Here is a 72,089-nt window from a genome sequence, read left to right on the forward strand (position 1 = left end):
ATGTCCAGGCCCGTCTGAAGTTTGCTAGAGTGCATTTGGATGATCCAGAAGATGATTGGGAGAATGTCATATGGTCAGATGAAACCAAAATATAACTTTTTGGTAAAAACTCAACTCGTCGTGTTTGGAGGACAAAGAATGCTGAGTTGCATCCAAAGAACACCATACCTACTGTGAAGCATGGGGGGTGGAAACATCATGCTTTGGGGCTGTTTTTCTGCAAAGGGACCAGGACGACTGATCCGTGTAAAGGAAAGAATGAATGGGGCCATGTATCGTGATATTTTGAGTGAAAACCTCCTTCCATCAGCAAGGGCATTGAAGATTAAACGTGGCTGGGTCTTTCAGCATGACAATGATCCCAAACACACCGCCCGGGCAACGAAGGAGTGGCTTCGTAAGAAGCATTTCAAGGTCCTGGAGTGGCCTAGCCAGTCTCCAGATCTCAATCCCATAGAAAATCTTTGGAGGGGAGTTGAAAGTCTGTGTTGCCCAGCGACAGCCCCAAAACATCACTGCTCTAGAGGAGATCTGCATGGAGGAATGGGCCAAAATACCAGCAACAGTGTGTGAAAACCTTGTGAAGACTTACAGAAAACGTTTGACCTGTGTCATTGCCAACAAAGGGTATATAACAAAGTATTAAGAAACTTTTGTTATTGACCAAATACTTATTTTCCACCATAATTTGCAAATAAATTCATTAAAAATCCTATAATGTGATTTTCTGGATATTTTTTTCTCATTTTGTCTGTCATAGTTGACGTGTACCTATGATGAAAATTACAGGCCTCTCTCATCTTTTTAAGTTGGAGAACTTGCACAATTGGTGGCTGACTAAATACTTTTTTCCCCCACTGTACATGTACTAATCAGGGGGAATGGGAAGCAGGTGTGCGTAATGAGACAAGACAGTCCGGGGTTGGTGGTAATGATCCATGTCAGTTTCGCCTAGAAAGCCGGTGACGTAGACCTCCGGAACTGGTGAACGGAATGAGCAGCAGTACCGGGGGGATCCATGACAATGGATAATTTTAACCCTTGGGCTGGGATGGGTTGGGGTTGGTAGTATTAGAAGCAATAGAGATCCTTCACTGTTTCCTGACCAAAAATCAAAAGAGAATTAATTTCAGTAAATGTTAAAGCCAATATTTGATTGCCTAGATCAAGTAACTCTGAACTTCTGTATGTTGTCTTCTTATAAGGTCATTCCTGGGAAGCTCAAACTATGGTAAGCCAGAGTAGTCATCCAATAAAATCTATTGTTTTAGTGTTCCCTCCTACTGTATGATGGGTACATGTAAAGTGCCATAATATATAAGGTGCATATCAAGAGTCCCACTGTCAGACACACACACTACACAGTGCAGAAATAACTAACGTTACAATGATGAAAAGATAAGTATTTTTGTTTTACATCAACTTGGGTAAGTGTAAGATATTTTAATTTAGTTACTTTTTAAATAATTTGTAGTATGTAGTTTGAATATGATAAATTAAGTGGATGTTCTGTCTGTTATGGGTAGAAATGGTTGGAGATGGAGAGGAGACTACAGCTGTAACTTGACCATATCCAAGACAGAGCCAGGGGACTCAGCTACATACTATTGTTCCATTACAGCCATCTATGAGCAAACATTTGGAGAGGGAAATGTTTTAATTGTCAAAGGTAACACAATGTCTTTCTTCAATTTCAAATTGTGTGGCCCTGTATGTTGATATGTTCATACAACCGCTTCATCAAATGCTAGTGATGAATACATGGCTTGACATATTTTTCAACCACTTAGTCTTACTTTAGTTACTCACTCTCGTCAGACTCACAGTCCTACAGCATGTCTGTGCTCCAGCAGCCTCTATCTGAGTCAGTCCAGCCAGGAGACTCTGTGACTCTAAACTGAGACCTGTGTAGGAGAACACAGCATCTATTGGTTCAGATATGGCTCAGGAGAATCCTGTCCAGGAATAATTTTCACCCATGGAGACAGGGGTGATCAGTGTGAGAAGAGCTCTGAGACTGGGTCTCCTACACAGAGCTGTGTCTACAACCTCCCCAAGAGGAACCTCAGCCTCTCTGATGCTGGGACTTACTACTGTGCTGTGGCCTCATGTGAGGAGATTCTGTTTATATTCATTTAATATTGCATTGATAGATAATGAGCATAGTAAATCATGTAATCCTTTGGTTTCAGAGTATGATTTCCCCATGACTCACACTGCTCTTGCATTGGTCACATCAAACATTGTGTTTGTGATTGTCATCATTCTACTGACATGTGGGATATGCAATGAAAGGACCAGGGGGCCTAAAGGTAGAGGCAGGCTTGCTGTTGTTCTGCATATTTCATTCATATGACTAGTTACACTAATATACTTGCTGTTGTGGTATTTTTCATTGACTATATTTTTTGAAAATGTCTAAACCAAATTGATTGTTTTAGAGAGATTGCTTGTATTTGTAACATGTTATTTTCTTCTTGTTTTTAATTTGAAGATGCAACTGATAGATCACCAACCCCACCAGTTGATCAGGTTAACTCTTTGTTGTATCACTTTTTTCTTCATCTCAAAAGGGTTTATCTAGTAGATGTGACCAGTTTAATGTCTTGTTATGGCTCCACTTCTCTCACACAGAACCAAGACAGTGACATGGTAAACTATGCAGCTGTGAGTTTCACCACCAAGAAAAGCTCCTCCTCCAGAAGAGAGAGAGCCAAGACCAGCAGAGAGGATGCAGAGCACTCTGAGGTCAGGTTCTTTCAGCAGGAGTGAGACATGTGAAGACCCTCACCACATTGAACAGAAACTACATCCATATACGTTAGAAATAACTTTGAAGGCCTTGTGATGACTGGTAAAACAACTGCTTTTAGTGCATAAATAACATCTAAGTAAACTAGGAAATAGCTCTACTTGTAACCTAGAAAAGCGACTTGTACAGAATGCACTAAACAAATCACCCCTGCTCCAGAAAAGTCCAAAAAAAAAGCTAGGGTGCGAGGACAAGATGGTTGAACTCTTGGTCTTTCTTCTTCTCTGCAACTCTTGTAAGTGACATATTTCCTAAGAAAGTCTACTTTCAAGCTAGGTTCAATAATATGTGTTTGGTATACTGTCTTTTTGTCAATGGAAATACCTGATTTTGTTTCAGATGTGACTAAATCATCTGAGATTTCTCAGCCTGCTCCATTCCTAGCAGCAAAGTTGGGGGACAACGTGACAGTTGAATGCCATATAACCAGTAATGTTGATCACATGGTATGGTACTAGATGACCACTGGCAAGAAAATCCAGTGTGTGGCAAAGGCAGATATTTATTACAAATATCTCAAATATTTTGATGAATTCAAGGATGGGTGTTTTGCTGTATTGATAGAAACAAGAAAATGTCACCTAACTATATCTGCTATGAAGCCAGAGGACATTGGAATATACAACTGTGGAGTTTTGCGCTTACACTTTGTAGAGTTTGGACCTGGAACTGCCTTGTGGTTAAAGGTAACGATAACACAGTATTTACAATGAGTACGTTTACATGCACACTAATAATTTGATATTAACTGATTATGGCAGAAGGCTGAGTATGGTTTTAGTCTTGTAAACACCTTACTCTGCTTATCTTAATCGGCTTAGGGTCATTATCGTAGCAAGCATACGCCGATTAAAACACCTGGTTTTCTGAGCAATCTTTAGAATTATTAGGACATGTAATCACTTTAATCTACGTTCCAGCGGTGTGTTTGATCTGTGCATGTGCTAGCACCAGCCGAGCGAGCCTACCCCTTTAGCACGAGTGAAGTGAGTTCGGAACAACTGAATGTATGCGTCTTAAAGTAGTTTTCACATAGCTACAAACTTTGTATGTCCTAACTCAGAATCAAATATGCTTCCCAAAAATAACATGTTCACTGTGAGACAGGAGTGATCAGTGTGAGAAGAGCCCTAAGGCTGGGTCTCCTACACAGAGCGGTTTCTACAACCTCCCCAAGAGGAACCTCAGTCTCTCTGATGCTGGGACTTACTACTGTGCTGTGGCCTCATGTGGGGAGATACTGTTTGGAGACGGGACCAAAATGGATATTGAAGGTACAGTGAGGGAAAAAAGTATTTTATCCCCTGCTGATTTTGTACGTTTGCCCACTGACAAAGAAATTATCAGTCTATAATTTTAATGGTAGGTTTATTTGAACAGTGAGAGACAGAATAACAACAAAAAAATCCAGAAAAATGCATGTCAAAAATGTTATAAATTGATTTGCATTTTAATGAGGGAAATAAGTATTTGACCACCTTTCAATCAGAAAGATTTCTGGCTCCCAGGTGTCTTTTATACAGGTAACGAGCTGAGATTAGGAGCACACTCTTAAAGGGAGTGCTCCTAATCTCAGCTTGTTACCTGTATAAAAGACACCTGTTCTCAGAAGCAATCAATCAATCAGATTCCAAACTCTCCACCATGGCCAAGACTAAAGAGCTCTCCAAGGATGTCAGGGACAAGATTGTAGACCTACACAAGGCTGGAATGGGCTACAAGACCATCGCCAAGCAGCTTGGTGAGAAGGTGACAACAGTTGGTGCGATTATTCGCAAATGGAAGAAACACAAAAGACCTGTCAATCTCCCTCAGCCTGGGGCTCCATGCAAGATCTCACCTCGTGGAGTTGCAATGATCATGAGAACGGTGAGGAATCGGCCCAGAACTACACAGGAGGATCTTGTCAATGATCTCAAGGCAGCTGGGACCATAGTCACCAAGAAAACAATTGGTAACACACTACGCCGTGAAGGACTGAAATCCTGCAGCGCCCGCAAGGTCCCCCTGCTCAAGAAAGCACATATACAGGCCCGTCTGAAGTTTGCCAATGAACATCTGAATGATTCAGAGGAGAACTGGGTGAAAGTGTTGTGGTCAGATGAGACCAAAATCGAGCTCTTTGGCATCAACTCAACTCGCCGTGTTTGGAGGAGGAGGAATGCTGCCTGTGTCCCCAAGAACACCATCCCCACCGTCAAAATGGAGGTGGAAACATTATGCTTTGGGGGTGTTTTTCTGCTAAGGGGACAGGACAACTTCACCGCATCAAAGGGACGATGGACGGGGCCATGTACCGTCAATTTTTGGGTGAGAACCTCCTTCCCTCAGCCAAGGCATTGAAAATGGGTCATAGATGGGTATTCCAGCATGAAAATGACCCAAAACACACGGCCAAGGCAACAAAGGAGTGGCTCAAGAAGAAGCACATTAAGGTCCTGGAGTGGCCTAGCCAGTCTCCAGACCTTAATCCCATAGAAAATCTGTGGAGGGAGCTGAAGGTTCGAGTTGCCAAACGTCAGCCTCGAAACCTTAATGACTTGGAGAAGATCTGCAAAGAGAGTGGGACAAAATCCCTCCTGAAATGTGTGCAAACCTGGTGGCCAACTACAAGAAACGTCTGACCTCTGTGATTGCCAACAAGGGTTTTGTCACCAAGTACTAAGTCATGTTTTGCTGAGGGGTCAAATACGTATTTCCCTCATTAAAATGCAAATCAATTTATAACATTTTTGACATGCGTTTTTCTGGATTTTGTTGTTGTTATTCTGTCTCTCACTGTTCAAATAAACCTACCATTAAAATTATAGACTGATCATGTCTTTGTCAGTGGGCAAACGTACAAAATCAGCAGGGGATCAAATACTTTTTTCCCTCACTATAATTCCCTTTTAATCTGTAAATTGCCGCAACGATATATTCATGAGAATTAACAAAAAAATATTTTAAATCTATACCACCATTAGTTTATTGGTGCAATTTTTTTACTGTTTGATGATCTTACTACTAAGAGTTAATTAATACAATATGAATTTACCAATACCTTCTCCACAGTTCCAGAGCATGATTCCCCATTTGATCTGAGTCCTACTGTTCTGTGGTTGATGGTTTCCAACATCATTCTGGGGATAGTGACCCTTCTGCTGGTCTGGGCGCTGTGCAAGACTCAGAACAGAGATAGCAGAGGTAATACTTTATATCATGTCTAATGTTTAATGTCAATAAAATGTGCATTCTGCAAATATCAATTCAATATCCAACATATAAACATAGTTAATTAACTACATGAGGTTAAAAAGATAAATGGATTGTCTTCAAATTAGCTGGCATTCTTCTATTTCAATCTCTTTGATGGGAGGACAGATGTCCCGAAGTCTCATGGCAAACAGGTAATTTTGTCAATATGTATAAATACACTATATCTTCAGTTTTTACAAGAAAATGTTTCTTTCAAACTGCTATTTAACTTTCCTTACAGCTAGTATTCAGCTTATGTGTGCTTTTAATGTTATTCATCTTTTTTGGAAGAAAAATATCACTGTACTAGAAGAAGCCTTCTGATCTTTGTGATCGTTGTTCATTTTTCCATGGAACTTCTGCCTGTCACTGTTCCACTGACTGTCAGGTCATTGTAGTGGGTGTACAGTCTGAACAGTCCTGTCTTTTGTAGAGTGTTTTCTTCCACAGGAGAATAGAAACATTATATAGTAGATCATGATATCATCATAATGTATTTTCTCATGGCTCCACCCCCCTCAGAATCAAGACAGTGACGTGTTGAACTACGCAGCTGTGAGTGTCACCCCCAAGAAGAACTCCTCCTCAAGAAGAGCAAGAGAGAAGACCAGCAGAGAGGATGCAGTGTACTCTGAGGTCAGATACCTTCAGCAGCAGTGAAAGATATCACCACTGTCACAAAGACAACAAGAAGAACCATTTTACTATTTTTAGCCTAATAAAACTGCTTTTAGTAACTGACATTAGTATGGAATTTATAATGCATCAAAGAAACTGTAATTTTAACATTGTCTTTATGTTAGATGTATATAATGATCCTGTCATGGCTTAAATAGCAATAACTTTTTACATGTTGTAAGAAATCATCATTTTTTCTATATGACTGTGTGTTATTAACATAATAAACCATTAATTTATACACACCGTATATATCTATTCTCTGTATACAGAACATCTCTGCGACCACATATACAAATATACAGTGCCTTCGAAAAGTTTTCAGACCCCTTCACTTTTTCCACATTTTGTTGCGTTACAGCTTTAGTCTAAAATGGTTTAAAAAATGTTTTTCCTCATCAATCTACACACAATTCCCCATGATGACGAAGTGAAAACAGGTTTTTAGAAATTTTTGCAAATGTATTACAAATAAAAACAGAAAACTTTGCTATGAGACTCGAAATTGAGCTCAGGTGCATCCTGTTTCCATTGATCATCCTTGAGATCTTTCTACAACTTGATTGGAGTCCACCTGTGGTAAATTCAATTGATTGGACATTATTTGGAAAGGCACACACCTGTCTATATAAGGTCCCAAGGTTGACAGTGAATGTCAGAGAAAAAACCAAGCCATGAGGTCAAAGGAATTGTCCGTAGAGCTCCGAGACAGGATTGTGTCAAGGCACAGATCTGGGGAAGGGTAACAACACATTTCTGCAGCATTGAAGGTCCCCAAGAACACATTGGCCTCCATCATTCTTAAATGGAAGAAGTTTAGAACCACCAAGACTCTTCCTAGAGCTGGCCGCACGACCAAAGAAGGGCCTAGGTCATGGAGGTGACCAAGAACCCGATGGTCACTCTGATAAAGCTCTAGAGTTCCTCTGTGTAGATGGGAGAGCCTTCCAGAAGGACAACCATCTCTGCAGCACTCCACCAATCAGGTCTTTATGGTAGAGTGGCCAGACGGAAGCCACTCAGTAAAAGGCACATGACAGCCCGCTTGGAGTTTGCCAAAAGGTGTGCCAAGCTTGTAGCCTCATACCCAAGAAGACTCAAGGCTATAATCACTGCCAAAGGTGCTTCAACAAAGTACTAAATAAAGGGTCTGAATACTTATGTAAATGTTATATTTCCGTTATTTATTTGCAATAGACTTGCAAAAATGTCTAAAAACCTGTTTTTGCTTTGTCATTATGGGGTGTTGCGTGTAAATTGCTAAAGAAAGCATTAGCTAAATCAATTACTGAAAAACAACAACTACCTGGAGGCACCTGGGATAAAATGGTAACAGTGTTAGGCACCAGGGGCGCTCTAGCATGTACAGCATTGTTTACTAGTCTAAGGTCTTGCACAAAACGATAATCACCAGATGGTTTCCTAACAGGTAAAATTGGTTTGTTACATGGCGAAATCATGGAGGGAACCAGAGCGCCTCTTTCAACTAACGCACTATGAACGGGAATGATACCCTTTTCGGCTTCTTTGCTAAGAGGGTACTGAGCTTGGAAAAGGTCTGTGGTTGCTTTTTGGAATTACCACAACTGGTGCAGCTCCTTTCAGGCGTCCAATGTCGGTCTTTGATTTAGCCCACAGTTCTTCAGGTATATCTTCTAGCCAATCAATGTATGAATTATCTTGTAATACCACAGGCATGGTTTCAACGGGAATTTGTTATTTTATTGGTGTTGTCATTGCAGTAGCCCAGTATGGGGAATAGAAAGTTGCTGTTGAAGCTGACCACTTTCTTTCCCCTTCCCAGGCCACCCAATCAGTTGCTTCCATCACTTTCTTCATCCAAATACCCACATATTTCCATTGCTTTCCAGGTGCTTTTGATAAGCTACAATGGGGAACAGAGCCAGGGACTTCATACAAACTCATCTTAGTATCCGTCAACAACTCCAGCTGCTACGATGTCTTCTCCTCTGTATATCCCATTCATGGTTATCTCAACTTTCTCTTTTTTTTTTACCATCTCTGTTGGTATTCAGGGTCCTCTTCGCATGAGGGAACAGCAGCAGTACAATGTAGGTATTCAGACACTTCCCAGTTACCATGCAACGGGGAAGAGAGGGATTGCTCTCTCAGCTGTTCCTCAACATATTGATCGTTCAGGTGCCAAGCATTGTAACAGTTCATCAGGCAAGGGAAGATTCCATTTTCTCTCGATCCCAATGACAATCATTTTTCAGTACAGGCAACAGATAAATTCATTTTACACATCAAATCTCTTCCTAATAGATTTACTGGGCAGGCGGAGGAGTACAGGAATCGGTGTCTCCATTTGCCCTCTCCCCACTCCACATTCAGGGGAAAAGTCAAACATTCTTCAGATGGATTTCCAGACGCTCCAACTGTGTGCATTGTTTTTTGAGGGGGTGACAGACAGGGCAGACATTTTCAACAGTGAGACCGCGGCCCCAGTGTCCACCAAAAATGGAATTTTATGTTTATTAACTAAAATATCAATAAGGGGGTTTTGGGTTGACAAGGTGGTCAATTTTAGCATTTGACAGGTTTCTTCTGGTTCTTCATCCTTGTCTTCTTCATTAGTTTCTTCTTCTGTTTCCGCCTCATCCTATGGTTGGCAGCCCCATCGTCCACCTCCTCTTCCAAATGGGTTGTTCACCTGCACGCCCACAGCTGGGTACGGCCACTCTCCTTGGCCTTCTCCTACTGGGCAGTGTGTTGAAAGATGCCCTACCTTCCCACAGTTGTAGCAGCTCCAGTCTCTCCCTCCGTCAGCTCCAGGGCCCACTCCAGGACAATGCCTTGAAAAATGCCCTTGCTTCCCATAGTTGTAGCAACTCCAGTCTCGCCCTCCGTCAGCTCCAGCAGGAGCAGCTCGGCCTCTACCTCTTCCTCTACCTCTTTGGTTTCCACGGTTGCCACCATTTTCTCGATGTCTTCTTCCTCCTCCAGAGTAGTACATCAGCTGTCTTTCTGTCCTTAGTTTAATTTTCCTTCAACTGAGTCTTGGTCAGGCGTCAGGCCTGAGTGTTGGAGGAAGACTGTCTCCACTCTTTCCATGTAGTCACTCAATTTTTAATCAGTTCCCTGTATGGTGGAATGGCTCTTCTGCCAGTCTGTGCGCTTGGGGAAAGCAGCCTTTATAGCGGTAAAAACTGCATCCAGCTGGTCAACTTCAACTGTATCTGTAGCAGATGAAGGGGTTGTATCTGTATCTTTGGTGTGTTTCTTTTCAGGACCCATCTCTATGACAACATGTCCAGCAGTCTCTTGTACGGAAGCAGGGGTAAGTAGAATTCCTTACATTTTGTACTACCAAAAAAATATGTATGAAAATGTTTATAGTGAATAATAACATATAGTAATATTTCTCCCTCCCCCCTTTATAATTGTTTCTCACAGGCCCAAGATGCAGACAATCTCCATTACGTAGCTCTGAATCTGAGAAACAAGAAGAACAGGTCTAGAAGACAGAGAAGCCAAATGGAGGAAGAGACAGTGTATGCTGGGATCAGACAGTAGAACTGGATGAATGACAGTCCAATGAATTCGCTTTTTATTAACTCTCACTTTATTAACATTATTAGCTGAATTACTGTAACTAATAATTACTGTAGCTACTTGAATTAAGTACATTGCATCTCTGCCAAACTCATTTTAAATTGACTTGCTTGTGATTAGATGAATAAAGCATTTAACAACAGTCAAGACAAAGGAAGTTGAATGTATTTATTTAGGCCAACATCAGGCATCTTTAAAGGTGCAATATGCAGAAATCGCTACACCATTTTCTGGTTGCTAAAATTCTAACAGTTTGCCTAATTTCTGTTTATGGGATAAAACAAGCAATGCATAGTGTACAGAATCATTGTACCATCTAAACCGCTGTGAAATACATTTTTAATAACTCAAAATATTGTATTTTCAGCTGTTTAAACCTGGTGTACAAAACCGAAAGTAAAAGATGCAAAAACTAAACTTAAGAACGGAAAGCTGAGAAATAGAGCACTTAGAACAGATCTACCGATTCTTAGACTTGCTTTCAATGAGAATGAAAGATCTATAACTCACATTTCTATGTGAATTTGGTCAGGTCGGCCAAAAGTTACACATTGTTGTTTTAAGAACAGGAAGTATAGAAATAGTGCACTTAGAACAGATCTACCGCTTCTTAGACTTGCTGTCAACGAGAATGACAGACCTACAGTGGGGAAAAAAGTATTTAGTCAGCCACCAATTGTGCAAGTTCTCCCACTTAAAAAGATGAGAGAGGCCTGTCATTTTCATCATAGGTACACGTCAACTATGACAGACAAATTGAGAATTTTTTTCCAGAAAATCACATTGTAGGATTTTTAATGAATTTATTTGCAAATTATGGTGGAAAATAAGTATTTGGTCACCTACAAACAAGCAAGATTTCTGGCTCTCACAGACCTGTAACTTCATCTTTAAGAGGCTCCTCTGTCCTCCACTCGTTACCTTTATTAATGGCACCTGTTTGAACTTGTTATCAGTATAAAAGATACCTGTCCACAACCTCAAACAGTCACACTCCAAACTCCACTATGGCCAAGACCAAAGAGCTGTCAAAGGACACCAGAAACAAAATTGTAGACCTGCACCAGGCAGGGAAGACTGAATCTGCAATAGGTAAGCAGCTTGGTTTGAAGAAATCAACTGTGGGAGCAATTATTAGGAAATGGAAGACATACAAGACCACTGATAATCTCCCTCGATCTGGGGCTCCACGCAAGATCTCACCCCGTGGGGTCAAAATGATCACAAGAACGGTGAGCAAAAATCCCAGAACCACACGGGGGGACCTAGTGAATGACCTGCAGAGAGCTGGGACCAAAGTAACAAAGCCTACCATCAGTAACACACTACGCCGCCAGGGACTCAAATCATGCAGTGCCAGACGTGTCCCCCTGCTTAAGCCAGTACATGTCCAGGCCCGTCTGAAGATTGCTAGAGTGCATTTGGATGATCCAGAAGAGGATTGGGAGAATGTCATATGGTCAGATGAAACCAAAATATAACTTTTTGGTAAAAACTCAACTCGTCATGTTTGGAGGACAAACAATGCTGAGTTGCATCCAAAGAACACCATACCTACTGTGAAGCATGGGGGTGGAAACATCATGCTTTGGGGGCTGTTTTTCTGCAAAGGGACCAGGATGACTGATCCGTGTAAAGGAAAGAATGAATGGGGCCATGTATCGTGAGATTTTGAGTGAAAACCTCCTTCCATCAGCAAGGGCATTGAAGATGAAACGTGGCTGGGTCTTTCAGCATGACAATGATCCCAAACACACCGCCGAAGGAGTGGCTTCGTAAGAAGCATTTCAAGGTCCTGGAGTGGCCTAGCCAGTCTACAGATCTCAACCCCATAGAAAATCTTTGGAGGGAGTTGAAAGTCTGTGTTGCCCAGCGACAGCCCCAAAACATCACTGCTCTAGAGGAGATCTGCATGGAGGAATGGGCCAAAATACCAGCAACAGTGTGTGAAAACCTTGTGAAGACTTACAGAAAAGGTTTGACCTGTGTCATTGCCAACAAAGGGTATATAACAAAGTATTGAGAAACTTTTGTTATTGACCAAATACTTATTTTCCACCATAATTTGCAAATAAATTCATTAAAAGTCCTACAATGTGATTTTCTGGGGGAAAAATGCTAATTTTGTCTGTCATAGTTGATGTGTACCTATGATGAAAATTACAGGCCTCTCTCATATTTTTAAGTGGGAGAACTGGCACAATTGGTGGCTGACTAAATCCTTTTTTCCCCACTGTATAACTCACATTTCCATGTGAATTTGGTCAGGTTGCCCAAAAAGTTACATATTGCTGCTTTAATTTGTTATGTTAAACCGTTTTTTTCTCTTCTCATGCCACTAACACGCCTTCAAACACAGAGCAACCTATTTACAGTTAGTCTGCGGTCTGTGATGAACACAAGATGAGGATGTATCTGCACTTTGTTAGGGCCTGCTGGCTTTGTGCACAGGACCCTCTGCTCTCTTTCTTTCTCTCTGTTGTTCTCTCTCTCTCTCTCTCTCTCTCTCTCTCTCTCTCTCTCTCTCTCTCTCTCTCTCTCTCTCTCTCTCTCTCTCTGTTTCTGTGGTTTTCAGAACTCTTAGCTCTCTCATACCGTAGGCTATACTACTTGCTCTTCAAGTTGACCATTTTAACAACAGTAAACCAACTCTTTTGATGAGGCAGCTTATCTATACATAGTCTACTGAAATCTGTGAAAAAACACAATGAGCTATTCATGAGGTCATTTGACCTAGATCTGTAGTTCTTAGTCAAACACAACACAGTTTTAACTGTAGCTCAGTTGGTTGAGCATGGCGTTTGCAACGTCAGGGTTGTGGGTTCAATTCCCACGGGGGGCCAGTAATTTAAAAAAAATAAAAAATTATATATATATAAATAAAAAAAAGACTCACTAACTGTAAGTCGCTCTGGATAAGAGCGTCTGCTAAATGACTAAAAAATGTAAAGAAAAAAATAATAAAAAATATAAATAAATAAGTATTATCATCACCTATAGGCCTAGAGGAATCTGCCTCCTCAATAACAAAATCATGGGAAGGTGTTCTATCCATCCAGCCAATTGAGTGCAAGTCCTGAATTAGAGATAACTAAAAGAGTATTACTGTATTGTGTTCGTTAAAAAAAATCCATCTATGTTTTTTTGTGATTTGAAGTGACTGTGTTGTGATAGAAGCCCTAGTGGATGACAGTGTCATTGCATGCATGTTCCCAACAAGGTCACAAGTGTCTTGACGTAAACAACAGTAGCTGTAGTGATAAAGAATAAGGGATGCCAAACTTGAATGATCATTACTAAATTTGTACTAAATATATAAGGATAAGAATATACCTATATTAAAATATTTGTGTGTCTGATTCAGTCCAGCCACGAGACTCTGTGACTCTGTACAATGTGAAGAAGATTGTCGTACCGGAATAAGGCGTCAACAAAAATGATGCGTCCAGTTCGACCAATCATCTGTAACTCCATTGTTGAAGTGTTGTCTACATAGGTGGACTTTTTCCACTCAAGACAGGTTGTGAAGAGGATGTCAACTTCAAAGAGGATCACACTGTGTCTGATATTTCCACTTCTTGTAGAGATGGGTAAGTCCAACTTATATATGTCTCTGCTTATGTGATGTCCGCCCTTGATTTTAATGCATGAGATATCATATTTAATACTTTACAGCAACTTTGAATATTATAAGTTGTATTTGGGGTATGTAACAGCAAATGTACTGTATTGTTCATGTTCTTTAATATATGTGGTAGCTGGTACTGAGTCCTCATCCATACGTCAGGACAGTGTTCTCATATCAGCCAACGTTGGAGACGCAGTGATTGTGCACTGCTTCTATGAAGGCCACATGGCCATGCATTTCTCCTGGTACAAGCAACCCTTGGGAGATAAGCTTCAACTCTTATCAACCGTCTATAAGTTTGACAGGAATGCAACATTCTACCATGAGTTTAAGGATAACCCTCGCTTCTCAGTGGAAAATGGCCAAGAAAAGAATCACCTAAGGATCTCAGACATGCAGCTCTCTGATTCAGGCACATACTACTGTGGAAGTGCTTATGGCAACAAGGTGGAGTTGGGAGAAGGAGCCATTCTCATAATAAAAGGTACGTTTTTGTCAAACTGAATTTACAGATATGCGGTGTAAATATGGAGTATTATCTTAATCAGATTAGATGTTAATTTAACAAATGTTGAGGTTGAAAACTTTCTACAGTAATATTCTAGCGATTCAATGGGTTTATTGAACTTCTTGTCAGGATCAGGGTCCAGAAACATGTCTGTGCTACAGCAGCCTGTGTCTGAGTCAGTCCTCCCAGGAGACTCTGTGACTCTGAACTGTACAATACACACTGAGACCTGTGTAGCAGAATATAGTGTCTATTGGTTCAGACATGGCTCAGGAGAATCCCGTCCAGGAATCATTTACACCCATGGAGACAGGAGTGATCAGTGTGAGAAGAGCCCTGAGGCTGGGTCTCCTACACAGAGCTGTGTCTACAACCTCCCCAAGAGGAACCTCAGCCTCTCTGATGCTGGGACTTATTACTGTGCTGTGGCCTCATGTGGGGAAATACTGTTTGGGAACGGGACCAAGCTGTACCTTCAAGGTAATTCCAATTTAATCTGTAAATATCCCCAACAATACTGTATATTCATGCAAACGGCCTACCTCAAAACGATCCCATACATATGTCTCAACAAGCTATACAATATCACCATTAGCTTTTGATGCCATATTTTATTGTTTGATGATCTTCCTAAGCGCTCATGAATACAATATGAATTCCCTGATATCCTTTCCACAGTTCCAGAGCATGATCCTCCATTTGATCTGAGTCCAACTGTTCTGGCCTTGGTCGTCTCCAACATCGTTCTGGGGATAGTGACCCTTGTACTTGTCTGGGTGCTGTGCAAGACTCAGAACAGAGATAGCAGAGGTATTACTGTATATCTAATGTATCCAATGTATCTAATGTTATAGCTGATGTATCTAATGTTTCATGCATCTCTATGCAATGTACCTTCTGTAAATATCAGTTAAATGACCAAAGTATAAGCATTGTTAATGAACTACATGTGGTTAAAAAGAGATAGATTGTCATAAAAAATATTTCAATCTCTTTGAAGGGAGGACAGATGTCCCAACGTCCCAGGGCAATCAGGTACATTTGTCAACATTTATAAATACAGTATATTTTCAGTTTTTTCAAGAAACTGCTATTTAACTTTCCTTGCAGCTAGTAATCTGCTTATATGTGCTTTTTATGTTATTAAGCTTTTTTGGAAGTAATAGGTCACTGTACTAGATGAAGCCTTCTGATCATTGTGATCGTTGTTAATTTTTCCATGGAACTTCTGCCTGTCACTGTTCCACTGACTGTCAGGTCATTGTAGTGGGTGTACAGTCTGAACAGTCCTGTCTTTTGTGGAGTGTTTTCTTGGACAGGAGAATAGAAACATTATATAGTAGATCATGATATCATCATAATGTATTTTCACATGGCTCCACCCCCCTCAGAATCAAGACAGTGATGTGTTGAACTATGCAGCTGTGAGTTTCACCCCCAAGAATAACTCCTCCTCCTCTAGAAGAGCAAGAGAGAAGACCAGCAGAGAGGATGCAGTGTACTCTGAGGTCAGATACCTGCAGCAGCAGTGAAAGATATCACCACTGTCACAAAGACTCCAAGAAGAACCATTTAACTATTTGTAGCCTAATGAAACTTTTAGTATCTGAAATTGGTATGGAATTTACAATGCAACAAAGAAACTGTAATTTTAACATTGTCTGTATGTTAGATGTATATAATGATCCTGTAATGCCTTAAATAGCCATATGTTACGCCCTGACCTATAGAACTCTTGTTTGTTGAGTCAGGGTGTGGAAATCTATGTTATATTTTCTATGTTTATGTTCTAGGTAGTCTATTTCTATGTCTGGCCGGGTATGATTCCCAATCAGAGGCAGCTGTCGCTCATTGTCTCTGATTGGGGATCATACTTAGGTAGCCCATTGCCTACTGTGTATTGTGGGATCTTGTTCCTGTTTAGGCTGGTATGTGTATAGCCTTTTGGACTTCACGTTACGTTGTTTCTTGTTTTGTTTGTATGTTTATTTGGGTGAATAAACATGTACACTTTTCACGCTGCACCTTGGTCCGACCCGTCTCTCAACGATCGTGACACCATAACTTTTTACAACAAATAATCTGACAGAGAATCCCATTTTTGCTCTATGACTGTGTGTTTTTAACATAATAAACCATTAATTGATACACTCCGTACATCTCTATTCTCTGTCTACAGTACATCTCTGCTATCACATATACAAATATACAATATGATCAAAGGAATAGCGATTTAGGTGAATATGTGTCAGGCGAACACCAACCATTATTTAACAATGTTTAGTCTAGTTGAGATAAAAATATTTTTTTCAGGAGAGAACGTGAGAATCTCTCTGACTCCACATACCGCATAGCTAAACATGTATATGATTTACAATAAATGCTCTCTTTGTAAGAAGTGCAGTGTCGGTTCACACACCTACCAGGAAGGGTGTGATTTGATGCATCTCCCACCAATCAGAGAAAAAAGTTTCCTTTCTGCCTTTCTCTGTAACTGTCACGTAAGAAGCCTACTGATCACAGTACTACACCAGTCCATTTGGTTCAGGAGTAGAGTAACCACTCAGGATGGATTACAAGATGACCCCACTATTCATCTATATGGCGATTCTGCTTCTCACTTGTAAGCACTGTATGTGCAGTCAATTTCTCCTGTGTTTCAGTAGCTATTTACTGTAAGATAACTGGCATTGTCCTGTACCTTGGCTCAACATATTGACATGGCTTTACTGTAACTCTTATGCAAATTAGGATGTGAATTGATTACATCAATTAGCCAAACATGAACCCTTTACCTCTGGATGATTTACACCATGGGCAAATATTTCCCTCTCCAACTATGTCCTCTGTCCTGTGTGTTCTAGATGGTACTATGCATCCCATTGTATCTCAGCCTGTGCTGACAGAATCGGTGCCCCTAGGGGGATCTGTGACTCTGGAGTGTTTATCCACTGTAGACTCAGTGTTATCCTGGATAGCGCTGAAACACACACCAGGACATGGACTTGTACTCATTGTAACAACCTACTATGAAAAAGTGCAATTCCAGGGAGATTTTGCAAATATGTCTCATTTTGAGCTGCAAATGATGATTTTTGTTTTAATTTGACACTTTGGAATGTTGCCCATACTGATGTTGGATCGTATCATTGTGGAATATTCTGGTATAATGAATACTATTTTGGAGATCGTGCATATCTCATGATTCAAGATCAGTGAAGAAAGAGAAAGTTTAGTAGGAATCTATGTTTCCAATTTCAATTTCTGATTTTCTTCCATCAGAATGTCAAGATGTTGTGTGGTTCTCTTTAGCCAATCAATCAACTCAAGTGATTCTGAACCAGGCTGGACATTGAAGGAAAGACATTCTAAGAGCTGATTATTTAAAAAAAATAATGTTTTACACATTTTGAAAAGTATGTATTCTCCTCACACGGGGCACCAAATGTAGGTACAGCTATTATACATGTAAATGAATGTGCAGGGTTTTCTGATCAGCAAACTTCTCTTTTTCTTTATTTTTGAATCTGAACATGGACACACAAAAATGCTGCTGCACTGAGCTTCTCAATGAACAGATCAATGTGGAAGAGGGAGAGGGCAGGATGGACACATTTCTGAGACACGTTGTGTAAACTCCCATGAAGCAACGGCCGTGAAATAATCCCAGTCTTGTTTGAGTATGTTAAAATATCATACTGTATCTAATTCTTAATTGTATCAGTATTGAATTGAGTTTTACATTTTCAATAAAGATTAATGTATTTATTGAAAATCTGAACAGAAATATAAAAAAAAGTATTACAAGCTAATCTGCATCATCAACATGTGGGCATTTTACCTTGACATTATGCATTTAAACTGATGAGCACTGAAACATTTGAACAGACTGTAAACCACATTTGTGTTTGAAACAGCTGAAGGATTGAGAAACTGAATCATTGAATTGATCTATTTCCTGATGAGGTAGATGATGAAGATGATGGTTAGACAGCAGAGGAGGGCTCCAGTTCTTATGATAGAGAGGAGGACAAGGATCCTCATATCTGCTTCAGTCGCCGCTTGAATGTCACTACCTAAAATAATTAAACATTTTATATTTCCCATTTTATAGTATTTACAAAAGTAAGGAGAAGCAAGAGAGAGAGAGAGCGAGAGAGATAGCTATATTTCGTGGTATATATTTTTTCACTTTTACTTACTTAGCTAGAATCAAAGGCACTTAGCTAGTTTAGCCACACTCAAACACCCGGCCCAAACCGAGAGGGATGCTATTTGAAAAGAGGAGAGTGCGTAGATAGATGAGAGAAGGAATGATATATACAACGAGCTGTTTGTATGTGGCTGCTATGAAAGTGAACTGTGTTTGCGTGCAATCAGGGGTGTATTCAATGCACCTATTCTGTTGAAAAACTTTCTGAAACGGAAGCAAACGCAACGAAATGGGGACAAACACACACTACCGGTCAAAAGAACACCTACTCATTCAAGGGTTTTTCTTTATTTTTACTATTTTCTACATTGTAGAATAATAGTGAAGACATCAAAACTATGCAATAACACATAGGGAATCATCTAGCAACCAATTTATTTTTAAACAAATCAAAATATATGTTATGTTTGAGATACTTCAAATGGCCACCCTTTGCCTTGATGACAGCTTTGCACACTCTTGGCATTCGCTCAACCAGCTTCATGAGGTAGTCACCTGGAATGCATTTAAATTAACAGGTGTGCCTCTTAAAAGTTAATTTGTGGAATTTATTTCCTTCTCAATGTGTTTGAGACAATCAGTTGTGTTGTGACAGGGGGGGTATACAGATTATAGCCCTATTTGATGAAAGACCAAGTCCATATTATGGCAAGAACAGCTCAAATAAGCAAAGAGAAAAAACAGTCCATCATTACTTTAAGACATGGTCAGTCAATACAGAACATTTCAAGAACTTCAAAAGTTTCTTCAAGTGCAGTCACAAAAACCATCAAGCGCTATAATGAAACTGGCTCTCATGAGGACCGCCACAGGAAAGGAAGACCCAGAGATGTCTCTGCTGCAGAGGATAAGTTCATTAGAGTTACAAGCCTCAGATATTGCAGCCCAAATAAATGATTCGCAGAGTTCAAGTAACAGACATATCTCAACATCAACTGTTCAGAGGAGACTGTGTGAATTAGACCTTCATGGTCGAATTGCTGCAAAGAAACCACTACTAAAGGACACCAATAAGAAGAACAGACTTGATTGGGCCAAGAAACACGAGCAATGGACATTAGACCGGTGGAAATGTGTCCTTTGGTTTGGAGTCCAAATTGAAGATTTTTGGTTCCTACCGCCGTGTCTTTGTGAGATGTGGTGTGGGTGAACGGATGATCTCTGCATGTGTATTTCCCACCGTAAAGCATGCAGGAGGAGGTGTTATGGTGTGGGGATGCTTTGCTGGTGACACTGTCTATGATTTATTTAGAATTCAATGCACACTTAACCAGCATGGCTACCACAGCATTCTGAAGTGATACGCCATGCGATCTGGTTTGGGTTTAGTGGGACTATAATTTGTTTTTCAACAGGACAATGACCCAACACATCTCCAGTCTGTTTAAGGGCTAATTTACCAGGAAGGAGAGTGATGGAGTGCTGCATCAGATGACCTGGCCTCCCAATCCCCTGACCTCAACCAAATTGAGATGGTTTGGGATGAGTCGGACCGCATAGGAAAGGAAAAGCAGCCAACAAGTGCTCAGCATATTTGGGAACTCCTTCAAGACTGTTGGAAAAGCATTCCAGGTGAAGCTGGTTGAGAGAATGCCAAGAGTGTGCAAAGCTGTCATCAAGGCAAATTGTGGCTATTTGAAGAATCTTTAATATAAAATATATTTTGATTTGTTTAACATTTGTTTGGTTACTACATGATTCCATATTTGTTATTTCATAGTTTTGATGTCTTCACTATTATTCTATAATGTAGAATAAAGAAAAACCTTTGAATGAGTAGGTGTTCTAAAACTTTTGACTGGTTGTGTCCCTGAATTGGTCCATTAGAAACTCTTGTTTGCAACTGTTGGACTAATGATTACACCCTAGATCAGCTCGATGCAGGCAAGAGTGTGCAAGGCGTTATTGAATGTGTCACTGTCTGTCACCTTGATTACTCAAAGTTCTCTCGACCTGTATACCTACATTGCAAACTTTCATTCATAGGCTAGGTTGTAGCAACCTCATGATGGGTATAGGGGAAATTAGAGTATCATGTAGTAGCCTAAACCTATCGATGTTACATTGAGCTGGGTGAATGGAATATGAATGACAGTCATCCAATATGCTGTAATAGAAATAAGTTTTAAAAAATTATCATCCTCCCTCATCTTAAACGGCACTGACCGCCACTTGTGTATACTAGTCATTCTGTCTGTCAGAATAGAGTGAGAGGCAAGGGGATTGGCTGTCTTACATGGCTGGTGTCACAGTTTCGGCCGAGGCTGCTCCTCCTCCTGGTTCGGGCAGGCTTCGGCGGTCGTCGTCCCCGGAGTACTAGCTGCCACCGATCTATGTTTCATGTTCGTTTGGTTTTGTCTTGATGTTGCACACCTGTGTCTTGTTAGTCCTCGTTAGTGTCCTATTTAGTTCTCGTTGGTTGTGTTTGTCTTTGTGTGTGATTGCTCTTCTGTTTCGTGTTGGAGCTACTTATTTCCCTCCAGTGTTTTGGAGAGGTTCTTTTTGCACATGTTAGTGCACCGTTTATTTGACGCCTGTGTGTCCATCCGTCTGGACACCCTGCTGGCCACCCGTGGACGTTCCGAGGGGGTTCCTTCCATTCCGCCCTCCGGCACCTCCGAGCCGAGCCCTATGGAGCTCGGGGGTGCCGGCGCTAGAGAAAGGAGGAGGAGGAGCCCGAGGGGGCCTGTCTCCTGCACCAAGTGCGGTCGTGGAGGGCACACTGCGGCCATGTGCTGGGGAGGGTTCTCCGGGGGAGAAGACAACAGGCCACGCACTGGGGGGGCCTCCCAGGTGAGTAGACGTCCCACTTACCCAGAGCTTTCTGTTGCGCACTTTTGTATACCTGTTTGTTTTCCACAGGTTGCACCTCATTCCCAGCATAAGGCGCTAGTAGATTCAGGCGCAGCTGGGAATTTTGTTGATCGGAAGTTTTGTTTAGATTTAGGGATCCCTCTTCTACCTGTTGAAAACCCTTTTCCCGTTCATGCCTTAGATAGCCGCCCGTTGGGGTCGGGGCTGATTAGGGAGATCACAGCGCCACTTAGGATGTGTGCGCAGGGGGGTCATGAAGAGACTATACAGCTGTATCTTATCGACTCTCCTGCGTACCCGGTGGTACTGGGAATTCCCTGGTTAAGCACCCATAACCCTGCTATTTCGTGGCAACAGAGGGCTCTCGATGGGTGGTCTGCTCAGTGCGAGGGGCGATGTCTGGGTGTTTCCGTGGGGGCGACTTCGGTGGAAAGTCCAAAACAAGTGCCCGCACTGCACATTCCGCCTGAATATGGGGATTTAGCTCTTGTGTTTAGTAAAACTAGGGCGACACAGTTGCCTCCTCATAGACAGGGGGATTGTGCGATTGATCTCCAGGCAGGAGCAGCGCTCCCACGGAGCCATGTGTATCCTTTGTCTCAAGAGGAGAGAAAAGCTATGGAGACTTACATAGCCGAATTTTTTGAGACAGGGATACATTCGGCCCTCCACTTCTCCCGCCTCCTCGAGCTTCTTTTTGTGAAGAAGAAAGATGGAGGGTTGCGCCCGTGCATTGATTACCGTGGTCTCAATCAGATTACTGTGAAATACAGTTATCCACTCCCTCTGATTGCGACCATGACGGAGTCATTGCATGGAGCGCGGTTTTTCACAAAATTGGATCTCACGAGCGCGTATAACTTGGTGTGCATAAGGGAGGGCGACGAATGGAAGACAGCGTTTAGTACCACGTCAGGTCATTTCGAGTATCTGGTCATGCCATATGGGTTGATGAATGCTCCATCAGTCTTCCAATCCTTCGTAGATGACATTTTCCGGGATATGCAGGGACAATGGGTGGTCGTGTACATTGATGATATTCTGGTGTACTCGTCTACCCGAGCCGAGCATGTAACCCTGGTGCGTCGTGTATTGAGGGAGGCTGTTGGAGCACGACCTATATGTCAAGGCAGAGAAATGTCTGTTTTTCCAGGAGTCGGTCTCCTTTTTGGGTTATCGGTTGTCCGCGTCAGGGGTGAGAATGGAGGTGGATCGTGTGTCCGCTGTGCGTAATTGGCAAACCCCAACTACTGTAAAAGAGGTGCAGCAGTTCTTGGGCTTTGCGAATTACTACCGGAGGTTTATCCGGGGGTTTTGGACAGGTGGCAGCTCCCATCACGTCCCTTCTGAAAGGGGGTCCGGTGCGCCTGCAGTGGTCAGCTGATGAGGACAGGGCCTTTGGGAGACTGAAGGACCTGTTTCACGTCGGCTCCGGTGCTGGCGCATCCGGATCCCGCATTACCCTTTCAGGTTGAGGTGGACGCGTCTGAGGCAGGTATAGGGGCCGTTCTCTCTCAACGGTCTGGCACGCCACCTAAACTCCGCCCCTGTGCTTTTTATTCTAAAAAAGCTCAGCCCGGCGGAGCGTAACTATGACGTTGGGGACAGGGAGCTGTTAGCTGTAGTTCAAGCCCTTAAGGTGTGGAGGCATTGGCTTGAGGGGGCTCAACACCCTTTCCTCATTTTGACTGACCATCGGAACCTGGAGTACATCCGGGCAGCGAGGAGACTGAACCCTCACCAGGCTCGATGGAGTATGTTTCTCACCAGGTTCGTATTTAAAATCACGTACATCCCTGGGTCCCAGGAATGGTAAGGCAGATGCGCTGTCCCGACGGGTATGACACGGAGGAGAGGTCCGTTGAGCCTACTCCCATACTACCGGAGTCTTGCCTTGTGGCACCGGGTGGTATGGGAGGTCGATGCCGAAATCGAGCGTTGCGTGCACGACCCCAGCCCTCCACAGTGTCCTGAGGGTCGGAAGTACGTTCCGCTCGAGATTCGGGACCGACTCATTTACTGGGCTCACACGTCCCCCTCCTCTGGACATCCGGGTATTGGCCGGACAGTGCATTGCCTTAGCACTAAATACTGGTGGCCTACTTTGGCTAGGGATGTGAGGGTTTATGTCTCCTCCTGCTCGGTGTGCGCCCAGTGTAAGGCGCCCCGACATCTGCCCAGGGGTAAGTTACAACCCCTGCCCGTTCCACAATGACCATGGTCCCACCTCTCGGTGGATTTTGTGACAGAGCTTCCCCTCTCTCATTGGAATACCACCATCCTGGTCGTTGTGGACCGGTTCTCTAAGGCCTGTCGTCTTCTCCCTATGTCGGGTCTTCCTACTGCCCTACAGACCGCTGAGGCCCTATTTACCCACGTCTTCCGGCATTACGGGGTGCCCGAGGATATAGTGTCTGATCGAGGTCCCCAGTTTACCTCCCATGTTTGGAGAGCGTTCATGGAGCGTTTTTCGGGGTCTCGGTTAGCCTTACCTCAGGGTACCACCCGGAGAGTAACGGGCAGGTAGAACGTGTCAACCAGGATGTGGGTAGGTTTCTGAGGTCGTATTGCCAGGACCGGCCTGAGGAGTGGTCAAGGTACCTTCCCTGGGCCGAGATGGCCCAGAACTCTCTCCGCCACTCCTCTACCAACCTAACCCCCTTCCAATGTGTATTAGGTTACCAGCCGGTTCTGGCACCGTGGCAGCAGAGCCAGATCGAGGCCCCTGCGGTGGATGATTGGATGAGGCGCTCGGAAGAGACGTGGAACGCTGCCCACGTCCACCTGCAGCGGGCTGTCCTTCGTCACAAGGCGAGCGCCGATCTCCACTGCAGTGAGGGGCGGTGTACGCACCCGGAGATCGAGTCTGGCTCTCTACCAGAAGCCTACCCCTCCGCCTGCCCTGCCGGAAGCTGGGTCGGCGGTTTGTGGGGCCCTTTAAAGTCCTGAGAAGATTGAACGAGGTGTGTTATAGGTTACATCTACCTGTTGAGTATAAGAATATTAACCCCTCGTTCCATGTGTCTCTTCTCAGGCCGGTGGTAGCTGGTCCACTCCAGGACAATGAGATAGGAGAGACTCCTCCGCCCCCACTGGACATCGAGGGGCTCCGGCGTACACCGTTCGGTCCATCTTTGACTCCAGACGCCGGATGGGGGTCTCCAGTATCTCGTGGAGTGGGAGGGAGTACGGCCCGGAGGAGCGGTGCTGGGTGCCGCGGGAGGGACATACTAGACCCATCTCTCCTGTCGGAGTTCCACCGGGACCATCCCGCGCGCCCTGCTCAGCGTCCTCTGGTCGTCCCCGAGGCCGAGGTCGGCGACGGCTGGGCCGCGCGCGTCAAGGGGGGGGTACTGTCACGGTTTTCGGCCGAGGCTGCTCCTCCTCCTGGTTCGGGCAGGCTTCGGCGGTCGTCGTCCCCGGAGTACTAGCTGCCACCGATCGATGTTTCATGTTCGTTTGGTTTTGTCTTGATGATGCACACCTGTGTCTTGTTAGTCCTCGTTAGTGTCCTATTTAGTTCTCGTTGGTTGTGTTTTTCTTTGTGCGTGATTGCTCTTCTGTTTCGTGTTGGAGCTATTTATTTCCCTCCAGTGTTTTGGAGAGGTTCTTTTTGCACATGTTAGTGCGCCGTTTATTTGACGCCTGTGTGCGCCGTGAATTCGCCTTCGGGCTTATTGTGCTTATTCCTTTTCGTGAATATTGCACTAAAGTCTTTTGGACTGAGCCTCTGCGTCCTGCGCCTGATTCATACACCAAACCCACCTTCAGCACCCATTGACAGCTGGAATGATGGTCCCTAGGCCTGATTGTCTGTTCTGAGACGAGCAGAAAGAAGGAAGAGGACAGCCTACTCTATCATCAGTCCTGCTTCTAACAGTGAACTCTGAAGTTAATAAAGTCATGAATAATCAGATGATGATTAACATTCTTATATGTTTCAGATTTGTACACTGTATCTAAACTTATATGTACATCAATTAACAATATTTTAAAGTGAAATGAAATAGAACAGTAGCCACTAGATGTGGTTGTAATGAATAGAGCGGTTTCAGTTTTCTTCTTTCAAATGTGGCTCTATCTTTGAAATGGTTAAACTACAAAATATTAAGACCCCATCACTGAAAGATAATTCTCTCAGGAACACATGTGTCTTCTTTTTCCCTCTACAATGCCCAGAAGCAAAAACAGAGTGGACAAGGCACTAACTCAGACTGGGAGAAAAATAACATAATCAATATCATACAACATTATTGCCTGGGGATCATTTGAACTTCCAAATACCTTTCTGATGCATTTCAGTCACTTCAAACCATACTTCCTTCAGATTGAAAAAACTGAAAAAAGTACTGACTTGTAATAGACTGTCATAGCTCCAATTCTAAAAGTAAACATTGGCCTTTGATTACATAACTTTTTTTACACGGTGGGGTTGCGAAAAATGTTTGATATCAAAATGGGGTGGCGGGCAAAAAGGTTTGGGAACCCCTAGGTTAGTAGCTCTGACACCCAGACAGATCTGCATGCTATGATCATGAGCTAAAAACAAGTATGGGTAGCTGCAGCCCAATATGGCAACAGGAGTATGGGCGAGTGGGTGTGTCGAAACGAGTGGGTGTATGGAAAGCGAATCAGTGCACCAGTGTTCGACCTGACTGCTGACCTGAGGTGCTGGGCAGTTATATCACGGTTGTGTCGCCTGCGGTAGCTAACATGGTCATGTTTTACCATCACATTATTTTATTTCAAGTAGGATAGCAGCATACACAATAACTATTATTGATTACCATCTAGATGTCACCTTGATACATACATACAGTCTACTACTCAATATGGAGGGCATGAACAGCAACAACAACGGGACACACTGCCCTTTGCTCCCGTTTGCCAAGCACTAATGTCCGGCAACGGTGTGGGAAGTAGCTACCTGTCGTAGCCAATATGAGGGTGACAGTCACAGTAAGCACACACATACAACACATTAAGCAACAGTACACCCATCATCAGTACTTTTAATAACAAATAAACAATCGTCAGTTTTATAACTCAAAAAATACAATTATTGTTTAAAACTAACAGTGAAACACGACTCAGAGTCATGGTCTTGCTTCAAAACAGACGTCCAAACTCTCATGATATGGAGCTCAATGTATCGTAGTTGCGTGGTAAGAAACTGAAGAAGAAAACACAACAGTCAATCAAAACAGTCTAACCTATAGCAGAGAGCTTTCGACACACCAACTAGATTCCACATTCCTACTACTTTCCTTTCAACACACCCACTCTGCCATTCTCCAGTCACCATATTGGACTGCAGCTACCCCCTTCTCGCAAAAACGCCTGTCTCTGAAAAGACATGTCTACCTTTGTAGCTGTATCTACAGTCAGGCAAGGGTTAGGGTTTGGGTTAGGCTAGGGTTACGGCTAGGACTAGGGTTAGGGCTGAGGTTAGGGATAGGGTTAGAGTTAGGGTAGGGCTGGGGTTAAGGGTTAGGGCTGGTAGATAGTTAGTTTGACCACAAAGGTGAAGCCTTGTGGTCATCTATGAACCCCACCAAACCCAAACACCTATATCAGTTGATGGGTTCTGAATTATAAACTAGAAATATCCTTAATCATGTCACAGAGGGAGAGAGAGGAATGCAGGACGTATGAAGTACTGGCAGAACATCTTATTGTTAATTATCAAGTATCCTATGGAAATGAGGAGTGCCATAGTCTGGTTTCTAAACCAAGAATGTAAGGGTTATCTGTAGGAGGAATGTATATGGTGGGAGGCAATTAAGTACTGAGTAAAAGAAAGACAATCACATGATTACAGTCACTGATGAGTGTGGAGAGCTGTGGATTAGTGAGGAATGGGGTCAAGGTCAGGTCAGGTCATGTTAAGGGAGAAGGAGCAGTTTATTGCCTGCATTACTTCACTTCCTGCCTATCAATAAACATGTCATGTTTAGAGGGAAGGGATGATACTTCACCCAAATTGGGGTATATACTTGTGCTGGTGGAAACATGTATTTGTCTTATAGAGCTGTGTGACCCAGTGGGTGAATAAACTTGGTTGAGCTTTACTAATCGTCCGTGAGTTTTACTCGGTTTGTTTAGAACCTAACACAGTTGTTCCCAAAAATGTTTGGCCTGCGACCCGATTTTGATATCCAAAATTTTTCGAGACCCCACCATGTAAAAATAGTGATATATGAAAAATGTATGCACTCCCTAACTGTAAGTCGCTCTGGATAAGAGCGTCTGCTAAATGACTAAAATATAATGTAAATGTAATCAACGGCCAATGTTTACTTTTTAATTGGTGATATGACAGTCTGTACATAGACATTGTGGTCCAAAACCAACTACCACGCCCCCTACCAATGAAATCCCTTTTGATCTCAGAGTGAATAACATTTACATTTTAGTCATTTAGCAGGCGCTCTTATCCAGAGCCACTTACAGGTAGGGAGTGCATAATTTTTTTTTTTACATACTGGCTCCCCGTGGGAACCGAACCCACAACCCTGCCGTTGCAAACACCATGCTCTACCAACTGAGCTACATCCATGCCGGCCATTCCCTCCCCTACCCTGGACCAATTGTGCGCCGGGATTCGAACCAGGATCTCTAGTGGCAGTGCCTTAGACCACTGCGCCACTCGGAAGGTTAATAAAGCAGTGTTCTCTAATTCTCAATCAGACAGATCAGAAAAGATCTAAAACAGAATGGCCAGAACCTTCCTACCAGCACTACTGCTCTATGGATTGAGTAAGTAAGCTACTGTTAATTCTAACATGGAGACAGAGTAAGACTGACTGCATCAGTCAAGTATAAAAAGAATGTTCAGTGCAGCATTTCTTCCTGATTTCTAACATGTACATGTGATATCAACAATTATATTCATTAACATAGGACTTTGTTCTTTGTATTTCAGGTTTGGTCTCTGTTTCGGTTTCTCAGTCTCAGACTATGGAGGTCCGTTCTGGGGATACCATCACCTAGCAGTGCTCCAATGTTACAACGGCTGTGGGACACATAGCATGGTCAACGGATCAGAGCCTGTCTGTATCTCATCTATGTACGGCTTTAATTCAACAGCTGATCTCCACAATGGTTTTCAAAGGAGCCATTTGGAAATGTTCAGCAACAACACCACTATCTTTCTCAAAATCACAAAAGTGGAAATAGCTGACTGTGGCCTGTATTTCTGTGGATTGTATCCACATAGCCACGTGGTCTTTGTCAATGCAACAGTTCTAAAAATTCAAGGTACGTTATCAACTATTTATCTGGCTTTTGATACATTTGAAAATGCGTATCAACCTAATCAGGAGTTATCATGAAACACAGGCAAACCATTGATGGACATGTTTTTTTATCATTACAATTTGGAGACAAAATAAGTATTTATTCTTACTAATCTCGATGTTATAGGGCACACGGAGGTGAGGAAATACCATCCAAAAATATTGAGTTTGTCTTTCTTTCTCATGTAGATAAAACATAATAATAATTAAGCAAAATGTTTAGGTTTGTCATTAAAGGACTGTCACTGTTGATGTGGGTGCGTTGAGAGGGAGTCAGACGCAGGGGACGCATAAGCTAAGTCAAACACGACTTTACTAAATGTACAACCAGTACAAAATAAAGTACCTCTAACGAGGAGGCAAAACGACTAAGCAACACAGTGCGTTACATAACAATCCCAGAGTACTGCACAGGATACCACCAACAGACAGGAAATAAAATAACACACAACTAACGAAAACAACCACAGGAAACTTATAAGGCACATAATCAATACCAAACGGACACAGGTGTAACAGACAGACCAAACCAAACGAACATGAAACATTCAACGGTGGCAGCTAGTACTCCGGGGACGCACGACGCCGATGCCTGCCCGAACAAGGAGGAGGAGCAGCCTCGGCAGATTCCGTGACAGTACCCCCCTCGGGACGGCCAGGAGGACGCGAACCGGGCGCGTGGGATGACCACGGTGGAACTCAGTCAGGAGGGATGGATCTAGGATGTCCCTCCTAGGCACCCAGCACCGTTCCTCCGGGCCGTACCCTCCCACTCCACGAGATACTGGAGACCTCTCATCCGGGCGTCTCGAGTCCAAGATGGTCCGGACCCTGTACGCGGGAGCCCCCTCGATGTCCAAAGGGGGCGGAGGGGTCTCTCCTATCTCATCTTCTTGGAGTGGACCAGCTACCACCGGCCTGAGAAGAGACACATGGAACGAGGGGTTAATATTCTTATAATCAATAGGCAGTTGTAACCTGTAACACACCTCGTTCAATCTTCTCAGGACTTTAAAACGCCCACAAACCGCCCGGCACCCAGCTTCCGGCAGGGCAGGCGGAGGGGGCAGGTTTCGAGTCGAGAGTCAGACTCGATCTCCGGTGCGTATACCGGTCCCTCACTGCGGTGGCGATCGGGCGCGTCGCCTTCTGTCGACGGATGGCCCGCTGCAAATGGACATGTGCAGCGTCCCACGTCTCCTCCGAGCGCCGAATCCACTCATCCACCGCAGGAGCCTCAATCTGGCTCTCGTGCCATGGTGCCAGAACCGGCTGATACCCTAAAACACACTGGAAAGGTGTTAGATTGGTGGAGGAGTGGCGTAGAGAGTTCTGTGCCATCTCTGCCCAGGGGATATACCTTGACCACTCCTCCGGCCGGCCCTGGCAATAGGACCTCAGAAACCTACCCACATCCTGGTTGACTCGTTCTACCTGTCCATTGCTCTCTGGGTGGTAACCCGAGGTAAGGCTCACCGAGACCCCCAAGCGTTCCATGAAAGCCCCCCAGACTCTGGAGGTGAACTGGGGACCTCGGTCAGACACTATATCCTCGGGAACCCCATAGTGCCGGAAAACGTGGGTAAATAGGGCCTCAGCGGTCTGTAGGGCAGTAGGGAGACCCGGCATTGGGAGGAGACGACAGGCCTTGGGAAAACCGATCCACAACCGACCAAAATGGTGGTATTCCCTGGGAGGGGGAAGGTCGGTCACAAAATCCACAGAGAGGTGGGACCATGGTCGTTGTGGAACGGGCAGGGGATGTAACTTTCCCCTGGGCAGGTGTCTAGGCGCTTACACTGGGCGCACACCGAGCAGGAGGAGACATAAACTCTCACATCTCTAGCTAACGTTGGCCACCAGTATTTCACGCTAAGGCAGTGCACCGTCCGGCCAATACCTGGATGTCCAGAAGAGGGTGATGTATGAGCCCAATAAATAAGTCGGTCACGAACCTCGTGCGAACGTGACGTCCGCCCCACAGGACACTCGGGGTAGTAGGGTCGGCACGTAACGCCCTCTCGATCTCGTATCGACCTCCCACACTACCGAGCCACCAGACAATACTCCGGCAGTATGGGAGTAGGCTCAAGGACCTCTCTCCTCTGTGTCACCGTCGGGACAGGGCGTCTGCCTTACCGTTCTGGGACCCTGGGATGTACGTGATCTTAAAAACAAACCGGGTTAGGAACATGTTCCACCTAGGCTGACGAGGGTTTAGTCTCCTAGCTGCCCGGATGTACTCCAGGTTACGGTGGTCAGTCAGAATGAGGAAAGGGTGTTGAGCCCCCTCAAGCCAATGCCTCCACACCTTTAGGGCCTGAACCACGGCTAACAACTCCCTGTCCCCTACGTCATAATTACGCTCCGCCGGGCTGAGTTCTTGGAATAGGAACGCACAGGGGCGGAGTTTAGGTGGCGTGCCGGACCGTTGCGACAGAACCCGCCCCAATATCGGCTTCTGACGCGTCCACCTCCACTTGGAATGGTAATGCTGATCCGGATGCGCCAGCACCGAGCCGAAGTGAACAGGTCCTTCAGTTTAACAAATGCCCTGTCCGCTTCAGCTGACCACTGCAACGCACCGGACCCCCTTTAGCAGGGACGTAATGGGAGCTGCCACCTGTCCAAAACCCGGATAAATCTCCGGTAGTAATTAGCAAAACCCAAAAACTGCTGCACCTCTTTTACAGTGGTTGGAGTTTGCCAATTACGCACGGCCGACACACGGTCAACCTCTATCTTTACACCAGACGCGGACAATCGATAACCCAAGAAGGAGAAGGACTCCTGAAAAACAAGCATTTCTCTGCCTTGGACATACAAGTCATGCTCCAACAGCCTCTTCAACACTCTGCGTACCAGGGCTACATGCTCGGCTCGTAGAAGAGTAAACTAGGATGTCGTCGATGTACACTACCACACCCTGCCCATGCATGTCCCTGAAAATCTCGTCCACAAAGGATTGAAAGACTGGAAGGAGCATTCATTAACCCGTATGGCATGACGAGATATTCGTAATGACCCGAGGTGGTGCTGAATGCTGTTTTCCATTCATCTCCCTCCCTAATGCGCACCAGATTGTACGCGCTCCCTGAGATCCAACTTTGTAGAAGAACCGCGTCCCGCGTAATGATTCTGTCATAGTCGCAATCAGAGGAAGAGGATAACTGTACTTAACCGTGATCTGATTGATACTACAATAATCAATACATCGGGCGCAAACCCTCGCCCTTCTTCTTCACAAAGAAGAAACTCGAGGAAACCGGGAAGTGGAGGACCGTATGTATCCCTGTTCCAAGGAATCGGCTATGTAAGTCTCCATAGCCGCGGTCTCCTCTTGAGACAGGGGATACACACGGCTCCGCGGAAGTGCCGCTCCTGTTTGGAGATCTATCGCACAATCCCCCCTGTCTATGAGGTGGCAACCGTGTTGCCTAGTTTTGCTGAAAACCAGTGCTAAATCCTCATATTCAGGGGGAATGTGCATTGCGGACACTTGGTTCGGACTCTCCACACCGATGTTGCCCCCTATGGAAACACCTAGACATCTCCCCTACACACTGGGCAGACCACTCCATAAGAGCCCTCTGTTGCCACGCAACGGGATACGCAGGAGAGTCGACCAGATAAAACTGAATGATCTCCTCATGACCCCCTCGTAATCATCTTCCAGTGGCGCTGTGACTTCTCTAATCAACCCCGACCCCAGCGGCCGGCTGTCTAGAGCATGAACTGGGAAAGGGGGTTCCACCGGCCGAAGGGGAATTCCTACCCTAGAACAAAATACACGATCAATAAAATTCCCAGCTGCGCCTGAATCTACTAGCGCCTTATGCTGGGAATGAGGTGCCACCTGTGGAAATCTCACAGGTATACACAGGTGTCCAACAGGAGAGAGCTCTGGGTAAGTGGGGCATCTACTCACCTGAAATGACTCCCCAGTGCGTGACCTGTTGTCCCCTCTCCCAGGAGACCCTCCCCAACACCTAGCCGCAGTGTGCCCTCTACGGCCACAGTTGGTGCAGGGGACGGCCCCACTCGGGTTCTCTCTCCTCCTCTCCCTAGCGCCTGCACCCCCGAGCTCCATGGGAATCGGCTCGGCGGTGCTGGAGGATGGAATGGACGACCCCCATTCGGGATGTCCGCGGGTAGCCAGCAGGGTGTCGAGACGGATGGACATGTCCACCAACTGGTCGAAGGTGAGGTTGGTGTCCCTGCAGGCCAGCTCACGACGAATGTCCTCTCGTAGGCTGCATCGATAATGGTCGATGAGGGCCCTCTCATTCCATCCCGCATCTGCCGCTAGCGTCCGGAACTCCAGGGCGAACTCCTGGGCACTCCTCTTCCCCTGTCGGAGGTCGAACAGACGCTCCCCGCCGCCTTCCCCTCAGGTGGATGATCGAACACTGCCCTGAAGCGGCGGGAGAACTCCGCGTAGGTGATAGTAGCGGCGTCTATTCCCTCCATTCGGCGTTAGCCCACTCCAACTCCTTGCCGGAGAGACCAGGAGATGAGGCGGAGACGCTCGTATCCCGAGGGCGCCGGGTGTATGGTGGCCAGGTAGAGTTCCACCTGCAGGAGGAATCCCTGACACCCGGCTGCGGTACCATCATATGCCCTCGGGAGCGGAGCCGAATGCCGCTGGGTTCCGGCACTGGGAGAGGAGGACTGGCCGATGGTGATGGTAAGGTGTCGCGAAGATGTGGGCACCTTCTCCAGTAACCAAACGGCGCAGCGTGTTGGACAAATCGTTCAGGCGGCCCCCAAGTTGCTGGATCATGGTGTCTTGATTGCTGATCCGTTCCTCGAGGGACTTGGTTGCCGCCGCTGCTCCTGCTGACTCCATGATGGTGTGTTATTCTGTCACTGTTGATGTGGGTGCGTTGAGAGGAGTCAGACGCAGGACGCATAAGCTAAGTCAAACACGACTTTACTAAATGTACAACCAGTACAAAATAAAGTACCTCTAACGAGGAGGCAAAACGACAACGCAACACAGTGCGTTACAATAACAATCCCAGAGTACTGCACAGGATACCACCAACAGACAGGAAATAAAATAACACACAACTAACGAAAACAACCACAGGAAACTTATAAGGCACATAATCAAGACCAAACGGACACAGGTGTAACAGACAGACCAAACCAAACGAACATCGAAACATTCAACGGTGGCAGCTAGTACTCCGGGGACGACGAACGCCGAAGCCTGCACGAACAAGGAGGAGGAGCAGCCTCGGCAGATTCCGTGACAAGGACCACCTAGTGATTTAATAAAATGTAATCTAATAGGACATTGTTATGGAACTATCAGTCTAGCAGGAGAGGATGATGATGGAACCATGTACCTCCTTCCCCTGGTTGTGAACCTGGATGTTGTGACTGCTGTTCTACTGATAGTCATCCTCATCCTGGTCCTCAAGATCAGACGAGACGCAAACAGACACAACACAGGTAGGAGCCCATTTCATGATAATATGGGACCTGTGAACTACACCTTTAATGTGCATGTTTTTCCCATTACATACTGTACAATGATGATCAGAAGAGTCAGTGTGTACACTAGAATGGAATGATCCGTTAATCAATTTTCTCGTCTCTCTTTTATATCATATTCAGGACCTGATTCTCAAAGACAACCACAAATGATCAGGTAAATACTGCATGATTAAATACTGAATTATAAGCAATTCAGAAACAGTGAAAATTACAACTGTAGTCTATGTCATTGTGTCTGCAAATCCAGATGCATTGAATTATTCCGCCCTGAATTTCACCTCCAAGAAGAGGAAGATGGAGAGGAGAAGAGAGAAGGAGCTGGACCCCCATGTAGTGTATGCTGCTACAAGATGACAAAGTGCCATATCTTTGAATGCAAGTTTAAATCCTTCTATATTGTATGTGTAGTTAAAATAAATGTTTAGAAATGTAAATCAGTAAATATCTCTGTAGTGTTTGTGAGTTGTACCTCAGGGCCACTGTAGCTCTCTCCAACTTGATTAGGCAACAAAGCTCAGTGGTACAGGGTGTGGGTAGTCCCCTGTGGCTCAGTTGGTAGAACATGGCGCTTGCAACGGCAGGGTTGTGGGTTTGTTTCCCACGGGGGGCCAGTATGAAAAATGTATGCATGCACTAACTGTAAGTTGCTCTGGATAAGAGCATCTAGTAAAATGTTAGAGTGGAAGGGTTAGAAGTCAAAACACAACTGTTTAATGGTTGCAGAGGAGCAGTTGCCTCACTTAACTTAGATGTCTGTTGTGTGTGTTAGTGATTTTTTTAAAATATTTTTATAGGGTGACCCTGAGGGGCAAAGTACCCAGCAGTAGACAATTGCATTATACTGATCACTTATAAAGACAAATAAAGAGATCAATCAAAATGACCTTTGTCATGATGTTATTTGCCCCTTAGTATTTCCTGTCTTGGCTTTGCACTGATCACAGCCCCCTATTCTGAGAAGCACCTTATAAGGAGAATAGGACTGGGGTTTGAGGTAGAGGAGGGGCCAGTGAGGGTACGCATCACTTCCTGTGGTGTGAGTGACAGGAAGGATCAGCTCAGTGTAGAGTGAGACCTGCTGAGGTGAACATCACTGGGTCTCTCATAGACTAACACTGAGGGGGATGAAATGTAACATGCTCTATGTCTCTCTCTCTCTCTTTCTCTCTCTCTCTCTCTCTCTCTCTCTCTCTCTCTCTCTCTCTCTCTCTCTCTCTCTCTCTCTCTCTCTCTCTCTCTCTCTCTCTCTCTCTCTCTCTCTCTCTCTCTCACTCAGTATGTTTCTCCAGATTTCCAGTCCACCTGCCAACAGATAGACTGGGGAAAATATTTGTGTGTAAGAGTAAATGCCTGGGTGATTTGAGGGCGTGGAGGGGGGGGGGGCTCTTTCCACACCCATCTTCATCTGGACAGTAAAAACCAGACCCCTGCCGCTCAGTTAGATGTGCAAAGTATGTCAAGAATACAAACAAAAAGCTAAAAGCATTTTCCAAACTGTGCAGTGCAGGATTTATTTAACTATGGGTCCTGAGTTATGAGATTCATCTATAATGACACACTATTTCTTCTTACTTTGGGTTGTTGGAGGTCGATTTTGGTCACGGGAGGACAGTCAATTTCTCATTTGGGTCTCGAGTTGAAAACGTTTAAGGACCCTACAGCATTCAACAACAGGACAAAGTGCAGATAAAGATTGAGTGTCATCTCAATAGTTTTGTCAACTCTTCCTTCATGGAAAAAAATAAGGTATTGGTATCAAACAAAGGTTTGAAATTAGGCCAACAAAAACATATATTATTCAATGCTATTGCGGTTACAACTAGTATTAGTATTTAATGTTGGAGGCTTATGATGCAGCTTTTATGCAGTGGTGGGTCAATTTACATTATGGATAACTTTAACCCTTGGGCTGGGCTGTGTTGGGGTCGGTAGTATAAGCAGCACTAGAGATCCTTCACTGTTTCCTGTCCAAACATCAAAAGAGAAATCATTTCAGTAAATGTTTCATTTCTCTCAAAAAAGAAGCAACCATATCAAGCCAATATTTGATTGCCTTGATCCAGTAACTCTGACTTGATTTATAATGTCTTCTTAAAAATGCAATTCCCGGGAAGCTCAAACTATGGTAAGCTAGAGGACACACATCTAAGATTGTAGTCAGCCAATAAAATCTCTTGTTTCAGTGTTCCCTCCTACTGTATGACGGCTACATGTAAAGTGTCATCATATATAAGGTGCCGATAAGGTATCACACGTTCAGACCCACACACTATACAGTGCAGAAGGGACTAATGTTACAATGATGAATAGAGAAGTACTTTTGTTTTACATCTACTTGTGTAAGTGTAAGATATTTTAATTGAGTTCCTTTTTAAATCATTTGTAGTATGTCGTTTGAATATGATAAGTGAAGCAAGATGGTTTATCCATGTCTATGTCTTTGATCCATTTTGTTTGTTTGCTTTGACAGTTTGTGCTTTTACCAAACCAAACGTAATCCAACCAGACCCTGTGATGGTTATTGAGCTGGGAGGCACTGTGACACTCACGTGCTTTTGTCCCAACTTGTCTGTGACCAGATTTCATTGGTTCAAGCAGAGTTTTGGACAGAAACCCCTCCTCATGGCGTCATCTTTTTATGGTGGCCAAGGCAGTTATTATTCCAACAACTTTATCAAGGACTTTACTGAGACCAAACGTTTGGGTGTGAGGAGAGGAGACTACAGCTGTAACTTGACCATATCCAAGACAGAGCCAGGGGACTCAGCTACATACTATTGTTCCATTACAGTCATCTATGAGCAAATATTTGGAGAGGGAACTGTTTTAATTGTCAAAGGTAACACAATGTCTTTCTTCAATTTCAAATTGTGTGGCCCTGTATGTTGATATGTTCATACAACCGCTTCATCAAATGCTAGTGATGAATACATGGCTTGACATATTTTTCAACCACTTAGTCTTACTTTAGTTACTCACTCTCGTCAGACTCACAGTCCTACAGCATGTCTGTGCTCCAGCAGCCTCTATCTGAGTCAGTCCAGCCAGGAGACTCTGTGACTCTAAACTGAGACCTGTGTAGGAGAACACAGTGTCTATTGGTTCAGACATGGCTCAGGAGAATCCCATCCAGGAATCTTTTACACCGATGGAGACAGGCGTGATCAGTGTGAGAAAAGCCCTGAGGCTGGGTCTCCTACACAGAGCTGTGTCTACAACCTCCCCAAGAGGAACGTCAGCCTCTCTGATGCTGGGACTTATTACTGTGCTGTGGCCTCATGTTGGGAGATACTATTTGGGAACGGGACCAAGCTGGACATTCAAGGTAAATCCCATTTAATCTGTAAATATCCCCTACAATACTGTATATTTATGCAAATGGCCTACCTCCAAATGATCATATACATTTGTCTCAACAAGCTATACAATATCACATTTAGCATTTGATGCCATATTTTATTGTTTGATGATCTTCCTAAGCGCTCATGAATACAATATGAATTCCCTGATATCCTTTCCACAGTTTCAGAGCATGATTTTCCATTTGATCTGAGTCCTACTGTTCTGGCCTTGGTCGTCTCCAACATCGTTCTGGGGATAGTGACCCTTCTACTTGTCTGGGCGCTGTGCAAGACTCGGAACAGAGATAGCAGAGGTATTACTGTATATCTAATGCATCCAATGTATCTAACGTTATGCTGATGTATCTAATGTTTCATGCATCTCTATGCAATGTACCTTCTGTAAATATCAGTTAAATGACCAAAGTATAAGCATTGTTAATTAACTACGAGGTTAAAAAGAGATAGATTGTCATAAAAAATAATAGGTGGCCTTCCTCTATTTCAATCTCTTTGAAGGGAGGACAGATGTCCCAACATCCCAGGGCAATCAGGTACATTTGTCAACATTTATAAACACAGTATATTTTCAGTTTTTACAAGAAACTGCCATTTACCTTTCCTTACGGCTAGTATTCAGCTGTTTGTGCTTTATATGTTATGAAGGTTTCTTGGAAGTAATAGGTCACTCTACTAGATGAAGCCTTCTGATCTTTGTGATCGTTGTTAATTTTTCCATGGAACTTCTGTCTGTCACTGTTCCACTGACTGTCAGGTCATTGTAGTGGGTGTACAGTCTGAACAGTCATGTCTTTTGTAGAGTGTTTTCTTCTACAGGAGAATAGAAACATTATGTAATAGATCATGCTATCATCTTAATGTATTTTCTCATGGCTCCACCCCCCTCAGAATCAAGACAGTGATGTGTTGAACTATGCAGCTGTGAGTTTCACCCCCAAGAAGAACTCCTCCTCCTCTAGAAGAGCAAGAGAGAAGACCAGCAGAGAGGATGCAGTGTACTCTGAGGTCAGATACCTGCAGCAGCAGTAAAAGATATCACCACTGTCACAAAGACATCAAGAATAACTTTTTTAAAACTATTTGTAGCCTAATGAAACAGCTTTTAGTAATTGAAATTAGTATGGAATTTACAATGCAACAAAAAAAATGTAATTTTAACATTGTCTGTATGTTAGATGTACAGTGGGGAAAAAAGTATTTAGTCAGCCACCAATTGTGCAAGTTCTCCCACTTAAAAAGATGAGAGAGGCCTGTAATTTTCATCATAGGTACACGTCAACTATGACAGACAAATTGAGATTTTTTTTCTCCAGAAAATCACATTGTAGATTTTTAATGAATTTATTTGCAAATTATGGTGGAAAATAAGTATTTGGTCACCTACAAACAAGCAAGATTTCTGGCTCTCAGAGACCTGTAACTTCTTCTTTAAGAGGCTCCTCTGTCCTCCACTCGTTACCTGTATTAATGGCACCTGTTTGAACTTGTTATCAGTATAAAAGACATCTGTCCACAACCTCAAACAGTCACACTCCAAACTCCACTATGGCCAAGACCAAAGAGCTGTCAAAGGACACCAGAAACAAAATTGTAGACCTGCACCAGGCTGGGAAGACTGAATCTGCAATAGGTAAACAGCTTGGTTTGAAGAAATCAACTGTGGGAGCAATTATTAGGAAATGGAAGACATACAAGACACTGATAATCTCCCTCGATCTGGGGCTCCACGCAAGATCTCACCCCGTGGGGTCAAAATGATCACAAGAACGGTGAGCAAAAATCCCAGAACCACACGGGGGGACCTAGTGAATGACCTGCAGAGAGCTGGGACCAAAGTAACAAAGCCTACCATCAGTAACACACTACGCCGCCAGGGACTCAAATCCTGCAGTGCCAGACGTGTCCCCCTGCTTAAGCCAGTACATGTCCAGGCCCGTCTGAAGTTTGCTAGAGTGCATTTGGATGATCCAGAAGAGGATTGGGAGAATGTCATATGGTCAGATGAAACCAAAATAGAACTTTTTGGTAAAAACTCAACTCGTCGTGTTTGAAGTACAATGAATGCTGAGTTGCTTCCAAAGAACACCATACCTATTGTGAAGCATGGGGGTGGAAACATCATGCTTTGGGGCTGCTTTTCTGCAAAGGGACCAGGACGACTGATCCGTGTAAAGGAAAGAATGAATGGGGCCATGTATCGTGAGATTTTGAGTGAAAACCTCCTTCCATCAGCAAGGGCATTGAAGATGAAACGTGGCTGGGTCTTTCAGCATGACAATGATCCCAAACACACCGCCCGGGCAACGAAGGAGTGGCTTAGTAAGAAGCATTTCAAGGTCCTGGAGTGGCCTAGCCAGTCTCCAGATCTCAACCCCATAGAAAATCTTTGGAGGGAGTTGAAAGTCTGTGTTGCCCAGCGACAGCCCCAAAACATCACTGCTCTAGAGGAGATCTGCATGGAGGAATGGGCCAAAAATACCAGCAACAGTGTGTGAAAACTTTGTGAAGACTTACAGAAAACGTTTGACCTGTGTCATTGCCAACAAAGGGTATATAACAAAGTATTGAGAAACTTTTGTTATTGACCAAATACATATTTTCCACCATAATTTGCAAATAAATTCATAAAAAATCCTACAATGTGATTTTCTGGTTTTTTTTCCTCATTTTGTCTGTCATAGTTTACGTGTACCTATGATGAAAATTACAGGCCTCTCTCGTCTTTTTAAGTGGGAGAACTTGCACAATTGGTGGCTGACTAAATACTTTTTTCCCCACTGTATATAATGATCCTGTAATGTCTTAAATAGCCATAACTTTTTACAGCTTGTAAGAAATAATCTGACAGAGAATCCCATTTTTGCTGTATGACTGTGTGTTTTTAACATAATAAATCATTAATTTATACTGTGCCTTGCAAAAGTAATTGAAAACAGAAATAACGGAAAAGTGGTGCGTGCATATGTATTCACCCCCTTTGCTATGAAGCCCCTAAATAAGATCTGGTTCAACCAATTTTACATTTACATTTACATTTACGTCATTTAGCAGACGCTCTTATCCAGAGCGACTTACAAATTGGTGCATTCACCCTATAGCCAGTGGGATAACCACTTTACAATATGTTTTTTTTTTTTTTTTTTTTTTTTGGGGGGGTTGAAGGATTACTTTATCCTATCCCAGGTATTCCTTAAAGAGGTGGGGTTTCAAATGTCTCCGGAAGGTGGTGAGTGACTCCGCTGTCCTGGCGTCGTGAGGGAGCTTGTTCCACCATTGGGGTGCCAGAGCAGCGAACAGTTTTGACTGGGCTGAGCGGGAACTATGCTTCCGCAGAGGAAGGGAGCCAGCAGGCCAGAGGTGGATGAACGCAATGCCCTCGTTTGGGTGTAGGGACTGATCAGAGCCTGAAGGTACAGAGGTGCCGATCCCCTCACAGCTCCATAGGCAAGCACCATGGTCTTGTAACAGATGCGAGCTTCAACTGGAAGCCAGTGGAGTGTGCGGAGGAGCGGGGTGACGTGAGAGAACTTGGGAAGGTTGAACACCAGACGGGCTGCGGCATTCTGGATGAGTTGTAGGGGTTTAATGGCACAGGCAGGGAGCCCAGCCAACAGCGAGTTGCAGTAATCCAGACGGGAGATGACAAGTGCCTGGATTAGGACCTGTGCCGCTTCCTGTGTAAGGCAGGGTCGTACTCTCCGAATGTTGTAGAGCATGAACCTGCAGGATCGGGTCACCGACTTGATGTTAGCGGAGAACGACAGGGTGTTGTCCAGGGTCACGCCAAGGCTCTTCGCACTCTGGGAGGAGGACACAACGGAGTTGTCAACCGTGATGGCGAGATCATGGAACGGGCAGTCCTTCCCCGGGAGGAAGAGCAGCTCCGTCTTGCCAGGGTTCAGCTTGAGGTGGTGATCCGTCATCCATACTGATATGTCTGCCAGACATGCAGAGATGCGATTCGCCACCTGGTTATCAGAAGGGGGAAATGAGAAGATTAGTTGTGTATCGTCAGCGTAGCAATGATAGGAGAGGCCATGTGAGGATATGACAGAGCCAAGTGACTTGGTGTATAGGGAGAATAGGAGAGGGCCTAGAACTGAGCCCTGGGGGACACCAGTGGTGAGAGCACGTGGTGCGCAGACAGCTTCTCGCCACGCCACTTGGTAGGAGCAACCGGTCAGGTAGGACGCAATCCAGGAGTGAGCCGCGACGGAGATGCCCAGCTCGGAGAGGGTGGAGAGGAGGATCTGATGGTTCACAGTATCAAAGGCAGCAGACAGGTCTAGAAGGACAAGAGCAGAGGAGAGAGAGTTAGCTTTAGCAGTGCGGAGAGCCTCCGTGACACAGAGAAGAGCAGTCTCAGTTATATGACCAGTCCTGAAACCTGACTGGTTTGGATCAAGAAGGTCATTCTGAGAGAGATCGCAAGAGAGTTGGCTAAAGACGGCACGCTCAATAGTTTTGGAAAGAAAAGAAAGAAGGGATACTGGTCTGTAGTTGTTGACATCAGTGGGATCGAGTGTTGGTTTTTTGAGAAGGGGTGCAACTCTCGCTCTCTTGAAGACGGAAGGGACATAGCCAGCTGTCAAGGATGAGTTGATCAGCGAGGTGAGGTAGGGGAGAGGGTCACCGGAGATGGTCTGGAGAAGAGAGGGAGGGGATGGGGTCAAGCGGGCAGGTTGTTGGGCGGCCTGCAGTCACAAGTCGCAGGATTTTATCTGGAGAGAGGGGAGAAAGAAGTCAAAGCATAGGGTAGGGCAGTGTGAGCAGGACCAGCAGTGTCATTAGACTTAACAAACGAGGATCGGATGTCGTCAACCTTCTTTTCAAAGTGGTTGACGAAGTCATCCACAGAGAGAGAGGAGGGGGGATTCAGCAGGGAGGAGAATGTGGCAAAGAGCTTCCTAGGGTTACAGGCAGATGCTTGGAATTTAGAGTGGTAGAAAGTGGCCTTAGCAGTAGAAACAGATGAGGAAAATGTAGAGAGGAGGGAGTGAAAAGATGCCAGGTCGGCAGGGAGTTTAGTTTTCTTCCATTTCCGCTCCGCTGCCCGGAGCTCTGTTCTGTGAGCTCGCAATGAGTCATCAAGCCACGGAGCTGGAGGGGAGGACGGAGCCGGCCGGGAGGATAGGGGACACAGAGAGTCAGAGGATGCAGAAAGGGGAGGAGAGGAGGGTTGAGGAGGCAGAATCAGGAGATTGGAGGGAGAAGGATTGAGCAGAGGGAAGAGATGATAGGATGGAAGAGGAGAGCGTAGTGGGGAGAGAGAGAGCGAAGGTTGCGGGCGGTGCATTACCATCTGTGTAGGGGCAGAGTGAGTAGTGTTGGAGGAGAGCGAGAGAGAAAAGGATATAAAGTAGTGGTCGGAGACATGGAGGGAGTTGCAGTGAGATTAGTAGAAGAGCAGCATCTAGTAAAGATGAGGTCAAGCGTATTGCCTGCCTTGTGAGTAGGGGGACGGTGAGAGGGTGAGGTCAAAAGAGGAGAGGAGTGGAAAGAAGGAGGCAGAGAGAAATGAGTCAAATGTAGACGTAGGGAGGTTGAAATCCCCTAAAAACTGTGAGGGGTGAGCCATCCTCAGGAAAGGAACTTATCAAGGCATCAAGCTCATTGATGAACTCTCCAAGGGAACCTGGAGGGCGATAGATGACAAGGATATTAAGCTTAAATGGGCTAGTGACTGTGACAGCATGGAATTCAAATGAGGAGATAGACAGATGGGTTAGGGGGAAAAATTGAGAATGTCCACTTGGGAGAGATGAGGATTCCTGTGCCACCACCCCTCTGACCAGATGCTCTCGGGGTATGCGAGAACACATGGTCAGACGAGGAGAGAGCAGTAGGAGTAGCAATGTTTTCAGTGGTAATCCATGTTTCCGTCAGCGCCAGGAAGTCGAGGGACTGGAGGTTAGCATAGGCTGGGATGAAGTCAGCCTTGTTGGCAGCAGAACAGCAGTTCCAGAGGCTGCCTGAGACCTGGAACTCCAGGTGTGGGGGTGCGTGCAGGGACCACCAGGTTAGAGAGGCAGCAGCCACGCGGTGTGAGGCGTTTGTGTAGCCTGTGCGGAGAGGAGAGAACAGGGATAGGCAGAGGCATATTTGACAGGCTGTAGCAAATGGCTACAATAATGCAGAGGAGATCGGAATGAAATGAACTAAACATCTGGGAAAGGAGAGAGTAGGGCCTCCTCACCAAAACTTCCACCTCAGAAACTATAATTGTTTCACTGAACCACCCGAATAAAAACTCTCCCAACTTCCACTTTAGAAATTAGAATTGTTGTGAACTACAGCGGTTCAATGTTTCAAGGAATAGACTCAACTTACTTTATTCAGCTAGCTAACTATGACGCCATAGCTAACTAGCATGCTAGCATCCAATAACACGCAGTTTAGCACCAATACTTGCAATTACCTTCAGAAGTCACATAATTAGTTAAATAAAGTCCACCTGAGTGCAATCTAAGTGTCACATGATCTCAGTATATATACACCTGTTCTGAAAGGCCCCAGAGTCTGCAACACCACTAAGCAAGGGGCACCACCAAGCAAGCGACACCATGAAGACCAAGGAGCACTCCAAACAAGTCAGGGACAAGGTTGTGGAGAAGTACAGATCAGGGTGGGGTTATAAAAAATATCAGAAACTTTTAACATCCCACGGAACACCATTAAATCCATTATTAAAAAATGGAAAGAATATGGCACCACAACAAACCTGCCAAGAGAGTGCCGCCCACCAAAACTCACGGACAGGCAAGGATGGCATTAATCAGAGAGGCAACAAAGAGACCAAAGATAACCCTGAAGGAGCTGCAAAGCTCCACAGCGGAGATTGGAGTATCTGTCCATAGGACCACTTTAAGCCGTACACTCCACAGAGCTGGGCTTTACGGAAGAGTGGCCAGAAAAAAAGCAGTTTCTTCAAGAAAAAAATAAGCAAACATGTTTGGTGTTCGCCAAAAGGCATGTGGGAGACTCCCCAAACATATGGAAGAAGGTACTCTGGTCAGATGAGACTAAAATTGAGCTTTTTGGCCTTCAAGGAAAATGCTATATCTGGCGCAAACCCAACACCTCTCATCACCCCGAGAACACCATCCCCACAGTGAAGCATGGCGGTGGCAGGGACTGGGAAAATTGTCAGAATTGAAGGAATGATGGATGGCGCTAAATACAGGGAAATTCTTGAGGGAAACCTGTTTCAGTCTTCCAGAGATATGAGGTTCACCTTCCAGCAGGACAATTTACATTTTAGTCATTTAGCAGATGCTCTTACCCAGAGCGTCTTACAGTTAGTGAGTGCATACACTTTCATAATGGCCCCCAGTGGGAAACGAACCCACAACCCTGGCGTTGCAAGCGCCATGCTCTACCAACTGAGCTACTTGGGCCTTAAAGATTGCTGTACACCAACGGAACCCATCCAACTTGAAGGAGCTGGAGCAGTTTTGCTTGAAGAATGGGCAAAAATCCCAGTGGCTAGATGTGCCAAGCTTATAGAGACATACCCCAAGAGACTTGCAGCTGTTGTTGCTGCAAAAGGTGGCTCTACAAAGTATTGACTTTGGGGGGGTGAATAGTTATGGACGCTCAAGTTTTCAGTTTTTTTGTCTTATTTCTTGTTTGTTTCACAATGAAAAATATTTAGCATCTTCAAAATAGTAGGCATGTTGTGTAAATCAAATAATACAAACCCCCTCAAAAATAAATTTTAATTCAAGCTTGTAAGGCAACAAAATAGGAAAAATGCCAATGTGGGTCAATACTTTCGCAAGCAACACTGTACATCTCTATTCTCTGTCTACAGAACATCTCTGCAACCACATATAAAAAACATAATATGATTAAATGGAATAGCAGTTTAGCTGAATATGTGTCAGGCTCCATCACACCATTAAAAATGGAAGAACACTAACACACATCTATTTCTTATCACAGAAGAGGTGCCTTTTTATTTAACCATTCTTTAACCATGTTAATTCTCATTGATATACAAATAACATTTTCAAGAGAGACCTGGTTCTTGAGAATCTCTCTGACTCCACATACCACATAGACAAACATGTATATGATTTGCAATAAATGCTCTCTTTGTAAGAAGTGCAGTGTCGGTTCACACACCTACCAGGAAGGGTGTTATTTGATGTGTCTCCCACCAATTAGAGACATTTTTTATTTTCTGCCTTTCTCTGTAACTGTCAGGCAAGAAACCTACTGATCACAGTACTGCACCAGTCCATTTGGTTCAGGGCAGGGGAGAGTAACAACTCAGGACGGATTGCAAGATGACCCCATTATTCATCTGTATGGTGACTCTGCATCTCACTTGTAAATCTGCCTAGTATATTTCTCCTGTGTTTCAGTAGCTATTTACTGTAAGATATCTGACAATATCCTCCACCTTGGCTCAACATATTGACATGGCTTTACTGTAACTCTTATGCAAATTAGGATGTGAAATTATTAATTTTATGCATACATCAATTAGCCAAATATGAGCCCTTTACCTCTGGATAATTTACACCATGGGCAAATATTTCCCTCTCCAACTATGTCCTCTGTCCTGTGTGTTCTAGATGGTACTATGCATCCCATTGTATCTCAGCCTGTGCTGACAGAATCAGTGCCCCTAGGGGGATCTGTGACTCTGGAGTGCTTCTCCACTGTAGACTCAGTGTTATCCTGTATATGGCTAAAACACACACCAGGACATGGACTTGTACACATTGTAACAACCTACTATGAAAAGGTGCAATTCCAGGGAGATTTCGCAAATACGTCTCGTTTTGAGCCGCAAAGGATGATTTTAGTTTCAATTTGACCCTTTGGAATGTTGCCCATATCGTATCATTGTGTAATATTCTGGTATAATGCATACTATTTTGGAGATTGTGCATATCTCATGATTCAAGGTCAGTAAAGAAACTGAAAGTTTAGTAGCAATCTATGTTTCCAGTTTCAATTTCTGATAATTTTTCCATCAGAATGTCTAAATGTTGTGTGGTTCTCTTTGGCCAATCAATCAACTCAAGTGAACCGTAACCAGGCTGGACATTGAGGGAAAGACATTCTATGAGATGATTATTTAGAAAATATATATTTTTACAAATTCTGAAAAGTATGTATTCTCCTCACACGGGGCACCAAATGTAAGTGCAGTTATTATACACGTAAATGAATGTGTAGGGTAGTACATATCTCTCTTTCTTTATTTTGGAATCTGAACATGGACCCACAAAATTATGCTGCACTGAGCTTCTCAATTAACAGATCAGTGTGGAAGAGGGAGAGGGCAGGGTGGAGTAATGGTGGCCTTCCTCTATTTCAATCTCTTTGAAGGGAGGACAGATGTCCCAACATCCCAGGGTAATCAGGTACATTTGTCAACATTTATAAATATAGTACATTTTCAGTTTTTACCAGAAACTGCCATTTAACTTTCTTTCCACCTAATATTCAGCATATTTGTGCTTTATGTGTTATTAAGCTTTATTGGAAGTAATAGGTCACTCTACTAGATGTAGCCTTCTGATCTTTGTGATCGTTGTTAATTTTTCCGGAACTTCTGTCTGTCACTGTTCCACTGACTGTCAGGTCATTGTAGTGGGTGTACAGTCTGAACAGTCCTGTCTTTTGTAGAGTGTTTTCTTCTACAGGAGAATATAAACATTATATAGTAGATCATGCTATCATCATAATGTATTTTCTCATGGCTCCACCCCCCTCAGAATCAAGACAGTGACGTGTTGAACTATGCAGCTGTGAGTTTCACCCCCAAGAAGAACTCCTCCTCCTCTAGAAGAGCAAGAGAGAAGACCAGCAGAGAGGATGCAGTGTACTCTGAGGTCAGATACCTGCAGCAGCAGTAAATATATCACCACTGTCACAAAGACTCCAAGGTGAAATTAGTATGGAATTTACAATTTTAACATAGTCTATATGTTAGATTTATATAATGATCCTGTAATGCCTTAAATAGCCATAACTTTTTACAGCTTTTTATTGTAAGAAATAATCTGATAGAGAATCCCATTTTGGCTGCATGACCGTGTGTTTGTAACATAATAAACCATTCATTTTTATGCTGTGTGGGTAAAATCACTGGGGAGGCCAAGCCATATTACAACCTATGTGTTGTGATAATTGCATTGTTTACTCTATAACCTGTTAACTCATATGCCTTGAGACCATCATATATAGGCCTAAAGACCAAGACAATAAGAAGACACAATGGCAGAATAAATTCAACCACACCTTTGTTCTTTCACAAAACCGGATAGCAACCTTTGTCCAGTGAAGTCCAAAAAGCATATTGAATGTACAGTAACAGACAGTTGCATGACCTACAGCATGGTCAAGGAAGTTAATGTTTCCCACATTTTCGGACCACTAAACAACTACTGATTTAGAACCACGGAGAGTTACCACAAGTCACAAAGAAAACAGGAGCTGCCTCCACTATTCCAGCACCATTTCAAATTCAACATTTCAACATCATCAAATCACCTAGGCTTAGTCTAATACAGTGACAACTAAAAGATACCAAAAACGATTTAGTCCAATCAACGTAAGCTAAATATTATGTGGCTGTCCATGGTTCTGATTTCAGTGTGCGTGTTTGTGTGTGTGTGTGTGTGTGTGTGAGTGTGTTCGTGCAAGTAGAAAAACATGTTGACTCACCCTACTTGTAGAGAAACGCCAATGCCACACGCTTTTATTTTTTGTTGTCCTAGGCTACCTGGCTAAAATGCTTGCTCGTTAGCCTAACTTCCATTCATGGGCAACATTAGCTAGTTAACATTAGCCTTCTACATCTACCTACATATTGAACTTCCATCCTCTCAGGCCAGGGGCACAACAATGTATGAATTCATGGTTGAATCAGAATGGCCGTTATAATCAGAATTAAGAAAAACAATCAATCCAAATCCCTATCTCCATCCATTGGTAATTTAGGCAAGGGACAATTTTAGCCAGCTGGCTATTCACCGGAGGACAACAACACAACAAGATGCAACAATACAAGTTTTTCGTCAATGACGTATGCTCTCAATGGGATTTGAAAGGAGTGATGTTCAGGTGCATCCTGTTTCTATTGATCATCCTTGAGATGTTTCTACAACTTTATTGGAGTCGACCTGTGGTAAATTCAATTGATTGGACATGATTTGGAAAGGCACACACCTGTCTATATAAGGTCCCACAGTTGACAGTGCATGTCAGAGCAAAAACCAAACCATGAGGTTGAAGGAATTGTCTGTAGAGATCCGAGACAGGATTGTGTCGAGGCACAGATCTGGGGAAGGGTACCAAAAAATGTCTGCAGCATTGAAGGTCCCCAAGAATACAGTGGCCTACATAATTCTTAAATGGAAGAAGTTTGGAACCACCAAGACTCTTCCTAGAGCTGGCAGCATGGCCAAACTGAGCAATCGGGGGAGAAGGGCCTTGGTCAGGGATTTGACCAAGAACCCGATGGTCACTCTGAAAAAGCTCCAGAGTTCCTCTGTGGAGATGGGAGAACCTTCCAGAAGGACAACAATTTCTGCAGCACACCACCAATCAGGGATTTTTGGTAGAGAGGCCATACGGAAGCCACTCCTCAGTAAAAGGCACATGACGGCCCGCTTGGAGTTTGCCAAAAGGCTCCTAAAAGGCTCTCAGACCATGAGAAACAAGATTCTCTGGTCTGATTAAACCAATATTGAACTCTTTGGCCTGAATGCCAAGTGTCATGTCTGGAGGAAACCTGGCACCTTCCCTACGGTGAAGCATTGTGGTGGCAGAATCATGCTGTGGGGATATTTTTCAACGGCAGGGACTGGAAGACTAGTCAGGGTCAAGGGAAAGATGAACGGAGCAAAGTACAAAGAGATCCTTGATGAAAACCTGCTTCAGAACGCTCAGGACCTCAGACTGGGGCTGAGGTTCACCTTCCAACAGGACAACAACCCTAAGCACACAGCCAAGACAACGCAGGAGTGGCTTCGGGACAAGTCTCTGAATGTCCTTGAGTTGCCCAGCCAAAGCCCAGACTTGAACCAGATCGAACATATCTGGAGAGACCTGAAAAAAGCTGTGCAGCGATGCTACCCATCCAATCTGACAGAGCTTGAGAGGATCTGCAGAGAAGAATGGGAGAAACTCCCCAAATAGAGGTGTGCCAAGCTTGTCAATATTTCAGTTTTTTATTTTTAATAAATTTGCAAAAATATCTAGAAACCTGTTTTTGCTTTGTCGTTATGGGGTATTGGGTGTAAAAAGATGAAGATTTTTTTTTAAATCTAATCCATTTTAGAATAAGGCTGTAACGTAACAAAATGTGGAAAAAGTAAAGGGGTCTGAATGCTTTCCGAATGCACTGTATATTTCAATCTGAAATACATAGTTTGCATAGTTCAATAATACGTTTGCACTATTACAGCTGGCTCTACCTGCTCCAAATAAATGAGAGATGGTGTCGTAGAAATGTAGATAGATTTTATTACACAAATTAACAAAAGCCGAGCTGGTCTGCAGAGCAACTGCCTTCCCAACACTCAGCCCTCAGTTTCTATACAATTATATTCCTGCTCATTTTACATACTTTTTAGCTTAATCCCTCCCAGTTTCTCCACCATTGTTTCCAAGCTTTCATCTTTTGACCGCTCAGCCCACTCTCTTAATTTATGATAGCGGCGAAATCTGACTTCTCCTCCTCCTATGTATTCAGTCTCCTCCTTCTATGTATCTAGTTTGGAAACAATAGCGGAAGAACCAAGCTTTTTCATGTGAAAAATAACAGAGCCATATCCTGGCTCTGCTCTGTTTATTCTAAAACATATAAATCGATACTTAAATATGGTTTAAACATGGCAGGTGCATAACCCATTCTCAACCATATACATTTAAGACATTCCTCATGCATTGCCTCATGCATAACAGTATTTCCCACACATAGTAAGAATGAGCAGGCCCATTCCAAAGAGCCATGTCCTGACTCTGGCTCAGCCTCCCTCCTTGTGTACCACTCGGTACCACCCTCTGTATTCACTTAGTCATACTGCTTGTCTTTATGATTAACTATGGTTTAACTTTATAGTCTAAAAAGATTTACTATGTTTAACATATGGTCTACAGAAAAATACCCAATAATGGCCAGACAGAGTTTTGTCGTTGTCCTCTGTAGAGAGATCCCTATCATGTGTGGCTCCTCAGAGGAGGAAGGGGAGGACCATCCTACTCAGTGAATTTCAGAAGGAAAAAAAAATTGTGAAACATTAAAAAAGTTATCCTTTTAGATAAAACTATACTAAATATATTCACAACACCAAATCATTGACTAAAACACACTGTTTTGCAATTAAGTTCTACAGTAGTCTCAGCAGCACTCTGTAGGGCAGCACCATGGTGTAGCCGGAGGAAAGCTAGCTTCTGTCCTCCTCTGGGTACATTGACTTGAATACAAAACCTAGGAGGCTAATGGTTCTCACCCCTTCCATAGACATACACAGTAATTATGACAACTTCTGGAGGACGTCCACCAAACTATCAGAGCTCTTGCAGCATGAAATGACATGTTGTCCACCCAATCAAAGGATCAGAGAATGAATCTAGTACTGAAAGCATAACATTTCAAAATGGGGTCACGGGCAAAAAGGTTTGGGAAGCCCTGGGTTAGTATATCTGACACCCAGACAGATATGCATGCCATGATCATGAGCTAAAAACAAGTATGGGTAGCTGCAGTCCAATATGGCGACCGGAGTATGGGCGAGTGGGTGTGTCGAAAGGAGTGGGTGTATGGAAAGCAAATCAGCTAATTGGGCAGATTTGTTGCCACTCAAGACCGTTTTGCATGGCTGATTTGGCTGAATGACGAGACGATAAGCCGGTGACCAGTGCACCGCTGTTGTATCGACGTGCCTGCTGACCTGAGGTGCTTCTTACTGGGCAGCTATATCACTGTCGTGTCGTCAGCAGTAGCTAACGTGGCCATGTTTTACCATCACATTATTTTATTTCATGTAGGATAGCAGCATACACAATAACTAATATTGATAACCATCTAGATGTCACCTTGATACATACATACAGTCTACTACTCAATGGGGAGACCATGAACAGCAACAACACCAGGACACACTGCCCTTTGCTCCCGTTTGCCAAGCACTAATGTCCGGCAACGGCGTGGGAAGTAGCTACCTACTGTAGTAGCCAATATCAGGGTGACAGTCACAGTAAACACACACACACAACACAAACTCTCATGGTCCAAACACGCCAAGACAGTCGTGAAGAGGGCACGACAACACCTTTTCCCCCTCAGCAGACTGAAAAGATTTGGCATGGGTCCCCAGATCCTCAAAAAGTTATACAACTGCACCATCGAGAGCATCCTGGCTGGTTGCATCACCGCCTGGTATGGTAACTGCTTGGCTTCCGACAGTAAGGTGCTACAGAGGGTAGTACGTATGTCCCAGTACATCACTGGGGCCAAGCTTCCTACCATCCAGGACCGATATACTAGGTGTTGTCAGAGGAAGGCCCAAAAAATTGTCAAAGACTCCAGTCACCCAAGACACAGACTGTTCTCTCTGCTACCGCATAGAAAGTGGTACCGGAGCGCCAAGTCTAGGTCCAAAAGGCTCCTTAACAGCTTATACCCCCAAGCCATAAGCCTGCTGAACAATTAATCAAATTAACTCTATTTCTTGAACTGCATTGTTGGTTAAGGGCTTGTAAGAAAGCATTTCACAGTAAGGTCTGTCTACCTGTTGTATTCGGCGCATGTGACAAATACAATGTGACTTGATTTGATTTGAAGCAATAGTACACCCATCTTCAGTACATTTGATAAAAAATAAACAATCGTCAGTTTCATAACTGAAAATTTACAATTATTTGTGTAAAACTAACAGTGAAATACGACTCAGAGTCATGCTCTGGCTTCAAAACAGACGTCCAAACTCCCACGGTATAGTAGCTCAATGTATGGTAGCTGCGTGGTAATAACACAACGGTCAATCAAAACACTCTAACCTATAGCAGAGAGCTTTTGACACACCAACTCCTTTCCACACGCCTACTACTTTCCTTTCGACACACCCACTCGGCCATTCTCCAGTCACCATATTGGATTGCAGCTACCCCTTCTCGCAAAAAGGCCTGTCTCTGAAAAGTTCTGTCTACATTTGTAGCTGTATCTACAGTTAGGCTAGGGTTAGGATTAGGCTAGGGTTACGGCTAGGACTAGGGTTAGGGCTGAGGTTAGGGCTAGGGTTAGACTTAGGTTAGTGGTTAAGGGTTAGGGCTGGTGGATAGTTAGTTTGAACATGTATAATCCATCTGTAGGGAGAAGCCTTGTGGTCATCTATGAACCCCACCAAACCCAAACACCTATATCAGTTGTTCCCATACTTTTTTGGCCTGCGACCCCATTTTTATATTCAACATTTTTTGAGACCCAACCATGTAAAAAAAAGTGATGTAATCAAAGGCCAATATTTACTTTTTAATTGGTGACAGTCTAGTACAAATCAGTCTGAAGGAATGTCTGAAGTATGCTTTGAAGTGACTGAAATGCATCAGAAAGGTATTAGGAAGTTCAGAAGATCACCAGGCAATGAAGTTGTATGATCTTTTGTGTAAAAAAAAGAACAATGTATGATGTTTTTTCCCACCAATGTTATTTGGTGCCTGGTCTTGTCCTCTCTGTTCTAATGAGTCCTGAGTGCTTGTTGGCATTTTAGAGGGAAACAGAAGACACATAAGTGTTCCTAAGAGTCTAATCTTTCAGGGATGGGGTCAAAATATTTCGTAACCTAAACCACTCAAAAGATAGAGACACATTTGTAGTAATAAAACAGAAACAGCTCTGTTTATTACAAACGGAACTAGCAACTACCGGAGGTTACTGACTTTGTACATTTTATTTCAGATTTCTTCTTGTCACCCCATTTTTAAATCAGGAGACACTACATGGTGTCGCAAACTCTAGTTTGGGAAACGCTGACCTATATGAACCCAACCGAACCCAAACACCTATCTCCATTTTGATTCAACACAAATATGCTACAATTCTGTTTTTACACTCCACATAAAACGTCTGTGTCATTTCTGCTTTCTGTAAATAGACATTGTGGTCCAACAACAACTACCACGCCCCCTACCAATGAAATCCCTGTTGATCTCACTGTGATCTCAGAGTGAATGAAGATGTGTTCTCTGATTCACAACCAGACAGAGCAGAATAGATCTACATACAGAATGGCCAGAACCTTCCTACCAGCTCTACTGCTCTATGGATTGAGTAAGTAAGCCACTGTTAAATCTATCATGGAGACAGAATGAGATTGACTACATCTGTCAAGTATATGTTCAGTGCAGCACTTCTTCATGATTTCTAACATGTATATGTGATATCAACGATTATAGTCACTAATGTAGGGCTTTGTGCTTTGTGGTTCAGGTTTGGTCTCTGTTTTGGTTTTTCAGTTCTCAGACTATGGAGGTCCGTACTGGGGTTACCATTACCTTGAGTGCTCCAATGTTACAACGGCTGTGGGACACACAGCATGGTTCAAGCAAGTCAACGGATCAGAGCCTGTGTGTATCTCGTCTATGTACGGCTTTAATTCAACACCTGATCCACTATGGTTTTCAAAGGAGCCATTTTGAAATGTTCAGCAACAACACCACTGTCTTTCTCACAATTACAAAAGTGGAAATAGCTGACTGTGGCCTGTATTTCTGTGGATTGTATCCACATAGCCACATGTTCTTTGTCAACGCAAAAGTTTTAAAAATATCAAGGTTAGTTTTCAACTTTTGTATCTGGCTTTTGTTACATTTTCAACTTTTTATCAACTTAATCAGGAGTTATCATAAAACAAAGGCAAACCATTGATGGACATATTTTTTATAATTTGGAGAAGAAATACGTATTTATTCTTACTAATCTCGATTTTATAGGCCACAATGAGGTGAGGAAATACCAGAGTCATCTAAAGAGAGTGAGTTTATTTTTCTTTGTCATGTAGGGGGAAAATAAATTAAGCAAGAAACAAAAACGCAAAATTGGTTTGTCTTTAAAGGGCCACCAAATGATGTAATAACATGTCATCTAATAGGACATTGTAATGGAGCTATCAGTCTAGTAGGAGAGGATGATGATGGAACCATGTACCTCCTCCCCCTGGTTGTGATCCTGGGTGTTGTGACTGCTGTTCTACTGATAGTCATCCTCATCCTGGTCCTCAAGATCATACGAGAGGCAAAAACACACAACACAGGTAGGAGCCCATTTCACGATAATATGGGTCCTGTGAACTACACTTCAAATGTGGATGTTTTTCCCATGACATACTGTACACTGATGATCAGAAGAGTCAGTGTGTACGCTAGAATGGAATGATCCATTAATCTGTTCTCTCTTCTCTCTTTTATATCATATTCAGGACCTGATTCTCAAAGACAACCACAAAATGATCAGGTAAATACTGCATGGTTAAATACTTAATTATAAGCAATTCAGAAACGCTGAAAATTACAACTGTAGTCTATGTCATGATGTTTGCAAATCTACAGAATCAAGATCCAGATGCATTGAATTATTCCGCCCTGAATTTCACCTCCAAGAAGAGGAAGATGGAGAGGAGAAGAGAGAAGGAGCTGGACCCCCATGTAGTGTATGCTGCTACAAGATGACAAAGAGGAGGAGGATGGAAGATGAGGAAGATTGGTTTGCCATATCTTTGAATACACGTTTAAATATTTCTAAATTGAATGTGTAGTTAAATAAAATGTTTTGATATCTCTGTAGCCCTCTCCAACTCAGTTAGGCCACACAGCTCAATGGTACAGGGTGAGGTTAGAGAGGAGGATTTAGAAGTCAAAACACAACTGTTTAATGGCTGCAGAGGAGTATTTGCCTCTTTTGGCCTCTCTTAACTTAGATCTCTGTTGTGTGTTTTAGTGATTTTTTTATAGGGTGACCCTGAGGGGCAAAGGACCCAGCAGTAGACAATTGTATTGATAACTTATAAAGACAAATAAAGAGTTAAAAACAAAATTGCCTTTGTCATGATTGTGTTTGTCAATTAGTATTTCCTGTCTTTGCACTGATCATAGCCCCCTATTCTGAAAATCACCTTATAAGGTGAATATGTTTGGGGTCTGAGGTAGAGGAGGGGCCAGTGAGGGTACGCATCACTTCCTGTGGTGTGAGTGACAGGAAGGAGCAGCTCAGTGTAGAGTGAGACCTCCTGAGGTGAACATCACTGGGTCTCTCATAGACGAACACTGGGGGATGAAATGTCCCTTATGCTCTCTCTCTCTCTCTCTCTCGCCCGATTTTCAGTCCACCTGCCGTCAGATAGAATTGGCAAAATATTTGTGTGTAAGAGTAAATGCCTGGGTGATTTGAGGGTTTGGGGGGTGGGGTGGGGGGGCTCTTTACACACCTCTCTTCATTTGTCCATCTGGACGGTAAACACCAGACCCCTGCCACTCAGTTAGATGTGCAAAGTATGTCAAGAATATAAACAAGCTAAAAGCATTTTCCAAACCCTAAACTGTGCAGGGTTTCTTAAACTATGTGTCCTGAGTTATGAGAATACATCTGTAATCACAAACTATTTATTCTTACTTCGGGTCATTGGAGGTCGATTTGGGTCACGGGAGGACAGTCAATTTCTCATTTGGATCTCGAGTTGAAAACATTTAAGAACTCAAAGCATTCAGGAAGAGGAAAAAGTGCAGATAACGATGGTGTCATCTCAATCGTTTTTTTTTCAACTTCCTTCAACAAAAAGAAGGTATTGGAAACAAATAAAGGTTTGAAATTAGGCCAACAAAAACATCTATTATTCAATGCTATTGCGGTTACAACTAATATTAGTGTTTAATGATGGAGGCTTGTGATGAAAGCCAAGAGCCAGAAATGCAGCTTTTATGCAGTGGTGTATACATTTACATTATGGATGTCACGTTGTGTAATGATTAGAAGACAGGCGCAGGAATACGTATTAAGTATTTGATACACTGCCGATTTTGCAGGTTTTCCTACTTACAAAGCATGTAGAGGTCTGTCATTTTGATCATAGGTACACTTCAACTGTGAGAGACGGAATCTAAAACAAAAATCCAGAAAATCACATTGTATGATTTTTAAGTAATTCATTTGCATTTTATTGCATGACATAAGTATTTGATATATCAGAAAAGCAGAACTTAATATTTGGTACAGAAACCTTTGTTTGCAATTACAGAGATCATACGTTTCCTGTAGGTCTTGACCAGGTTTGCACACACTGCAGCAGGGAATTTGGCCCACTCCTCCATACAGACCTTCTCCAGATCGTTCAGGTTTCGGGGCTGTTGCTGGGCAATACGGACTTTCAGCTTCCTCCAAAGATTTTCTATTGGGTTCAGGTCTGGAGATTGGCTAGGCCACTCCAGGACCTTGAGATGCTTCTTACGGAGCCACTCCTTTGTTGCCCTGGCTGTGTGTTTCGGGTCGTTGTCATGCTGGAAGACCCAGCCACGACCCATCTTCAATGCTCTTACTGAGGGAAGGAGGTTGTTGGCCAAGATCTCGCAATACATGGCCCCATCCATCCTCCCCTCAATATGGTGCAGTCGTCCTGTCCCCTTTGCAGAACAGCATCCCCAAAGAATGATGTTTCCACCTCCATGCTTCATGGTTGGGATGGTGTTCTTGGGGTTGTACTCATCCTTCTTCTTCCTCCAAACACGGCGAGTGGAGTTTAGACCAAAAAGCTCCAGATGGTCATTGGCAAACTTCAGACGGGCCTGGACATGCGTTGGCTTGAGCAGGGGGACCTTGCGTGCGCTGCAGGATTTTAATCCATGACGGCATAGTGTGTTACTAATGGTTTTCTTTGAGACTGTGGTCCCAGGTCTCTTCAGGTCATTGACCAGGTCCTGCCGTGTAGTTCTGGGCTGATCCCTCACCTTCCTCATGATCATTGATGCCCCACGTGGTGAGATCTTGCATGGAGCCCCAGACCAAGGGTGACTGACCGTCATCTTGAACTTCTTCCATTTTCTAATAATTGCGCCAAAAGTTGTTGCCTTCTCACCAAGCTGCTTGCCTATTGTCCTGTAGCCCATCCCAGCCTTGTGCAGGTCTACAATTTCATCCCTGATGTCCTTACACAGCTCTCTGGTCTTGGCCTTTGTGGAGAGGTTGGAGTCTGTTTGATTGAGTGTGTGGACAGGTGTCTACAGGTAACGAGTTCAAACAGGTGCAGTTAATACAGGTAATGAGTGGAGAACAGGAGGGCTTCTTAAAGAAAAACTAACAGGTCTGTGAGAGCCGGAATTCTTACTGGTTGGTAGGTGATCAAATTTTTAAGTCATGCAATAAAATGCAAATTAATTACCTAAAAATCATACAATGTGATTTTCTGTATTTTTGTTTTAGATTCCGTCTCTCACAGTTAAAGTGTACCTATGATAAAAATGACAGACCTCTACATGCTTTGTAAGTAGGAAAACCTGCAAAATCGGCAGTGTATCAAATACTTGTTCTCCCCACTTATATATATATACCACTGCTCAAAAAAATTAAGGGAACACTTAAACAACACAATGTAACTCCAAGTCAATCACACTTCTGTGAAATCAAACTGTCCACTTAGGAAGCAACACTGATTGACAATACATTTCACATGCTGTTGTGCAAATGGAATAGACAACAGGTGGAAATTATAGGCAATTAGCAAGACACCCCCAATAAAGGTTTTGGAGGTGGTGACCACAGACCACTTCTCAGTTCCTATGCTTCCTGGCTGATGTTTTGGTCACTTTTGAATGCTGGCGGTGCTTTCACTCTAGTGGTAGCATGAGACGGAGTCTACAACCCACACAAGTGGCTCAGGTAGTGCAGCTCATCCAGGATGGCACATCAATGAGAGCTGTGGCAAGAAGGTTTGCTGTGTCTGTCAGCGTAGTGTCCAGAGCATGGAGGCGCTACCAGGAGACAGGCCAGTACATCAGGAGACGTGGTGAAGGCCGTAGGTGGGCAACAACCCAGCAGCAGGACTGCTACCTCCGCCTTTGTGCAAGGAGGAGCAGGAGGAGCACTGCCAGAGCCCTGCAAAATGACCTCCAGCAGGCCACAAATGTGCATGTGTCTGCTCAAACGGTCAGAAACAGACTCCATGAGGGTGGTATGAGGGCCCGACGTCCACAGGTGGGGGTTGTGCTTACAGCCCAACACCGTGCAGGACGTTTGGCATTTGCCAGAGAACACCAAGATTGGCAAATTCGCCACTGGCGCCCTGTGCTCTTCACAGATGATAGCAAATTCACACTGAGCACGTGACAGACGTGACAGAGTCTGGAGACGCCGTGGAGAACGTTCTGCTGCCTGCAACATCCTCCAGCATGACCGGTTTGGCGGTGGGTCAGTCATGGTGTGGGGTGGCATTTCTTTGGGGGGCCGCACAGCCCTCCATGTGCTCGCCAGAGGTAGCCTGACTGCCATAAGGTACCGAGATGAGATCCTCAGACCCCTTGTGAGACCATATGCTGGTGTGGTTGGCCCTGGGTTCCTCCTAATGCAAGACAATGCTAGACCTCATGTGGCTGGAGTGTGTCAGCAGTTCCTGCAAGAGGAAGGCATTGATGCTATGGACTGGCCCGCCCGTCCCCAGACCTGAATCCAATTGAGCACATCTGGGACATCATGTCTCGCTCCATCCACCAACGCCACGTTGCACCACAGACTGTCCAGGAGTTGGCGGATGCTTTAGTCCAGGTCTGGGAGGAGATCCCTCAGGAGACCATCCGCCACCTCATCAGGAGCATGCCCAGGCATTGTAGGGAGGTCATACAGGCACGTGGAGGCCACACACACTACTGAGCCATTTTGACTTGTTTTAAGGACATTACATCAAAGTTGGATCAGCCTGTAGTGTGGTTTTCCACTTTAATTTTGAGGGGGACTCCAAATCCAGACCTCCATGGGTTGATAAATTTGATTTCCATTGATAATTTTGGTGTGATTTTGTTGTCAGCACATTCAACTATGTAAAGAAAAAAAGTATTTAATAAGATTATTTCATTCATTCAGATCTAGGATGTGTTATTTTAGTGTTCCCTTTATTTTTTTGAGCAGTGTATATATATACACACACATACATACATACAGTGGGGGAAACAAGTATTTAGTCAGCCACCAATTGTGCAAGTTCTCCCACTTAAAAAGATGAGAGAGGCCTGTAATTTTCATCATAGGTACATGTCAGACAAATTGAGAGAAAAAAAATCCAGAAAATCACATTGTAGGATTTTTAATGAATTTATTTGCAAATTATGGTGGAAAATAAGTATTTGGTCACCTACAAACAAGCAAGATTTCTGGCTCTCACAGACCTGTAACTTCTTCTTTAAGAGGCTCCTCTGTCCTCCACTCGTTACCTGTATTAATGGCACCTGTTTGAACTTGTTATCAGTATAAAAGACACCTGTCCACAACCTCAAACAGTCACACTCCAAACTCCACTATGGCCAAGACCAAAGAGCTGTCAAAGGACACCAGAAACAAAATTGTAGACCTGCACCAGGCTGGGAAGACTGAATCTGCAATAGGTAAGCAGCTTGGTTTGAAGAAATCAACTGTGGGAGCAATTATTAGGAAATGGAAGACATACAAGACCACTGATAATCTCCCTCGATCTGGGGCTCCACGCAAGATCTCACCCCGTGGGGTCAAAATGATCACAAGAACGGTGAGCAAAAATCCCAGAACCACACGGGGGGACCTAGTGAATGACCTGCAGAGAGCTGGGACCAAAGTAACAAAGCCTACCATCAGTAACACACTACGCCGCCAGGGACTCAAATCCTGCAGTGCCAGACGTGTCCCCCTGCTTAAGCCAGTACATGTCCAGGCCCGTCTGAAGTTTGCTAGAGTGCATTTGGATGATCCAGAAGAGGATTGGGAGAATGTCATATGGTCAGATGAAACCAAAAGAGAACTTTTGGTAAAAACTCAACTCGTCGTGTTTGGAGGACAAAGAATGCTGAGTTGCATCCAAAGAACACCATACCTACTGTGAAGCATGGGGGGTGGAAACATCATGCTTTGGGGCTGTTTTTCTGCAAAGGGACCAGGACGACTGATCCGTGTAAAGGAAAGAATGAATGGGGCCATGTATCGTGAGATTTTGAGTGAAAACCTCCTTCCATCAGCAAGGGCATTGAAGATGAAACGTGGCTGGGTCTTTCAGCATGACAATGATCCCAAACACACCGCCGGGCAACAAGGAGTGGCTTCGTAAGAAGCATTTCAAGGTCCTGGAGTGGCCTAGCCAGTCTCCAGATCTCAACCCCATAGAAAATCTTTGGAGGGAGTTGAAAGTCCGTGTTGCTCAGCGACAGCCCCAAAACATCACTGCTCTAGAGGAGATCTGCATGGAGGAATGGGCCAAAATACCAGCAACAGTGTGTGAAAATCTTGTGAAGACTTACAGAAAACGTTTGACCTGTGTCATTGCCAACAAAGGCTATATAACAAAGTATTGGAGAAACTTTGTTATTGACCAAATATTTATTTTCCACCATAATTTGCAAATAAATTCATTACAAATCCTACAATGTGATTTTCTGGATTTTTTTTCTCATTTTGTCTGTCATAGTTGACGTGTACCTATGATGAAAATTACAGGCCTCTCTCATCTTTTTAAGTGGGAGAACTTGCACAATTGGTGGCTGACTAAATACTTTTTTTCCCCACTGTACATGTCTATCTATTCGGTATGTGGAGTCAGAGAGATTCTCAAGGTGTGCGAGAACAAGTTATCTCCTGAAAAATGTGTTTGTATATCAGCGAGACTAAACATGGTTAAATAAAGGTTAAATAAAAAGGCACCTCTTCTTTGATAAGAAATAGATGTGTGTTGGTGTTTCTCCATTTCTAATGGTGTGATGGAGCCTGACACATATTCAGCTAAACTGCTATTCCTTTAATGACATTGTATATTTGTATATGTGGTAGCAGAGATGTACTGTAGATAGAGAATAGAGATGTACGGAGTGTATCAATTAATGGTTTATTATGTTAAAAACACAGTCATAGAGCAAAAATGGGATTGTCTATCAGATAATTTCTTACAATAAAAAGCTGTAAAAAGTTATGGCTATTTAAGGCATTACAGGATCATTATATAAATCTAGCATATGGACAATGTTAAAATAACAGTTTCTTTGTTGCATTGTAAATTCCATACCAATTTCAGATACTAAACTAACTAGGGTGTTACTAACTAGGGTGTGTAGTTTCTATGTGTTTGTGTTCTGTGGTTAAGTTCTAGTGCTTGTGTTTCTATGTTGGCCGGGGTGGTTCTCAATCAGAGGCAACGTGAATCAGCTGTTGCTTGTTGTCTCTGATTGGGAACAATACTTAGGCAGCCGTTTGGGCATTGTCATTTGTGGGATCTTGTTCCGTATGGTGTGTTTGTAACCAGGGACTTCACGTTTCGTATCGTTTGTTGTTTTGTTCGTTCAATAAATAAGTATGTTCACTTATCACGCTGCGCATTGGTCCACTTCCTCCGACGATCGTGACAAACTTGCACAATTGGTGGATGACTAAATACTTTTTTTCCCCACTGTATATATACAGTGAGGGAAAAAAGTATTTGATCCCCTGCTGATTTTGTACGTTTGCCCACTGACAAAGAAATGATCAGTCTATAATTTTAATGGTAGGTTTATTTAAACAGTGAGAGACAGAATAAAAACAAAAAAATCCAGAAAAACGCATGTCAAAAATGTTATAAATTGATTTGCATAAGTATTTGACCCCCTCTCAATCAGAAAGATTTCTGGCTCCCAGGTGTCTTTTATACAGGTAACAAGCTGAGATTAGGAGCACACTCTTAAAGGAAGTGCTCCTAATCTCAGTTTGTTACCTGTATAAAAGACACCTGTCCACAGAAGCAATCAATCAATCAGATTCCAAACTCTCCACCATGGCCAAGACCAAAGAGCTCTCCAAGGATGTCAGGGACAAGATTGTAGCCCTATACAAGGCTGGAATGGGCTACAAGACCATCGGCAAGCAGCTTGGTGAGAAGGTGACAACAGTTGGTGCGATTATTCGCAAATGGAAGAAACACAAAAGAACTGTCAATCTCCCTCGGCCTGGGGCTCCATGCAAGATCTCACCTCGTGGAGTTGCAATGATCATGAGAACGGTGAGAAATCAGCCCAGAACTACACGGGAGGATCTTGTCAATTATCTCATGGCAGCTGGGACCATAGTCACCAAGAAAACAATTGGTAACACACTATGCCGTGAAGGACTGAAATCCTGCAGCGCCCGCAAGGTCCCCTTGCTCAAGAAAGCACATATACAGGCCCGTCTGAAGTTTGCCAATGAACATCTGAATGATTCAGAGGAGAACTGGGTGAAAGTGTTGTGGTCAGATGAGACCAAAATCCAGCTCTTTGGCATCAACTCAACTCGCCGTGTTTGGAGGAGGAGGAATGCTGCCTATGACCCCAAGAACACCATCCCCACCATCAAACATGGAGGTGGAAACATTACGCTCTGGGGGTGTTTTTCTGCTAAGGGGACAGGACAACTTCACCGCATCAAAGGGACGATGGACGGGGCCATGTACCGTCAAATCTTGGGTGAGAACCTCCTTCCCTCAGCCAGGGCATTAAAAATGGGTCGTGGATGGGTATTCCAGCATGACAATGACCCAAAAGACACGGCCAAGGCAACAAAGGAGTGGCTCAAGAAGAAGCACATTAAGGTCCTGGAGTGGCCTAGCCAGTCTCCAGACCATAATCCCATAGAAAATCTGTGGAGGGAGCTGAAGATTTGAGTTGCCAAACGTCAGGCTCAAAACCTTAATGACTTGGAGAAGATGTGCAAAGAGGAGTGGGACAAAATCCCTCCTGAGATGTGTGCAAACCTGGTGGCCAACTACAAGAAACGTCTGACCTCTGTGATTGCCAACAAGGGTTTTGCCACCAAGTACTAAGTCACGTTTTGCAGAGGGGTCAAATACTTATTTCCCTCATTAAAATGCCAATCAATTTATAACATTTTTGACATGCATTTTTCTGGATTTTTTTGTTGTTATTCTGTCTCTCACTGTTCAAATAAACCTACCATTAAAAGTATAGATTGATCATGTCTTTGTCAGTGGGCAAACATACAAAATCAGCAGGGGATCAAATACTTTTTTCCCTCACTGTAATTCCCATTTAATCTGTAAATTGCCACAATGATATATTCATGAGAATTAACAAAAAAATATTACATACAAGATAAATCTATACCACCATTAGTTTATTGGTGCAATTTTTTACTGTTTAATGATCTTACTACTAAGAGTTAATTAATACAATATGAATTTACCAATACCTTCTCCACAGTTCCAGAGCATGATTCCCCATTTGATCTGAGTCCTACTGTTCTGTGGTTGATGGTTTCCAACATCATTCTGGGGATAGTGACCCTTCTGCTGGTCTGGGCGCTGTGCAAGACTCAGAACAGAGATAGCAGAGGTAAAACTTTATATCATGTCTAATGTTTAATGTCAATAAAATGTGCATTCTGCAAATATCAATTCAATATCCATATAAACATAGTTAATTAACTACATGAGGTTAAAAAGATAAATGGATTGTCTTCAAATTAATAGCTGGCATTCTTCTATTTCAATCTCTTTGATGGGAGGACAAATGTCCCGAAGTCTGATGGCAAACAGTTAATTTTGTCAATATGTATAAATACAGTATATCTTCAGTTTTTACAAGAAAATGTTTCTTTAAAACTGCTATGTAACTTTCCTTACAGCTAGTAATCTGCTTATATGTGCTATTTATGTTATTAAGGTTTCTTGGAAGTAATAGGTCACTGTACTAGATGAAGCCTTCTGATCTTTGTGATTGTTGTTAATTTTTCCATGGAACTTCTGCCTGTCACTGTTCCACTGACTGTCAGGTCATTGTAGTGGGTGTACAGTCTGAACAGTCCTGTCTTTTGGGTGTTTTCTTCCACGGGAGAATAGAAACATTATATAGTAGATCATGATATCATCATAATGTATTTTCACATGGCTCCACCCCTCAGAATCAAGACAGTGACGTGTTGAACTATGCAGCTGTGAGTTTCACCCCAAGAAGAACTCCTCCTCCTCTAGAAGAGCAAGAGAGAAGACCAGCAGAGAGGATGCAGTGTACTCTGAGGTCAGATACCTTCAGCAGCAGTGAAAGATATCACCACTGTCACAAAGACAACAAGAAGAACCATTTTACTATTTTTAGCCTAATAAAACTGCTTTTAGTAACTGACATTAGTATGGAATTTATAATGCATCAAAGAAACTGTAATTTTAACATTGTCTTTATGTTAGATTTATATAATGATCCTGTCATGGCTTAAATGGCAATAACTTTTTACAGGTTGTAAGAAATCATCTGATAGAGAATCAATTTTTTTCTATATGACTGTGTGTTTTTAACATAATAAAGCATTAATTTATACACACCGTATATATCTATTCTCTGTCTACAGAACATCTCTGCGACCACATATACAAATATACAGTGCCTTCGAAAAGTTTTCAGACCCCTTCACTTTTTCCACATTTTGTTGCGTTACAGCTTTATTCTAAAATGGTTTAAATAAATGTTTTTCCTCATCAATCTACGCACAATTCCCCATAAAAACAGGTTTTTAGAAATGTTTGCAAATGTATTACAAATAAAAACAGAAACCTTTGCTCTGAGACTCGAAATTGAGCTTAGGTGCATCCTGTTTCCATTGATCATCCTTGAGATCTTTCTACAACTTGATTGGAGTCCACCTGTGGTAAATTCAATTGATTGGACATGATTTGGAAAGGCACACACCTGTCTATATAAGGTCCCAAGGTTGACAATGAACGTCAGAGAAAAAACCAAGCCACGAGGTCAAAGAATTGTCCGTAGAGCTCCGAGACAGGATTGTGTCAAGGCACAGATCTGGGGAAGGGTACAAAAACATTTCTGCAGCATTGAAGGTCCCCAAGAACACATTGGCCTCCATCATTCTTAAATGGAAGAAGTTTAGAACCACCAAGACTCTTCCTAGAGCTGGCCGCACGACCAAACAGAGCAATTGGGGGAGAAGGGCCTAGGTCAGGGAGGTGACCAAAACCTGATGGTCACTCTGGTAGAGCTCTAGAGTTCCTCTGTGTAGATGGGAGAGCCTTCCAGAAGGACAACCATCTCTGCAGCATTCCACCAATCAGGTCTTTATGGTAGAGTGGCCAGACGGAAGCCACTCAGTAAAAGGCACATGACATGGCAGGCATCTAAAGACTCTTAGACCATGAGAAACAATATTCTCTGGTCTGATGAAGCCAATATTGAACTCTTTGGCCTGAATGCCAAGCGTCACGTCTGGAGGAAACCTGGCACCATCCCTATGGTGAAGCATTGGGGTGACAGCATCATGCTGTGGGGATGTTTTTCAGCGGCAGGGACTGGGATACTAGTCAGGATCGAGTGAAAGATGAATGGAGCAAAGTATAGAGAGATCCTTGATGAAAACCTGCTCCAGAGCACTCAGGACCTCAGACTGGGGCGGAGGTTCACCTTCCAATAAGACAATGACCCTAAGCACACAGCCAAGACAATGCAGGAGTGGCTTCGGGACAAGTCTCTGAATATCCTTGAGTTGCCCAGCCAGAGCCCGGACTTGAACCCGATCAAACATCTCTGGAGACACCTGTAAGTAGCTATGCAGTGACGCTCCCCCTCCAACCTGACAGAGCTTGAGAGGATCTGCAGAGAAGAATGGGAGAAACTCCCCAAATACAGGTGTGCCAAGCTTGTAGCCTCATACCCAAGAAGACTCAAGGCTGTAATCACTGCCAAAGGTGCTTCAACAAAGTACAAAATAAAGGGTCTGAATACTTATCTAAATGTTATATTTCCGTTATTTATTTGTAATAGACTTGCAAAAATGTCTAAAAACCTGTTTTTGCTTTGTCATTATGGGGTGTTGTGTGTAAATTCACCCCCCCCAGTTTAATCAATTTTAGAATAAGACTGTAACGTAACAAAATGTGGAAAAAGTCAAGGGGTCTGAATACTTTCCGAATGCACTGTATTATTCAATGCTATTGCTGTTACAACTAATATTATTATTTAATGTTGGAGGCTTATGATGAAAACCAAGAGCCAGAAATGCAGCTTTTATGCAGTGGTGGGTAAATTTACATTATGGATTACTTTCACCCTTGGGCTGGGATGGGTTGGGGTTGGTAGTATTAGCAGCACTAGAGATCATTCACTGTTTCCTGTCCAAACATCAAAAGAGAAATCATTTCAGTAAATGTTTCATTTCTCTCAAAAAATAAGCAACCGTATCAAGCCAATATTTGATTGCCTTGATCCAGTAACTCTGACTTGCTTTATAATGTCTTCTTAAAAAAGTCATTCCCGGGAAGCTCAAACTATGGTAAGCCAGAGAACACACTTCTAAGATTGCAGTCAGCCAATAAAATCTCTTGTTTCAGTGTTCCCTCCTACTGTATGACGGCTACATGTAAAGTGCCTTCATATATAAGGTGCATATAAAGTGTTCCACTGCCAGACCCACACACTATACAGTGCAGAAGGGACTAATGTTACAGTGATGAATAGAGAGGTATTTTTGTTTTACATCAACTTGGGTAAGTGTAAGACATTTTAATTGAGTTCCTTTTTTAATCGTTTGTAGTATGTAGTTTGAATATGATATGTGAAGTAGGATGTTCTGTCTGTAATGGGTAGAAATGGTTTATCAATGTCTTTGTCTTTGATCCATTTTGTTTGTTTGCTTTGACAGTTTGTGCTCATACCAAACCAAACGTAATCCAACCAGACCATGTGATGGTTACTGAGCTGGGAGGCACTGTGACACTGACTTGCTTTTGTCCCAAAGTGTCGGTGACCAGGTTTGATTGGTTCAAGCAGAGTTTTGGACAGATACCCCTCCTCATGGCATCATCTCTTTATGTTGGCCAAGATAATTATTGTTCCAACAACTTTATCAGACGAGAAAAGTTGGGTCTGAGGAGAGGAGTCTACAGCTGTAACTTATAGAGTATCCTAGACAGAGCCAGGGGACACAGCTACATACTATTGTTCCATTACAGCCATCTATGAGCAAACATTTGGAGAGGGAACTGTTTTAATTGTCAAAGGTAACACAATGTCTTTCTTCAATTTCAAATTGTGTGGCCCTGTACGTTGATATGTTCGTACAACTGCTTCATCAAATGCTAGTGATGATTACATGGCTTTTCATGTTTTTCACCCACTTAGTCTTACTTTAGTTACTCACTCTCTTCAGACTCAGAGTCCAACAGCATGTCTGTGCTCCAGCAGCCTGTGTCTGAGTCAGTCCAGCCAGGAGACTCTGTGACTCTAAACTGTACAATACAGACTGAGACTTGTGTAGGAGAACATAGGGTCTATTGGTTCAGACATGGCTCAGGAGAATCCCGTTCAGGAATCATTTACACCCATGGAGACAGGAGTGATCAGTGTGAGAAAAGCCCTGAGACTGGGTCTCCTACACAGAGCTGTGTCTACAATCTCCCCAAGAGGAACCTCAGCCACTCTGATGCTGGGACTTACTACTGTGCTGTGGCCTCATGTGGGGAGATACTGTTTGGGAACGGGACCAACTGGACATTGACCCTAAGTGGTACTGTGGTGGAAATTCAACACCAGGGACACCTGAAGTCAATCTTAAATGAATCACTCTTTATTTGTCAGCTAGCTGGAGAGTTTCCATCAAACTTAATGCATGATAGTGAATGCCTGTCAGAAGCTCAGCTGGCCAGTCTCAGCAGTTGCCTTATAACGGCTATACATTTTTACATTTTTAGTAATTTAGCAGACGCTCTTATCCAGAGCGACTTACAGTTAGTGAGTGCATACATTTTCATACTGGCCCCCCGTGGGAAACGAACACACAACCCTGGCGTTGCAAGCGCCATGCTCTACCAACTGAGCTACAGGGGAACACAGACAAGTTATATTTGCATGATTTAGCATAATTAATTCATCATTACCGGTGGCTCGTACATGTGACTGACCAATTCCTCATGAAGCTCTCTCTCTCTCCAAGTTGAGACCTTGAAACTGAGATACCTTGGTTGTTCCCATAGCAATATTCTGGGCATACTGCCAAATTGAGGATCAGTGATAGTGAGGATTCCTCCATACACGATCTGTCAGTCACCTGCATGAACCCATCTAGTTGGTTACAAGAAGTAGCATTGATTTTGATACACAAACGTACAATTTCCCTTACATTCCCTCCTCTTATCACTCTGTGATAATTATCGTAAAATTTTAATGCAAGCATTAGATTATAGCTTCTATCAAAGGAGGTTCTATCAAAATATTTATATTAAAGTAAGCGAAATCAACACATAAAACCAGACAATTCATCCTTTCAAACCCTTTACTCTGGGTTTTACAATCTAAAATACACACACGTACACAAGGGGTCTACAGGCTCAGAGGTGACTAAATCTCTCAATGTTTACATAGTTCTTACCACAATCGGGTTGCAGTGATATCTGTTCTGCACCAACTGTCCCCGAGACTAGTCAAAACATAAAACTGTTGTTTAACAAATCCGCTTAGAGCCTTCTAAACTTGTACACTAAAAACAACCTTCAATTCTCACTCATCGTCCTTATCTACAGGGGGGAAAGGGAAGCTCATCCAGTGTCGGCAGCTCATCAGTCTCACCATCCTCTTGAGGAGCATTAAACATAATGGCTGCCAAAACTTTCCCAGCTAGGGAGGAACAAATAGCCGTACAACATTTTAGTAAGACAATTAGACAGACTAAGCAAGAAACACATGCTGCAGCCCTTTGGGAAATCTGGGATCCCCAACTTCCAAACAGATTTCAACCAAGTTGCAAGCGTCCACTCGGGCTGTGGGGAATTGTTCTTAGCCATAGTGGCAATGTATTCGGCAAGATCGGTAACATTAGAGTTCCTATCTGGGACAAAAGTGCCCCCTTGAGCTAATTTACGCAATTCTTTCAGTTCGTAATTTAACTGTTCCAGGGCATTTTGAGTAGCATTGCCAATTTCCTCTACGTGTTTAGAGGCATCACAAATTTGATCTAGGGCACATGCAACTCCATACCCCGGAAAAAACACACCAAAGAACCTGGAGGCAGGTGCCTGAGTGTGAGTGATGTCAGCCAGAGACCTCTTATCTCTCCTCATTCCAGCCAGAAGGTTTGTAATTTCTAAACAGAGCCTCAGGACTCTTATCATTGTTTGGAACGGTTCTCATACCTGTCACCACAAAGCCACAACTACCTCCCCAGTTCAGGGGCAGGCTATAGTAAGCCATTTTTCCACACAACCAATAGGTGCCATTTGGGGCTCCTCTCAAAGGGATAAGAACATTATAGACTGAAATTCCATCAGTAACATTACCAGGTTCCCCAGTGTCGGCATTGTTAACAATTAACTTACAGGTACTGGACCCGTTGTAATACATTGCACAATTACATTCTAGTTCACCCAAATGATTACCTCCTTCTCCTCTAATACACCAAGGGGCTGTCATCACTCCTGCTACTGAGATGGGTGGGAGTAAAGTATTATCTGGCCTAGCATTGACGGTGGGCCTATGTGGTTGTATAATGCAGAAAACGTCATGGGGTCAGGGTTACGTGGCATCTCTACTAGGAATGGTAAGTCCATTTGTATAATCAGATTTACCCCTATGGGAACTCTTACAAGTGGTAAACCTGCTCCTACCTTAACTGGCCCCAATCCACACACCCAACACTATTTTTGTCCAGATGTAAGATTAGCAACCATTTCTGCTCTAGAGAGAAACAGATTGTCCTCATGGTTATGAGGGCCCATCAGGGCTCTCCTTCTCCGATTATCATCTACTTCTGGGCCCCTTTGGCTCGGGACTTATCTCACCCTCTGTCAGGTTTCCAAGAAGAGGACAACCTACTGTTCTTATTAGCACTCCTGTCCTAATGCAGAGGAGGGCCACACTGCAACACCGGAACTGGCGAGGCCTCATCTTCTCCTGAATCAGGAATTTGTCTGCAGTGCGACACGTGGATCCAGGTATCTCTCTCAGCAACCTTCACCGCAGTGGGGGTGGTCAGAAGAACTTGGTACGGCCCTCTCCAACGGGGGTCCTTCCAACTCTTTCTCCTGAAGTCTTTGACCACCACGAAATCACCTGGGCTCAAACAGTGCTCAGCTCTACCTGCCAAGTTCGGCAATGACACCTTCACTCGAGGAAAGAGAGTCTTAAGAACACTGTTACATTTACATTTACGTCATTTAGCAGACGCTCTTATGCAGAGCGACTTACAAATAGGTGCATTCACCCTATAGCCAGTGGGATAACCACTTTACAATATCTTTTTTTTTTTTTAGGGCGGGGGGGTTGAAGGATTACTTTATCCTATCCCAGGTATTCCTTAAAGAGGTGGGGTTTCAAATGTCTCCGGAAGGTGGTGAGTGACTCCGCTGTCCTGGCGTCGTGAGGGAGCTTGTTCCACCATTGGGGTGCCAGAGCAGCGAACAGTTTTGACTGGGCTGAGCGGGAACTATGCTTCCAGAGAGGAAGGGAGCCAGCAGGCCTGAGGTGGATGAACGCAATGCCCTCGTTTGGATGTAGGGACTGATCAGAGCCTGAAGGTACAGAGGTGCCGATCCCCTCACAGCTCCATAGGCAAGCACCATGGTCTTGTAACAGATGCGAGCTTCAACTGGAAGCCAGTGGAGTGTGCGGAGGAGCGGGGTGACGTGAGAGAACTTGGGAAGGTTGAACACCAGACGGGCTGCGGCATTCTGGATGAGTTGTAGGGGTTTAATGGCACAGGCAGGGAGCCCAGCCAACAGCGAGTTGCAGTAATCCAGACGGGAGATGACAAGTGCCTGGATTAGGACCTGTGCCGCTTCTGTGTAAGGCAGGGTCGTACTCTCCGAATGTTGTAGAGCATGAACCTGCAGGATCGGGTCACCGCCTTGATGTTAGCGGAGAACGACAGGGTGTTGTCCAGGGTCACGCCAAGGCTCTTCGCACTCTGGGAGGAGGACACAACGGAGTTGTCAACCGTGATGGCGAGATCATGGAACGGGCAGTCCTTCCCCGGGAGGAAGAGCAGCTCCGTCTTGCCAAGGTTCAGCTTGAGGTGGTGATCCGTCATCCATACTGATATGTCTGCCAGACATGCAGAGATGCGATTCGCCACCTGGTTATCAGAAGGGGGGAAAGGAGAAGATTAGTTGTGTATCGTCAGCGTAGCAATGATAGGAGAGGCCATGTGAGGATATGACAGAGCCAAGTGACTTGGTGTATAGGGAGAATAGGAGAGGGCCTAGAACTGAGCCCTGGGGGACACCAGTGGTGAGAGCACGTGGTGCGGAGACAGCT

General features: G+C 43.8%; 1 protein-coding gene and 2 long non-coding RNA genes across 5 annotated transcripts; all 3 read left to right on the top strand.

Annotated features, from left to right (window-relative positions):
* Window positions 1-2,207: 2,207 nt before the first annotated feature.
* LOC123486351 lies at window positions 2,208-2,954 on the top strand. The gene is made up of 3 exons (XR_006659359.1): window positions 2,208-2,312; window positions 2,495-2,532; window positions 2,635-2,954. It is a non-coding gene; the product is annotated as an uncharacterized LOC123486351 (long non-coding RNA).
* A 10,876-nt stretch (window positions 2,955-13,830) lies between these two features.
* On the top strand, window positions 13,831-16,227 carry LOC121572147. 3 transcript variants are annotated; one of them, XM_045217648.1, is made up of 6 exons: window positions 13,831-13,893; window positions 14,284-14,415; window positions 14,569-14,919; window positions 15,118-15,249; window positions 15,440-15,474; window positions 15,831-16,227. In XM_045217648.1, the coding sequence occupies exons 1-6, from the start codon at window positions 13,836-13,838 to the stop codon at window positions 15,969-15,971; spliced, it is 849 nt and encodes a 282-aa protein (XP_045073583.1). In that variant the 5' UTR covers window positions 13,831-13,835; the 3' UTR covers window positions 15,972-16,227. The 3 variants fall into 3 exon arrangements, with proteins under 3 accessions (XP_045073583.1, XP_041740007.2, XP_045073582.1); XM_041884073.2 differs by having other exon boundaries at window positions 13,836-13,893; window positions 14,062-14,415; XM_045217647.1 differs by lacking the exon at window positions 13,831-13,893 and having other exon boundaries at window positions 13,929-14,415.
* A 21,117-nt stretch (window positions 16,228-37,344) lies between these two features.
* Window positions 37,345-38,677, top strand: LOC121562878. The gene is made up of 4 exons (XR_006659358.1): window positions 37,345-37,594; window positions 37,793-37,924; window positions 38,130-38,164; window positions 38,520-38,677. It is a non-coding gene; the product is annotated as an uncharacterized LOC121562878 (long non-coding RNA).
* Window positions 38,678-72,089: the final 33,412 nt, after the last annotated feature.

Source organism: Coregonus clupeaformis, unplaced genomic scaffold (assembly GCF_020615455.1).
Source record: "Coregonus clupeaformis isolate EN_2021a unplaced genomic scaffold, ASM2061545v1 scaf1165, whole genome shotgun sequence".
Classification (NCBI taxonomy): domain Eukaryota; kingdom Metazoa; phylum Chordata; class Actinopteri; order Salmoniformes; family Salmonidae; genus Coregonus; species Coregonus clupeaformis.

Excerpts from the sequence above, each read along its gene's own strand:
- LOC121572147 (XM_045217647.1), top strand. The coding sequence starts at position 13,947 with ATGCATGAGATATCATATTTAATACTTTACAGCAACTTTGAATATTAT. Across the intron at positions 15,250-15,439 it reads TCAGAACAGAGATAGCAGAG|GGAGGACAGATGTCCCAACG; the intron begins GTATTACTGTAT and ends ATCTCTTTGAAG. Across the intron at positions 15,475-15,830 it reads CAACGTCCCAGGGCAATCAG|AATCAAGACAGTGATGTGTT; the intron begins GTACATTTGTCA and ends CACCCCCCTCAG.